Here is a 72,089-nt window from a genome sequence, read left to right on the forward strand (position 1 = left end):
GGATCCAAAATCGTTAAATGATTCAATTCTTGTTGTGTTTGTTCATCGTTGAAATCATTTTTCTAGTTTGTTCATGTTCATGTGCTTTGTTAAAATTAATTTTCAGATTTCAAATAGAAGTTTAATTAGTTGTTTTCATATTCATTTCATGTTTGTATTATTGTTTAAGTGAATGTTTGTTAGTTTGATGTTTGTTAGATTCAAATTGAAGTTTAATTAATTGTTTCTTCAATTTGTTTCATGTGTTTATGTATTTTTAGAAATTGTTAATATTGTTAAGTTCAAGTTTAAGTTCATAATTGTTTCTAACAACAAATCTTGTTATTTGTCTAAAAAAGAATTTAGTTGTGTTAAAGGAAATATATTGATTTAATCGTTTTAATCCGTCATGTTTGTTGTGTTAAAATAGATTCATTCATGTTCATACTTTGTTTGGATGATCTTGAATCCGAAATTTGTATAGTTTGATTTCTTGTTTATCATTTATGATTATTTCTTGAATTTGTCTCATAATCTTGTTGTTTAAAGTTTAATATAGGAATTGTTGGTTGTAATGTTGTTAGAGTTGATTTTAAGTTCAATATGATTGAATGTAGAAATCTTCATACTTTGTTTGTTGTTGTTGTTGAATCCGAAAATAGGATTGTTTGTTGCTAAAATATTGTTCAATCAAATTTTAGTTGTTCTTTGTTGTTCAATTTGTGTTCATGTGATTTGTTGTTGAAATTTTGTTGAAATCATGTTCATGTGCTTTGTTGTTGAAATGTTGAAGAAATCATGTTCATGAAATTTGTTGTTTGAACATTGCTAGAAATTAATCATATTGTCCATATTTTGGTTAAGTTTGATTAAATGATGTGTTATAGCTGATGGGTAGTTTCGTAATTTATAGTACTTTCGGGGGTAAAATAGTAATTTGCAATAGGGTCGGAGGGGTAGTTTAGGAATTGTACATTTTGTAATTGTTTATTTGAAGCATGGGGGACAAAATAAAATGGGATGGGTTGTGATATGGTTATTTAATATAAAGGGGGGACAAGACAAAATTTAGTGGGGGGAATCTTGCATTATTTTATGTTAGGCATGGGGGACAAAATATAATGGGGTGGTGTGATATGTTTATTTAATGTAATGGGGATGAGTGAAAAGATAATGGGTTGGGTAGAGAAAAAGTATGGATTTTAATTAATTGAAAGGTTTATGGGATGAGTTATAAGAAGAAGTCTTGAAATCAGAATATAAGAGAGATAGGAGACAATAGGGACAGACAAGAAAAATACACACGAATCTTAGAAGAAAAAGAGAGAAGAAAAAAAAAGGGCTGAACATTTAAGAGAAAGAAAAAATTCCGAAAAATATTTAAGCTTTCAAAAATAAAAATAAAAACTAAAAAATCTTTTGCTTTCTTTCTTTGTTTGAAATTAGTATTAATGGTTGTTGTTTCATTCAAAGCTTAAAGCTTTTGTTTTGGGGATTACTACTCCACCGGTCTGTTACTGGGTTGTTACTGTTGCTGGGCAGTTATTGTTGTTGTACTGTTATTACTGCTGCTGATTCTCATCTTCATTTTCTTTTGCTTCCAATATCAGGTACATATCTGTAAATTCATGTCACGAAAAGCTTCAACATGACAAATTAATGAAGTTCGGGAATTATAATTCTGTTTTCCATTCGTTCAAGTTCATTAGTTAAAAATTTGGTTTTTTGTTTCAGTTGATTAATATAGTAGTACGTTTGGCGTAATGAATATAAGATAATTGTTACCTCTTAAAGTTCGTTTAAGTGTTGTAATAATATCATCTATTTCGGAATTATCATTAAGTGAAGTCATGATTGAAATATCAAGGTAGGGAAAATGGCATAAAATGGGTCATTAATTGCATCCCGTAATATTGTTAGCTAAATGTAAAGTAGAATGGAAGTATCAAGAAATTACATTATTAGTATATCTTGTAAAAAAAATCTGATTTTGGTTTAGATTGATATAAGTTGTATGTTCATATATGGCATGATGATGAGTATATATATAATCATATGTGGAAGGTGAGTTGATACAGCTCGTTACGAGTTTAGAATATTAGGAACGGTTCAAACGTACAACTATATTGCATGTGATGTAATTTTATTGAATCAATTTGTATAATAGTTCTCTTTCTTATCAACTTGACTCTTATCTTCCATTGCAAACATTAACCAAACCATTGCAACTTTGGACTAAAACAAATACATGAGAAGGACATGGGATTTATAAACGAATCGTGGCATTTTATGTAAAAGATATATAGAAGAAGAGTTCGCCTTAAATGAAACAATGAAGATTCTGCGGAAACTATTAATTTGTTTATCATTTTAAGTTCTTTCCCAATTTTATACACGATTCGATTTATGGACATCCAAATGTTGTATCCACGAAAAAATGTTAGTTTTAGATACGTATTGTCTGTTTTCTTTTTCACTTCATTAATTCTTTAAAATTTGAGGTATATGATTCATATGTGTAAAACAAGGCTCGCGGTCAACACATAATAACAATTTGTAGAGAACCTTATCAAGAATATTTTTGTGATTAGGGATACGTTCGCGTAACTTGATTATATTTCTAAAAGCAATTCGGATTATGCGTTCGCGCAACTTCGATTGAATATTTAATAAAAGGGATTCCTCGGAGAATATCGTTATTAATTTCATAAAAACCCGAGATGTGAGGTTCACTACTTAATTATACAAAAAGGGCGAATGTTCTTGATTTTATTAAAGCATAATTTCGAAAATAATTATTTTAATAAAAATATTATCTATATTATTGTGTACACGTGCGCGTGACACAACTCTGCATGTTTTAAAAAATATAATTTATAACACGAATATACGTACGCGTGATTCGATTCAAAGAAGGGTCTTTAAATCTAAATAGAAGCGGTAACAATAAAATCATGCAATAAAAAATGTATTTAACAAATCAAAATAATCAAGCCGAATATAACAGTTGAGCGACCGTGCTAGAACCACGGAACTCGGGAATGCCTAACACCTTCTCCCGGGTTAACAGAATTCCTTATCCGGATTTCTGGTGCGCAGACTGTTAAATAGACAGAGTCATATTCTCCTCGATTCAGGGATTAAAACCGGTGACTTGGGACGCCTTAAAATTCCCAGGTGGCGACTCTGAAACAAACAAACAAATCCTGTTTCGACTGTCCTTTAATTGGAGAAAACTCCTTGCACCCTCGCGGGCGCGGAAAAAGGAGGTGCGACAGCTCTGGCGACTCTGCTGGGGATAAAACCCAGAACCACTGGTTCAGGGTTCAAGAATTCGAGCTTAAAATAATTGTTATAGTTGGCTTTATTTATTATCTGATTTTTTTTACATGATATATGCCCAATGTGCTAAATGACACTTTTACCGCTTTAATATTATTTGAATTATGAATATATACAACTGCTACGAAACCCCCTTCTTTCTGAGTCTTCTAAATTTATGGTGCACACGTGCGCGTGGCCCACCTTTCTGTTAAAGTCATACCAAATAAGACGAAGTTGGGACAAGTAACTAGGCCGGGTAGACTTTCGTGCTCCCGGTACGTTGCCCCCGCTTCGGCTCAAACTGTCCGTTTGGGTAAGCCAGGGCTAGATCAATATGCCTCAGGTTTTTTCACTTAGAATAACTCAGCTTCATGCCGGATCCCTAGTAGGAGCGTTTGTTTGCATCATGTGCATTTGACTTTGGAGACTCAACACAGGGGTTGGGTCTGTCTAGGACAGGTGTACCAAAAAATGAAAATGACCATCCTGATGCATCTTACTTGCTCCTACTTGCGCATTTATTTGATTCGTACTTGTGTGCTGACTGACTTTTGAATATCAGGAATAATATTTTAAAATTGAAAAAAAAAAAGAAATAGCGGTTAGGGAATTGATTGTTTATTTTTGAAAAAAAAAACCAATGCCCAAATAACTGTCAAAACTCTGCCGAAATTTTGAGAAAATGAAAAAAAAATGTTTTATTAGTTTGTTTTATTAAAAGCAAAGGAAAAATAGAAAAAAAAAGAGTCGTTGTTCTGTCTTGTTTTTTAAAAAAACAAATTAGAAAAAAAAATAGTTTGTCTTGCCATAAAAAATGAAAATGAAAAAGAGTCTTGTTTTTAAAATGGGTTTTTATTTATTTATTTGTTTAGATACCAAAATAAAAATAAAAATAATAAAATAAAAAGAGTCGCGTTGAAAGTGGTTTTATTATTTGTTGCAAATATATATATATATATATATATAAAAATCCAAAAAGTTTTTCTTTATTTCCAAAAAATGTATATATATCTTTATTTGTTGCAAAAATATTTGTCCTGCCAAAGTCTAGAAAAGTTTTTTTTAGACTCCCAATTTTCAAAACAAAAAATCAAAAAAATATTTTCCATTATTGACTTCTTTAAGAAAGTCTTTTTAATTATTAAAATATATATATATATATATATATATATATATAATAAAATAAAACAAATTCGAAAATATTTTCCTTCTTCTTTAAAAATTGAAAAGAAAATTCAAAATTCAAAAAAATATTTTTTTAGAAAGCATTTCTTTTATTAAAGGTAAAATTCCAAAAAAATATTTTCTTTCTTCTTAGAATAAGAAAAAAAAATATCTTCCTTTTACTTTTGAAATTCTCAAAGTTCAAATCAAAAGAAAAGGAATTCTTAGAAGTCTTTCTTTCAAAAAGAAAATCAATCAAAAATCAAAAAAAAATATATATATACTTCATTTCTTCTTTTAAAGCAGTTCTTTTACAAATTCAAAAAAAAAATTAAAATTAGTTTATTTACTTTATTCACGACCTGCCCGAACTACGCGGGTTTGATTCTCACCGGATGTGAGATACGTAGGCAACCCTCATCAGGTTCAACCCCCCTTTTTGCTAAAATAGCTAAAAACCAATAAATAAATAAATAAATAAAACGTGTCAAAATTTTAATCTTGTCATAAATAAGTCGGGTGGTGTCCAACCTCCCCTTTTGCTAAAAATAGCCAAAAATAATATGTCAAATTTTAATTTTGTCATAAAGAAGTCGGGTGACGCTGTTTTATCAAGACATAGCCGAATGTTCCCGAAAGGGACGCCGGAAGACTGACTTTGCATAAATAACCACCTTTGGGTCATTTTTTAAGATTTGGTCCAATTGACCCACACAGCCTTATAAAATCTTCGTCCCTGAGGCGCTGAAGGGCCGTGTTTGCAACACCCGGTTTTTTATTATAATTTGAAAAAAAAACAAAGAGTCAACGGTCAGGTGAATGCCATTCAAATTATCATAATAAGCCGAGCCAGCTCGGCCGCGTCTTAAACTGTTCTTGCCGAAATAGCCTTAGAGTATCTTTCAGTTGTCGAAAGATTATTTTCGTAAAAGAACGGACAAGTTTGTAAAGTGTCATAAAATAATCCTCCCCGGCCTCAAAATTCATGTGAGATTTGGAAGAGGCCACATTTGCAAAAATAGCCGTTTGGTTGCATTTGTCAAACGGGGAAAGGAAGCCGGCCTTTTTATTTCGAGGTTATAAATCTTTAATTAGAATATGTGGGTTGTTTGATTTTCGAGTTTGTAGGTCATCTTCAAACCTTTGAAACCAAGTTTGTTTTAAATTGAAAAAAATGTTTAGTATTGTTTATCTTTTATTGGTCCGAACTACGCAAGGTCTGATTCATGCGGGGTCATGATACGTAGGCAATCTCCATAAGATTCGACCACAACAAAAAAAATGAAAAAAAAATCGAAAAAAAAGAAAAGAAAAAATGAAGAAAAAAAATCGAAAAAAAGAGGAAAAAAAAAGAATAAAAAATCGAAAAAAAAAGAAAAATGAAAAAAAAAAGATGTTATTAATAATGGGGATCGATTGAGTCCATTCTAACCTGTTTTGTTTTGCATCGCAAAGAAAGAAGGTGGTTGGTTTGTGGTAAGCCGGAAATACAAGACCCAGAAGCACACTTTGCGGGGATCAGGCCTGATAGCAGAAGCACTCGAATCCTATTGGGACTTGTTGACTAAGGTTGATGATATCGAAGTTGGAAATGGTCTAGACAATACTGATGCAAAGCTTAGTGGCTAAAGATGCCAATTTTGATAAAGTGGGAGGACGCTCCGTTCCTTGGTTAGCAAAAGAGAAGCTGGTGGTGTCTTATTTTGTTGTCATTTCTGTTGTCCGGATTATTCTTAGGGTTGTAATCCGAATATTGTCTTGTGTCAAACCTTCTTATCTTTCCAGTTTGTCATATCAATTTGTTTAAGTTTTGTCAAGGCTGTGTTAGGATTTTATTCTGGTTGTTTTGTTTGTTTTATTATTCAAACCATTTCGCCGGTAGTCTAATACAAAAGCCGGTCTTTTATTGTTTCCAGTCATCTTTTTGTTTAGTACTTTTATCATTTTTATTCAACGCCGATTCTAGTGACATGACATGTGCACACAGTTTGGGCCTGGTCTTTAAAGTTAATCATAAAACCCTGGAGAGGTGATCAAAGCATTTAAGGGAAATAAGAACAGTTTGAGATTATTTGAAGCCCGAGTCATGTGGAACTGGGGCAAGTAAAACTTAAAGAAAACCGTTAAATGCAAGATTCGCCAAATTGGCATGAGGGTCGTTCATGAGAATGAGAGTGTCGCCCAACGGTGCTTTAGAAATGACAAATGAAAAAGCAAGTGTTTAACATAATTGTCAAGTCCAGCACCATCGGAAGAGACTATAAATCTATGATCAATTGTGTTGTTTGCATTTGGCATGTTTTGAAGACTGGAATGACGAAGGCATTTTGTTCTGCTATCTAAACACTTTATCCTTCGTTACCCCCCCTTTGAGCCTTATTTATTTTCTTTCATACCCCTCGTTCGGAATCAATAGCAACGACTAGGAAATACGAGCCTGGAAGGTAAAGGAAAAAAAATAAAAATAAAAACGAAAAAAGGAAAAGAAAAGAAAAATGATAACAATAAAAAAAAAGTCAAATGAAAACAGAGGAATTGGGAACTACGTTTGACCTGATTCCTCGAAGAGGATACGTAGGCGCTTCACGGCTCGGTCATAGGGTGCATAGTATGCATAGTGTGCATAGTGTGCATGGTGTAATAAAAAGTAGAAAAAAAATAAAAAATTTAATAATAAATAAATAATCCCCAAGCAAGAAACTGGGGCAAGGGTTGCGCTCGTTGTAAACAAATATGATTTCGAAGGTTGTAATTTTGAACCCCAAATTTATTTTGTTTTTTGAGCCTTTAATACCCTTTATTTCTAGCCTATCCAAAACCCACATTACGGTCCAAAGAAAGACCTTCTGACCAGTCTACAAAAGATGCCAAGTCAGACAAATGAGAGTCTTACCGGCGAACATAACATTCTGTTCCCCAGCAGAAAGGACTCTAATCTCCAGCAGAGAGAGTCATACCGGCAACACTCCAAATCCCCAGCTGGAAAATGATACAAATGAGAGAGTCTTATCGGTGAAAATCTTCACGGACACCATAAGGCGATGAAAGTTGAAAGAAAAACCCAAAATGAGAGAGGCTTGATAGTGAAAACCCTTCGGGCACTACAAGTCGAATAAGATTGAGAATCAGATGGAGAATTGCCAATTGAAGGTCTTGAAAGACGATTAACAGCAGAGGATAGGCCACATGTGCATTAGAGTCGGTATTTGTGTTTGATAGGTCTTTATTTATAGTTTCTTTTGTTAAAGAGTCATCTTTTTCCGCTGTCTTTTATTCTGTTCCCTTTTATCTTTTTCCTTTCATAGAAATTTCCCAAATAGAGTCTGTTTGGTCAGAACCAGTGGGAAATGACTTCAAAATAGGCCATCAGGTTTCCAAGATAAGATCTGACTAGTATATACAAATGGTATAGTCAGCAAGGAACAAGCGCGAGGCCAGTGTCAAAAAAGATATCCCCAGCAAAAGGGAATTGACAAAAAGATCAACGAGTGTAAGAGGGATATCCTTGCCAAAATCAGAGGTTATTAAAACCTCAAGGCCAAGGCCCATGGACAAACAAGGAGAGCAATAAGCATGATTTGGGAAATTCATGCGAGACTAAAAGGTCGGGAAAATGCAAGTCTCCGAGCCATGCCACGAAAGAAGAGGGATATCCCTAGCAGAAAAGGATTATCCCCAGCAAATAATATCATCCCCCAGCAAGTTGTGGAACGCAGAGCAAGGAAGCAGAAAGGGAAAAACCATCCCAGTGGAGTATCACAGCCAACTACCACGCTTTAAGCTAACAAATTTTTTATTTGAAACAGGTAAAGGAAATGACATTGATGACGGAAAGGCATGCCATAAAAAAAAGATTATCAAACTGGGGCAGAAAATTTTCTTTTCAATTAGAAAATTTTCTGGAAATCAGGTACCCATCTGGGGAAGAATAAAGATAACACCAAGGAAGTGGTCTTTGAACCAGTGTTGCCCCAACATAATAAGTTTCAATGGAGGAAGTTATCCCCAGCAGATAGAATAAAGGGATGACACTTGTGCTCAGAAAAGCAAAAAGCCATTATCATCCCCAGCAGCTTCCAGAAGAATGAAGCATCGATTTGAAGGGGTAAAATTCCCCAACAGCGTTATCCTCAACAACGTTATCCCAAGAAGATAACACTTTTATCCCCAGCAGTGTTGAGAGAAAAAAAAACAAATTCGAAGGAGGGGAAGAAAGGAGACTCCCACAGTGGTATTATCCCCAGCAAGCAAGAACAAAGCAGCGCAAAGGAAGGAGAAAAGAAAAGAAGAAATTACGAAGGTAAGTTTCTCAAATCATTGATCTTTACATTTTTCTCCTAGGATAAAAAGTCCTAGTCTGATGAATTTACCTCCCGATACAATCTTGGTCCGATGAAATTTTTCTCCCAAGATAAGATATCAAATCTTAGTCGGATGAATATTTCTCCTAAGATCACAACAAAATGGACCTAGTCTGACGATTTATCTCCTAGAGTCAAAATCTTGGTCTGATGAAATTTTTCTCCCAAGATAAAATCTTAGTCGGATGAATCTTTCTCCTAAGATCACAACAAAATGGACCTAGTCTGACGATTTATCTCCTAGAGTCAAAATCTTGGTCTGATGAAATTTTTCTCCCAAGATAAAATCTTAGTCGGATGAATCTTTCTCCTAAGATCTCAACAAAATGGACCTAGTCTGACGATTTATCTCCTAGAGTCAAAATCTTGGTCTGATGAAATTTTTCTCCCAAGATAAAATCTTAGTCGGATGAATCTTTCTCCTAAGATCACAACAAAATGGATCTAGTCTGACGATTTATCTCCTAGAGTCAAAATCTTGGTCTGATGAAATTGTTCTCCCAAGATAAAATCTTAGTCGGATGAATCTTTCTCCTAAGATCACAACAAATGGACCTAGTCTGACGATTTATCTCCTAGAGTCAAAATCTTGGTCTGATGAAATTTTTCTCCCAAGATAAAATCTTAGTCGGATGAATCTTTCTCCTAAGATCACAACAAAATGGACCTAGTCTGACGATTTATCTCCTAGAGTCAAAATCTTGGTCTGATGAAATTGTTCTCCCAAGATAAAATCTTAGTCGGATGAATCTTTCTCCTAAGATCACAACAAATGGACCTAGTCTGACGATTTATCTCCTAGAGTCAAAATCTTGGTCTGATGAAATTTTTCTCCCAAGATAAAATCTTAGTCGGATGAATCTTTCTCCTAAGATCTCAACAAAATGGACCTAGTCTGACGATTTATCTCCTAGAGTCACAATCTTGGTCCGATGAAATTTTTCTCCCAAGATAAGATATCAAATCTTAGTCCGATGAATCTTTCTCCTAAGATAAGATATCAAATCCTAGTCTGATGAATTTTCTCCTAGGATAATTAAAAAAAAAAAGTTTGAATTGAAAAAAAAAATGGTTGAAGTCAGGAGCCCCCCTGAAGAATAGAATGGCGATTTATTGGTTGAAATCAGGAGCCCCCCTGAAGAATAGAATGGCGATTTATTGGTTGAAATCAGGAGCCCGCCTGAAGAGAGGAATGACGATTATTTTCAAAGTTGTTGTTGAAGTCAGGAGCCCGCCTGAAGAGAGGAAAGGCGTTTTTAAAAGTTGTTGAAATATTGCCAACCTAAAGAAAGGAATGGCGATGTATTGGTTGAAGTCAGGAGCCCGCCTGAAGAGAGGAATGACGATTATTTTCAAAGTTGTTGTTGAAGTCAGGAGCCCGCCTGAAGAGAGGAAAGACGTTTTTAAAAGTTGTTGAAATATTGCCAACCTAAAGAAAGGAATGGCGATGTATTGGTTGAAGTCAGGAGCCCGCCTGAAGAGAGGAATGGCGATTATTTTCAAAGTTGTTGTTGAAGTCAGGAGCCCGCCTGAAGAGAGGAATGACGTTTATTTCTAAAGTTGTTGTTGAAGTTGGGAGCCCGCCCATAGAACAGAGGCATACATTCAGTCTTTACATTTCAAGCATTGAAGTTGGGAGCCCGCCCATATAACAGAGGCATACATTTCAGTCTTTAATTTTCAAATGTTGAAATTGGGAGCCCGCCCAGATAACAGAGGCATACATTTCAGTCTTTACATTTCAAGTATTGAAGTTGGGAGCTCGCCCAGATAACAGAGGCATACATTTCAAGATCAAGTCAGAGGACAATAAAACAGAGGGTTACAATAGGAATCCCCAGCAAGAAACAATAAAAATCCCCAGCACCGGGAAACAGAAGGTTACAACAAAAGGTCACAGTACAAACTCAAGTACATGTGTCAAAAGAAGAAAAGCACCGGAAGAAATGCAAGCAGACAAGGAAGCAAGGCAACAAAAACAAATTGTACTCTAGCCTAGCTTCTTGTTTTCTTTTAAGCATGGTGTAACAAGGAGATCGGTAAGCAGTGATAATAGCATGCAACAACAGTGACAATGCAGTCCCACGGTAGTCCCAGCTACCAAAATATTCCGAACTACATTGACCTGATTCCTGTTTAGCCCAGGATATGTAGGAAACCTTTGAAGCAAAGGTTCGGTCAAATCTTTTTCAAAAAATGCTTCAACGGAGTACTCGGATGGGCAAAAAATCGCTCGCTTTATCTTTGCACGAAAACCCTTCGTGTCTTCGGGCAAAGAGGGGCAGCTGTAAGCACGTGATTTTTTCCCAATATGAGAATTACTCCCAAAAAATTCAAAAATAAAATGATTTTTCTTTGGTGTGCAATTTTGTGATATTTTGTGATATTTTGAATAATTATTGGCATTTGTCTGTGCGTGTTTATTTGCTAAATTAATAAAAAAATACAAAACTATGTCGCATTTTGCATGTAGGATTTAATTCTACAATTGTTAGTAATTAAATTTGTTTTACAAAAATTAAAAAATTACAAAAATAGGCATCATTTGCATTTTTAGCATTTAATGTCCAAATATACAATTTTATGCTTAATTAATACTTAATTGTGCGTTAATTGTTATTGGGAGTTAATTTACGCTTTTATAACTTAATTTAGTTCTTAATAATAGTTTGAGTATTTTTATAATTTAGTTTTAGAGAAATAAAAGAAGAAAAGAGAGCGAAAATATAAAGAAAGTCGGAATTGGGTCTCTTCTTCAAATTTAAGCCACAAGCCCAAAAAATGGCCCAATCTTCCCTAAGACCCAGTCCATTTCGAACTGGATCGACCCAGTCCATAACCCAAAAGACCCAAACCCCCTTTGTCTTTCATTTTTTACAAAACAAAAACAAAACAAAAAAAAATTAAAAGAAGAAAACCCTAAAAATTAATCCCATCCGCCCCCTCCTCTCTCTCTCGTCTTCTCCCCAAACGACCCCCAACCTCAAGCAGCCATGGCTGTTCCCCCCCCCCCCCCCCACACAGCCGGCCAAGCTTCCAAGCAAACCCCACTCCACGTTCGTCACCTCCGAACAACCCCTCACCGCCGGACATAACCCCAAACGACCACAGTCCTTTAACACCAAAGCTCCACCACGAAACATGACGTCGTCCGATGCTTCATCTTCTTCAGTCGCTGCCCAGCAGCTTTGCTACATCCAAACAGACCCCATGGCTACTGTCTCGTCTTCTCCGGCGTCGAGCTTGAAGCTCGACACCCATGGTAGCTGCTGCCTTAGCTTCGACCTCTATCGCACATGGCTGCTGCTGTCCATTCCTTGGTATTGCTTCAGTCCCTTCTCTGAAACCATAGCGTCTTCCTCCTGCTTCGCTACGTCCAAACGACCAGACGCTCCTATTTCTGCTCGCCGCGCACATGGATGTTGTTGCTGCTGCTTCAACCTTTGCCACGACCAGCTGCTTCTGTTTCACGTGTTGCTTCTACTATTGCTTCATCTTCTTCGTCAAAGTTCAAGGGTCTTTGGTTGAGTCGAGGTCCGGTACGTCGAGTTTTGGTTGGGGGTCGTCAAAACAGTCCCTACATAGGTCGAGGCTCATCGAAATAGTCCGTACATATTTCGTTTCGATCCGGTTAGTAGTTTTTGAGTTTTATTTTGTCCATATTTTTGTTTGATATTTTCCGGATCCAAAATCGTTAAATGATTCAATTCTTGTTGTGTTTGTTCATCGTTGAAATCATTTTTCTAGTTTGTTCATGTTCATGTGCTTTGTTAAAATTAATTTTCAGATTTCAAATAGAAGTTTAATTAGTTGTTTTCATATTCATTTCATGTTTGTATTATTGTTTAAGTGAATGTTTGTTAGTTTGATGTTTGTTAGATTCAAATTGAAGTTTAATTAATTGTTTCTTCAATTTGTTTCATGTGTTTATGTATTTTTAGAAATTGTTAATATTGTTAAGTTCAAGTTTAAGTTCATAATTGTTTCTAACAACAAATCTTGTTATTTGTCTAAAAAAGAATTTAGTTGTGTTAAAGGAAATATATTGATTTAATCGTTTTAATCCGTCATGTTTGTTGTGTTAAAATAGATTCATTCATGTTCATACTTTGTTTGGATGATCTTGAATCCGAAATTTGTATAGTTTGATTTCTTGTTTATCATTTATGATTATTTCTTGAATTTGTCTCATAATCTTGTTGTTTAAAGTTTAATATAGGAATTGTTGGTTGTAATGTTGTTAGAGTTGATTTTAAGTTCAATATGATTGAATGTAGAAATCTTCATACTTTGTTTGTTGTTGTTGTTGAATCCGAAAATAGGATTGTTTGTTGCTAAAATATTGTTCAATCAAATTTTAGTTGTTCTTTGTTGTTCAATTTGTGTTCATGTGATTTGTTGTTGAAATTTTGTTGAAATCATGTTCATGTGCTTTGTTGTTGAAATGTTGAAGAAATCATGTTCATGAAATTTGTTGTTTGAACATTGCTAGAAATTAATCATATTGTCCATATTTTGGTTAAGTTTGATTAAATGATGTGTTATAGCTGATGGGTAGTTTCGTAATTTATAGTACTTTCGGGGGTAAAATAGTAATTTGCAATAGGGTCGGAGGGGTAGTTTAGGAATTGTACATTTTGTAATTGTTTATTTGAAGCATGGGGGACAAAATAAAATGGGATGGGTTGTGATATGGTTATTTAATATAAAGGGGGGACAAGACAAAATTTAGTGGGGGAATCTTGCATTATTTTATGTTAGGCATGGGGGACAAAATATAATGGGGTGGTGTGATATGTTTATTTAATGTAATGGGGATGAGTGAAAAGATAATGGGTTGGGTAGAGAAAAAGTATGGATTTTAATTAATTGAAAGGTTTATGGGATGAGTTATAAGAAGAAGTCTTGAAATCAGAATATAAGAGAGATAGGAGACAATAGGGACAGACAAGAAAAATACACACGAATCTTAGAAGAAAAAGAGAGAAGAAAAAAAAAGGGCTGAACATTTAAGAGAAAGAAAAAATTCCGAAAAATATTTAAGCTTTCAAAAATAAAAATAAAAACTAAAAAATCTTTTGCTTTCTTTCTTTGTTTGAAATTAGTATTAATGGTTGTTGTTTCATTCAAAGCTTAAAGCTTTTGTTTTGGGGATTACTACTCCACCGGTCTGTTACTGGGTTGTTATTGTTGCTGGGCAGTTATTGTTGTTGTACTGTTATTACTGCTGCTGATTCTCATCTTCATTTTCTTTTGCTTCCAATATCAGGTACATATCTGTAAATTCATGTCACGAAAAGCTTCAACATGACAAATTAATGAAGTTCGGGAATTATAATTCTGTTTTCCATTCGTTCAAGTTCATTAGTTAAAAATTTGGTTTTTTGTTTCAGTTGATTAATATAGTAGTACGTTTGGCGTAATGAATATAAGATAATTGTTACCTCTTAAAGTTCGTTTAAGTGTTGTAATAATATCATCTATTTCGGAATTATCATTAAGTGAAGTCATGATTGAAATATCAAGGTAGGGAAAATGGCATAAAATGGGTCATTAATTGCATCCCGTAATATTGTTAGCTAAATGTAAAGTAGAATGGAAGTATCAAGAAATTACATTATTAGTATATCTTGTAAAAAAAAATCTGATTTTGGTTTAGATTGATATAAGTTGTATGTTCATATATGGCATGATGATGAGTATATATATAATCATATGTGGAAGGTGAGTTGATACAGCTCGTTACGAGTTTAGAATATTAGGAACGGTTCAAACGTACAACTATATTGCATGTGATGTAATTTTATTGAATCAATTTGTATAATAGTTCTCTTTCTTATCAACTTGACTCTTATCTTCCATTGCAAACATTAACCAAACCATTGCAACTTTGGACTAAAACAAATACATGAGAAGGACATGGGATTTATAAACGAATCGTGGCATTTTATGTAAAAGATATATAGAAGAAGAGTTCGCCTTAAATGAAACAATGAAGATTCTGCGGAAACTATTAATTTGTTTATCATTTTAAATTCTTTCCCAATTTTATACACGATTCGATTTATGGACATCCAAATGTTGTATCCACGAAAAAATGTTAGTTTTAGATACGTATTGTCTGTTTTCTTTTTCACTTCATTAATTCTTTAAAATTTGAGGTATATGATTCATATGTGTAAAACAAGGCTCGCGGTCAACACATAATAACAATTTGTAGAGAACCTTATCAAGAATATTTTTGTGATTAGGGATACGTTCGCGTAACTTGATTATATTTCTAAAAGCAATTCGGATTATGCGTTCGCGCAACTTCGATCGAATATTTAATAAAAGGGATTCCTCGGAGAATATCATTATTAATTTCATAAAAACCCGAGATGTGAGGTTCACTACTTAATTATACAAAAAGGGCGAATGTTCTTGATTTTATTAAAGCATAATTTCGAAAATAATTATTTTAATAAAAATATTATCTATATTATTGTGTACACGTGCGCGTGACATAACTCTGCATGTTTTAAAAAATATAATTTATAACACGAATATACGTACGCGTGATTCGATTCAAAGAAGGGACTTTAAATCTAAATAGAAGCGGTAACAATAAAATCATGCAATAAAAAATGTATTTAACAAATCAAAATAATCAAGCCGAATATAACAGTTGAGCGACCGTGCTAGAACCACGGAACTCGGGAATGCCTAACACCTTCTCCCGGGTTAACAGAATTCCTTATCCGGATTTCTGGTGCGCAGACTGTTAAATAGACAGAGTCATATTCTCCTCGATTCAGGGATTAAAACCGGTGACTTGGGACGCCTTAAAATTCCCAGGTGGCAACTCTGAAACAAACAAACAAATCCCGTTTCGACTGTCCTTTAATTGGAGAAAACTCCCGGCACCCTCGCGGGCGCGGAAAAAGGAGGTGCGACAACGATATTTGTTATAGTTGATTTCCTTGCCGAGATGTTATTGTTTATATTGTTGATTCCCTTGATGGGACGTATTGTTTCTATTGTTTGGGTGAGGAAGAGTGTAAAGCACGAAAGGTGATGTCGTGCATGATATTGTGAGTGAGTGTTAATACACGAAGGGTGATGTCATGCCGATATTGTGAGTGTTAATGCACGAAGGGTGATGTTGTGCTATGATTTGAGAGTTAATGCACCAAGGGTGATGCCATGCCATGATTATGAGAGGTAATGCACGAAGGGTGATACCGTGCCATTTCTGTTACTTCATATGGTGAGAACGAGAGTAAAAGTACGAAGGGTATGTCCTGCACGTGTTACTGTTTTCCTTTTTCCTGCTGATTTAACTATGGTGTCCTTTATGCTCCTCTATAAGTTTATTGTTAGAACTTGATATTCCCCGCAGCATGTCTCATTCCCATCTTATTCTGTCTATTCTTGTTATTATGGTTCTGTTTGCATATGATTTAACTGCACAGGTTTATATGGTTGTCGTGTCCTAGCCTCGTCACTACTTAGCCGAGGTTAGGCTCAGCACTTACCAGTACATGGGGTTGGTTGTACTGATACTGCACGCTACACTCTTTTATGCAGATTTCGGTGCCGGACCCGGTGAGTAGCTGAGGTAGCTGCCTTCAATCCAGGGAGACCAAGGTAGATCTGCTGGCGTCCGCAGAGCCTAAAGTCCCCTTCCCTGTTTTAGCTTTATGCTGTCTCTTTTCATTTCGAAAACAGTTGTACTTTTCTTTCTAGACCAGTGTTTGTAGAAATTCGTAGATGTTCGTGAAATTATGACACCAGATTCATGAGTAGACATGTATTGGATTATTTGAATTTGTTATAACTTTTTCGCACTTTATATCTGCTTAGTTTTAGTTACCGAGTATATCTGTTTGGGTTAATAATCAATGTGTTAGTATGTATCGGTTGGCTTGCCTAGCTTTCACGAGTATGCTCTATTACGATTCTCGAAGATAGAAAATCCGGATCGTGACAAGACCACAACATAGTAATGCATCAACATGCATGAGTAGACTATGCCAGTAATTCTAGTTTTTTAGTTCATTCCGTATAAGAGATGAGAAAACAAAAGATATGCACCAAAAATTTAAGCAAGCCAACTACACCTGCTACGTATCAAAAAATTAGAAGGTGAAATAATATGTATTCTCTGTTGAAGCACTTTTCTAAATACAATCAAATATGCATGTCATATAATCATAATGAAAAACAGATTTATCATGAAAATTTCATGTCAACTAAAAATTAAAATCATTATAAAAAGCCAAAATTAATTTCGGATTAATTAGGCTCATAATTTGAAGAATATACATCACAATTCAAAAGACCGAAAAAATAATAGCAGGTAAAGAGTATGCACATTTTCATCTTGAATAATTAATTCAACTGAGAAAGGATTTTTTGGTTTCTCGCGGTTTGGAATATGCCATAGTCTAACAACACGAATCTTCAAATTCCAACTCATTTTGGTAGTTGATATTTTGTTGATATAGTTAAAGTTTGGAGCCATACATTGCAGTAGGTTAAATTGAATAAATCATAATTTGTTTGTGCGGAAGCTAAACCCTAAGTAATGTAGAGAAGCCAAACCTAAGAAAGTTGTTGAAATAAAGATTTCTAAGAAAATAGTATAAAAGGAGTCGAAACCTTAGATTTCTGAAAACCAAATTTTTTAAAGGCATGTGTAAGTGTCAAAACGTGTATTCTGATTGATTCCTTGTCAAAAAAGATACATACAGTTATCTATACGGTACACAACTAAGGTTAGATCCAGTAAAGCTTGTACTACTCTTTATTATTTATTTTTCAAATAAAAAATAGTTATTTCTACTTAAAAGGAATGTGTAAGATAAAAAACAAAAATTTAATTGATTCTTTGTCAAAAAAAAGATACCTACTATAACTGAATTACACACAAAAGCTTAACTAACGATACCTACAATAATGTATATCATACACTAATAAGGTTAGATACAAACAGTGGCGTACGCATGATTTTTCATAAGTGGTGTCGCAATTTCTAGTAAGAGGCCAGTAACAATCAAAAAATATTTTGTGAAGTCAAGGGAGTTCAAACCCCAAGACCTCTCACAATAACCTTGAAGCTGTCAACCACTAGACTACAAAGTTATTTTGTTACAAGTGGTGTCACTTTTAATGGTTTTTTCTTGTATTTCTGTTTTACTTATTGTTTATATATATATTAAAAAATTTCGACGAGACACCGCTTGAATCCATGTAAATCCGCCCCTACACCTAGGAGTTAACGGATGGGAATGTTTGTCACTGGGAGTGGTCGACTGTTTTTCATCTGAGTTGGAAATAATATAATATAATATAATATAATATAATATAATATAATATAATATAATATAATATAATATAATATAATATAATATAATATAATATAATATAATATAATATAATATAATATAATATAATATAATATAATATAATATAATATAATATAATATAATATAATATAATATAATATAATATAATATAATATAATATAATATAATATAATATAATATAATATAATATAATATAATATAATATAATATAATATAATATAATATAATATAATATAATATAATATAATATAATATAATATAATATAATATAATATAATATAATATAATATAATATAATATAAATTCTGATTAGTCAATAGACGTCAAATATATTGACTATCATAATTAAAAAAATAATTCTCATTTAACTGCTACTTTCATTAATTATATTTTCATTTATAATTCCTAATTATTAATGTTGTCCTAAAATTATCATGTGGCTTCATTTTAGCTTGCCACTTAGTTTAACCACAATGCATACTGCCCAACTTCTGATATAGTATAGATATATATTTTGGGCCTTCAAATTTTGGAGGCCTAAGAAACGACATTACTGGTCTAGTCTTAGAGCCACCCCTGGGTCTAGAGAAAGTGATGGTATGCAGACCTTTATCTTCATGGGGTAGAGCGATCATTTTCAATAGACCTTTGATTCAAGAAAAATATTTTTCAAAATAAGATTGAGTAATACAAGATATAAAAGTTATGATGAAAATACCGTAGAACAGAAAAGTAATGGCAACAAAAAACAACAAAGCTAACTAAAGTAAAAGAAACACAAGTAAGATAAAAATAGCATAAGAACAATAATACTAGTAAAGAAAAGAGGGAACAATTAAGGTGTTCTAAACTAGAACCATGTTCCCTTACATAAAGGAGAGGAATCATTTGACAACCTGTTAATCTTTTACCCTATTTATTCGATTACCTACTAACCTTCTACCCTAATCCGGCATCCATGCTCTCTTATCTAGGATCATGTCCTTGATGAACTAAAGATAAAAATGGCAATGGGGCGATGCGGGTGCGGGTTTAGACACATGTGGAGCGGTGCGGGTTTAAACATATGCGGGTGTAGAGCGAGGCGGGGCGGGGCGGGGCGGGATGGGTCGAAATTAAAAAAAATTAAATATGTGCGGGTGCAAATTTAAAAACTTCATCAAAGAAGGAAAATCAATTTTCTGCCTTTCTAAAAGATGAAATTGGTTTCACATAATATATTGAAGCAAAATAAATTTTCATATTGTTGCTTGCACGTCAGATTCTCATTCTTTAAGGAGAAGTTCTGAAAATATAATATCTAATACATAACTCTAAATTTATTTTATTGATCGAAGTGCTACCTCTCAAATACATATGAGTCATGACTACTGATTAATAAAAAGGAAAATATCTATTAATTGATTTTGGTAGAAGTTTTAAGTATTTCTAATGTAAGTTTGAATAGGGTAAAAAACATATATACCTTTATCAAATATAAAAAGTTAAAAAGCAAAGAGTTACTATAATATCAACGACTTTTGTTAAGTAACTTTTATTATATATGTGCAAGATTTAATTCTCGTAAGAATATTTTCTTCTTCTTTCCTTAGTTGAAGCCTCCCACAATCTTTAAAATTAATAAAAAGTATGAGTATATATCATAAAGTATAAAGCAATTCCAGCCAAAAAGATTTTAAAAAATAAAACTAACAAAATAAAGAAAAAATACATTTAAGAAGGACAGGGCGGGTTGAAATTTTGCGTGTTAAGAGAAAACTCGCCCCGCATCACTTGTCATCCTAGCTGAAGATATGTCATGTCTTGTCTAATCACTTCTCTCCCAACCTAATTCACTATATATAATTTGTGATTTACCGTTAACAATCATTTCAAAAAGGGTAATTAAGGCCACGTCATAATTCTCCAAATGAGTTTTCTTCTGATGCGGGGAGGGGAAGGTAGGGGTGGGCATTCGGTATTTCGGTTCGGTATTTAAGAATTTCGGTTCGGTATTTCGGTATTCGGTTTATCAATTGTGTATACCAAATACCATACCAAAATATTTCGGTACGGTTCGGTATTTATTATTTTGGTTCGATACGGTTTCGGTACAGTTTCGATTTAAAATTCGATGATAAAGAACAATATTGTCTAACTGTCACTCATTATTTTATGCCCACCCCTACACACACTACTAATCTAGAAATGAAAACGAGCTAATTCCACAAACATAACTGTAGTGACATCCTCACACCCAATTGATTCAACAACAACTGAAAACGATGGCACTAAAAATAACGTGTTGGTCTGGTGGGACAGGAAACAAAGACAACGAAATGCTGCTGTGCTAAGTGACAACGAAATTCAAAAATGCAGAATTAACAAAAACACATAACAGAACAATGCAACACTGTTATGGCAGGCTTAGAGCCGATCTTCGTTTTGTACTGGAATTTGTGAAACTATCGAAATGCTAATGCTAAAACCTAAATCGGAATGAATTTCTGAGGAGTGAGGAGTGAGTTCTTCTGTTCGACTGTTCATGAAAATCGTGCTGAGTCTGCTGACTGCCTAATGCAGTATAATGTTAATTCCCTAAATGAATTAGAATAGAGAGTGGGCTTGGGGTTGGGCAGTTAGGTTGGGGCGCTGGAGACCTGGAATGGGCTGAAATATATTAAAAGTTTGGCAGAGTCCATCTTTAAAAAAAAAGGCTTCAAAAATTTAGTAATTCGGTATTTCGGTATATCAAAATACCGAAATTTCAAGATACTAATACCGAGGACCCTACCGTAATACCGAAATACCGAAAATATAATACCGAATTAGACCGAAATACCGAAATACCGAAAACCAAAATACCGAATTAATTCGGTTCGGTTTGGAATTCGGTTTTTCGGATTTTATGCCCACCCCTAGGGGAAGGGCAAAATAGGGGTTTAAAATGCCCTTATTTTGTGTGAAAAACACGTGTGTGTCACGCAACAAAAATGATGCATATTATATACACTTGAAAAAACATCCAGTATGTAAAACATTTTCCATAAAACTGAATCGTGTAAAGGGATTTGGCTAGAAACTCGTGAATTGACACTGGGTAACTGTATACAAAAGTAATTGGCAAATTATTAGCCATAAATTATTTTGGCAAAGACAATCCCAAAAAAAATTGGTTTTGAATAGCCAAATTTTAAAAAACCTACTTCCTATTTATTCTATCTATAACTCCCTCTCTCTTTCTCTCTCTATAACCTAGTTATCTTTTTTCTTTTCCCTCTCACTTTCTCTCCTTATATATCTTCTTATATCTCTCCTCTTTCTCTCTTATGGATTAGCGGAAATTATTGCAAATTATGAAGAAGACAAACCAGTTGGATGAAATGGTAAGATTGATCTCACATCAGAGAAAATCTGAAGCAAAAACTAAGAGAAAAAATAGGGAAAAATAGAGTTTAACTTTGTTTTTCTTCTCTTTTCTTTTTATTTTTTGTTGGATTGAACGAGTGAATGTGATTGAAATTGGTTGAAAACACGTAGACAAGGCTATATACAAAATTTGAGCAAGACTAAAAGTGGTTTAGATTGGTTTCAGGTAAAAAATCAGACCTAAAAATCCAAATGCGATATGTGTATATCACATTGTATATCATGTACATCAGTGTATATCACACAAGTTTTTATGGACGTCTGTGTATATCTTTTTTATATATAGTGTATATAACATGCATTTTTTATGGACGCATATATATATCACATTGTATATTGTATATCACATTATATATTGTGTATATAACATAAATTTTTATGGATATACACATATATAGTATGTGTATATTACATTGTATATTGTATATTTAGCACAGATTTTTATGGATGTACACATGATATACATGAGATATCATTGATGAACATGGAGATATACAAGGGGTACAATGGGGAATATAAATGTGAAGTCGTCTTGAAACTTGAGTTTTCAATCTGAAATGTGTTATACAAAGAAGGAAAATAAAAATTTGATATATTTTTGATATACACATTATTATTATGTTATACACTGTAATATACAAATGATAAATTATTAATGTGTTATATATATTTGGATATACAGGAAAAAAAACTAGAAACTCGGGAGATAAATTATGTATTAAGCCTAAATATCTTATTTGCCGCTAAACGATATTGACAATTATGAAAAGCCCAAAGACAGTGGATTTGTTGGATCAGGTGAATCTAATGCTCAAGCTCAAAGTAAAAACTTCAAAACTAAATCCAAATGAAATTTATGAGATGTATTAAAATATTTACAGAAATTCACACACGCACATAATTATAAAACGTAAATAAAAAATTCCCCCTTTTTCCAGTTATTTTTGTTTAACAGTAAATCAAACTAAAATCATTTTCTTTGAACATCCCTATACATTAGTACTTGATTCATTGGATTAGTAGTTGTATATTTTGGGCCGAACTTATAGCCCATAGGAGATAACATTGATTTACCAGAAGAGAATCAGCAAAGGGGCAATTTAGTAATTAAGAATGCAACTTTAGGGTTGAAGCTTTGATCTGTCTTATATATATAAACCTTTTATGCCTCTCTCCTCCACTACCGCCCCCTTTGCCATTACTGCAACTCAAAGCAGATTGCGTCGTCTCTAAATTTTAAGGTCAGAAACCCTTGTTCAAATCTTACTGTTATTTTGGTTTTTTCTTTTGTCTCTGGGAAATGTTAAAGGATCCTTTTTACTTTATTGTGAAATCAATTTTATTTTATTTGGGGGTGGTTCGATTTTGGATGAGTTGACACGATATATTTAGTATGAGGGTTTATGGAGTCTGTTATTGATTCTATTTACCTGACTGAGTTTCGTGTTCAACTTATAACAGGTTGCTGTGTTTTTTTGGGTTTAACATTTACCAAGAAAGAAATATGTCAGGGTAAGCTTGGTGATTTGTAAGCTTTCTCATTAAATTCAGTTTTTTAATTCATTATAGTGTTCAAGTTGCTGTCTTTTTTATTTTTAGTAATCTAGACACGTGATAAATTTTGTATGGTTTTGCTGAATTGCTTGATCCACGTTAAGATTAGACTTTGCAAGTTCAATGTTCAAAATTTTCTGTACCTCTATTAGAAAGAGCTAGGCAGAAGTGTTTCCTGTCTGTAGAATCATGAAACAAATACATTCCCTGGAATTAAACTAATATGTCATTATTTCAAGGGAACCCAACCAGTAGAACCATCCAAAAATTGATTCTTTTTGTAGGTCATTTGAAGCAGAACCAAATACAATTAGCGTATGAGAGTTTCTTAATTCTATGTTTCAGCTGCCTATTACATATCTATAGCCTTTTTATATATATGTTGTTTGTTGTTAGAATTACAAAACCCTAAATTGTCATGGTACTGATGCAGAACTGTCATATAGCAAATGTTTTATCCAATTGGTTGACCACTTTATTTTCATGGAATAATGGACATGCTACTGTGTGTAGACAAAGTATCATGAAAAAATGGATTGGCTTAGCTTTGATATTCCGAGGTTTGATGAGAAAGAAAAATGTTATGATGTCAACGTTCTGAATTAGTCGAGTTTGATGTTCTTGTGGCATTGGCTTTAATACCATTATAATGTGACACTGCATGGTGATTTCTTGCTTCACCAATCTGGTCCTTGATGTGTGCCTATCTTTATCTTTAGTATAAGGTGTACTCTTACCTGACAGTTGTATATCTGTAGAGAGGATGCTGCTGTTCCTGTTGTTGCTGCCGAGACTCCTGCTCCAGCACTTGGGGAGCCCATGGACATCATGACCGCTCTGCAGCTGGTGCTCAGGAAGTCTAAAGCTCATGGAGGACTTGCTCGAGGACTCCATGAAGGTGCTAAGGTGATTGAGAAGCATGCTGCGCAGCTTTGTGTGCTAGCAGAGGACTGCGACCAGCCAGACTATGTCAAGCTGGTCAAAGCTCTTTGTGCTGATCACAATGTCAGTTTGATTACAGTTCCCAATGCAAAAACTCTTGGCGAATGGGCTGGTGTAAGTAATTGATCATTGCTTATCTATGGCCCCAATCACAGTATCTCAGTTGTTACTATACATACTTGAGTAGCTGGTTCTGATGTGAAAATGAAATTGGAATGTGCGTCTTTACTAGATACTCCATCTTTTAATAGGTGAAGGGTTTTAGGGACTTGTGATAAATAATACTCAGAATCCCATGACTGAAGCCTTAACTTTATGTTGGACCTATGTTATTGTGTTTTTTGCACTTGTATTGGAGTTGAGGGGTATATGAGTCTTCTGATTTAACTTGTTGACTCCTCTTTGAAGTGGTCTGTAGTTCTCATTTTTGTAGAAGTGTATCATGTAAATCGAAATATAATCACTCATCGACTATGATCTTTCTTCAATTACAGTTATGCAAAATTGATTCTGAAGGGAAAGCAAGGAAAGTTGTTGGTTGTGGCTGTGTTGTCGTGAAGGTACGTCCTACGTATCCTCTGGCTTTAAATGAATAGTACAGTTGATAAGTTTTCCAATCTGGAATTTATACTCCACTGTAATGAATTTTCTAATTGATTCTGCAGGATTATGGGGAAGAGACTGAGGGTCTCCATATCGTCCAGGAGTACGTGAAGTCTCATTAAATATAAGGTTGAGATGGAGCTTTAGGGGACTATGAGGCTAGATAAGTCTGAGACGGAGCTTTAGGGGGGAACTATGAAGCTAGAGATTCCATGAGACTATCTTTTTGGCATTTATTTAGAGTTGAATTTTTGAGATTTCAAACTATGTTCCCTTATTATTGTGTTACTTCAAGTTTTGTTTTACCTTCTGGGAAGATCTAATAGTTTGAAACTGCCGTCTAGTTTATAATCTTGTTGCCCTCGTCAGCTTAAAAAATATGCATTTCTTAAAAAAAAGGCTTGGCCTATACTGATTTAGGCCATGTTAAATATTTGCATGCAGTCTCAACAACGGCTGTATATTTCGGTAGTAGTGCCTTAGCAGTGGTTTGTGGTTTCTTTGAACAATTTTTTTCCTCCATGAAGGAGGAGAATTACTTTAAGCTCTCCATTTCTTGATATCATGCTTTTTGTTTAACTCTGCAGGTCGATTAAGTTGTTTTCTGAGCTTCTAGCTTTTTTTCCGGCTATTTCGTTTTTGGCCTGTTTCAAAAAAAGGATCATCTTTTAAATTTAGAAATAATTTTGTTTAAACTTTTAATTCTATTCTTGATGAGAGTTTTTTATAACTATACAAATACCTGGATTTTTTTCTGACTTATTTAGAACCATAAATTCAGAAAGTTTTTTTTTTTTTTAAACTCCAAGCAGATTGACTTCAGCAGTAATAACTTTTGTAGAAAAGTAGAGAAAATTAGAATCATCAATGAATCAATCGAACCTTTTAATTGGTGATAATTTTATTCAAAGTTGGGCTGCACTTCAATGGAATGAAGCACCAATATTACAATAGAAAGCTCTCACCATGAATAGCTCCCCTTATGTAATAATGGAATATAGTTGTTTATTACCCCAAAAAAGAAAAGCTCTCACCATTCCAGATGTAGCCGTTGCACTTTCCTTTGTCCTTATCCCCATTTTTTGCCCTATCACTAATTAATTCGATGCAACCCTATCCCCAATATTTGTCCAATCACTCACCCATTTTCCATTCATAGAAAGATTAAATTGTTAAAATCAACAAAAAGGCCATCATGGATCATAACCGTCATAAATGCGTCTTGTTAATTTTTAATTGTTGATTATTTACTTGTTACAAACAGCAAGAATACATCTTCAAGAAAAACAAATAAAGTACCTATCTCTCCCTAATTTCACCATAACCTTTAAAAAATCCAGCATAATGTTTTTTTTTTATGACTATAGCACAGAGAAAATCTAATTCAATTCAACCTCACTTCCTTTCATATCCTTAAACCAAACACGAATACCTCCTTTTCCCTACTCCCACGTTCATTATAAACATGGTTTGCGATATAGAAGTTGAGGGGTGGAGATCCCCTCCATTGATAATTTATCCATTATTGCTCAATACACTTACTGATTTATGCCATGTGTCTACCCAATCAATTTAAGGCCGAGATTAAATAGGTCACTAAACTTACTTGCACTTTTCACTCACTCAACACAACATGCAGGCCCCACCATGATGTCATAACTAGTAAAATGATCTCCATAAAATAAGTGTAAGAAAAGTAAAAAAAAATTAAAGTGGCGGGAATTCATCTTACCAATTATTTAACCGCCAAAAATCAGTCCATCATCTCATTACTTTTATAAAAGATTATGAATAAGAAATCAAAGATCTACATTTATCTTTCTAACTAATTATATATTGTAGATTTATAAGAATATTGCCTTCTATTTTTTTCCTAAGAAATCAAAAGCGCCATTGTTATTAAGATCAACTTCGTAACAGTTGAAGAATTTTTGAAAGACAAGGTTCTACTCTTTTTTTTACTAGACTTATTTAGTCTTATTAAATTTGATTAATTAAGGTACTGTACTTATTTTATATTCTTTGGAAGATGCATTACATCTGTTCTAGTATAATATTTTTTTCCATTACATATTAGAATTCAAATGCAACAAGTTTAAATAATCTTTTTTAATAAATTTATAACAAGTTTATATATTTCTAGTTAAACTATTCAAAACTTAACGATGTTTCTATGTTTTATATTCTTTTTCTTTTGAAGTATAATAGACAATTTTGGAGAAAGCAAGTGTGAAGCTACTGCCGAAGAAGTTTTACAAAATAATTTTCAAGGGTCAATAGATCGTGAGTCTGCGCTTGGTCTTGAGTTTGACGACGATGAGAGTGCATTTAATTTTTACAATGAGTATGCAAGAAAAGGATAGGTTTTAGTGTTCGCAAAGAGTATGCGAACATAAATAAGAAATTAGGTTATGTAACATCACAAAAGCTTACATGTTTCAAGGAGGGTTTCCGCGGAGATGATAAACGAAAATATCAAGCTAAAAATCCACGAAAACAGACTAGAACAGGATGCCAAGCTCATATTGTTGTTACTCGCCAATTTGTTGGAAAGTACCATATTACTAAGGTTGAGTTAGAACACAACCATCCTCTCGTTTCACCGACAATGACTCACATGTTGCCATCTCACAGAAATTTGAACGACGTACAAACTCATGAAATCGATTTGGCGGAGGATGCTGGATTATTTTCTAAAGGAACTTTTGATTTTATGAGTCTTCAAGCTGGTGGCAGAGCAAATTTGGGTTGTACTAAGTTAGATCATAAGAACTACCTTCGAACCAAAAGGCAACAAGCTATGGGACAAGGAGAAGCAGGTAAATTACTTGTTCAAATTGCCTAATAATTTTTTATTTAGTCTTTGGAATGTGATTTTCTCATATTAAAAATAGCATATACATACTTATTTTTGGTATTTTCTTCCAGGAGTACTATTAGAATATTTTGAGAAAAAAAGAGTTGAAGATCCATCTTTATTTTTTGCGGTACAGTTGGATGTTAATGATATGATCACGAACATATTTTGGGCAGATTCTAAGATTATAATAGATTAAGAGATTTTTGGAGATGTGCTTTCATTTGATACTACGTACCAGATAAATAAAGAGCATAGACCTTTGGCTAGTTTCGTTGGATTTAATAGCCATAGAAAAATGATTGTTTTTGGAGGTGCACTGATGTATGATGAGACTTCAGAATCTTTTTAGTGATTGTTCGAAACATTTCTTAGAGAAATGTCTAGAAAAACACCAAAAATTATTTTTACAGATCAAGATGCTGCTATGAGTAAGGCCATCTCATTCGTCATGCTTGAAGTTCATCATAGGTTGTGTGTTTGACACATGGAACAAAATGTTGTAAAACACCTCAATCAAGTTTATAAAAGGTACGCTTTTTTCCGTGGTGATTTTAGAAAATGCATTTACGAGTATGAGGATGAACGAGAATTTATAAATGTTTGGACTACTATGCTTGATGAATATAATTTTCATGAAAATGAATGGTTGGAAGGAATATATGCTTTGAGAGAAAAATTATTTGCAGCATATAGAAAGCAAACCTTTTCGGGTGGCATGAATAACACACAATTAAGTGAGAGTTTGAATAGTGAATAAAGGATTATTTGCAGTCTGATTATAATTTGGTACAGTTTTTTAAGCATTATGATAGAGCAATTGAGGACAAAAGATATAATGAGCTGCAAGATACATGTGATGCATCACAATGGTTGCCAGTATTAAAAGCAAAGGTGCCAATTTTGTTTCATGCTAGATATACACCAAATATTTTTTCGAAGTTTCAAGATGAATATATGAAGTCTTTAATAATCAAAGTGAATGGATGTGAGGGAAATAATTTTCCCATCATGTATAAGGTTAGCAAGTATGAGCACACTCGAGAGCATATTGTTAAGGTGACAGAGGCAGATCATATATCTTGTACTTGCATGAAGTTTGAGTCTATGGGTATACTTTGTTGTCATACAATAAGAATTCTTGATGTGATAAGAGGAGTGGATAAAATTCCAGATGAGTATATTTTGAAAAGATGGACAAAAACTGCAAAAGTCGTAAATATTAAAGAAATTGATGGGCAAGATATAGAGATCAAGGATTCAAAGCTAATCATTGTGAATCGCTATAGAATCCTTTGTCCTATATTTGTTAGAATGGCAGCTAAAGCTTCTGAAACCGATGAAGGCTATAAGCTAGCGGCAACATGTGTAAATGAGTTAAGCGCAAAATTGAAACAAATTATGGAGGTGACATGTCACGACCCGGATTTCCCACCATCGGGTGTCGTGATGGCGCCTACTATCGGAGCTAGGCAAGCCAAATATTTAAAACACCTTTCCTGCTTTCTTTCAAACAATATAATAAATGAGACAAAATCTAAGCGGAAGACTTTAAATCTAAAGCAACTGAAAACCAAAAGTGCGGAAGTTTGAACCAAAATGCTACCCAGAGTCTGGTGTCACTAGCTCACGGACTACTACAGAATACTACAATCAATGTCTGAAGGGAAAATACATCATGTTTGTCTGATACAAGATAAACAAACAAAAAAACATGGAAAGGGACTTCGGCCTGCGAACGCCAGCTAGGCTACCTCAAGAGTCCCTGGACTGAAGATAGCTCCCAGAAGTCCTACTGCTGCGGTCCGTAAGCTGCTCCCTGATCTGTGCACCAAAAATGCATAGAGTGTAGCATCAGCACAACCGACCCCATGTGTTGGTAAGTGCCTGGCCTAACCCCGTCGAAGTAATGACGAGGCTAGACAGTACCTACCACAATTAATATCATATATAAGTGGACGGCGTGCCACACGATCCCATAATATCATATATAAGTGGACGGCGTGCCACACGATCCCATAATATCATATATAAGTGGACGGCGTGCCACACGATCCCATAATATCATATATAAGTGGACGGCGTGCCACACGATCCCATAATATCATATATAAGTGGACGGCGTGCCACACGATCCCATAATATCATATATAAGTGGACGGCGTGCCACACGATCCCATAATATCATATATAAGTGGACGGCGTGCCACACGATCCCATAATATCATATATAAGTGGACGGCGTGCCACACGATCCCATAATATAGATTGTAATATCTGACTTCATATAGTAGACCCCTTCAGGGGAGAATAACAACTCAATACCTTTAACCCGGCAAGGGTACAGCTAATAGCCCAAAATATCCCGACAAGGGAGAATATATATATCAGTCTACACATCCCGACAATGGAGTATTCACAACACATTCTCCTTTTAAATCATTCTTCCTCAACCGTTCATATTATATGAAACTTATCAAATAAACAAGGAGCTTGTGTCACATTATTCGAGTTAAAAGCAATCAAGACTCACGGTCATGCTAGACTCCGGTGCATAGATAACCGTCACCATGCCTATACACCGTACTCCATATTAGCAAGTAGCAAATATCATCCTAATCCTATTCCCTCAAGCCAAAGTTAGAACAAACACTTACCTCGAATGCTCCAAACTCAACTCACGCTTCTAGTATAGCTTTACCTCTTGATTCCACCACCAATCCGCTCGAATATAGTCATAAGTTACTTAATCACATTAATAATTACTAATTGAATCATCCCCAATGCATAAAAATAGATTTTTTTCAAGGTTTTTCCCAAAAAGGTCAAAAATACCCCCGGACCCACGTGGTCGAAACTCGAGGTTCGGACCAAAACCCGGTTACCCATTCCCCCATGAATCTAAATATATGATTTGTCTTTAAATCGGACCCCAAATTGAGGTCCAACTTCTCCATTTGTAGAAAACCTAGGTTTTACCCAAAACACCCAATTTTTCCCATGAAAATCTTTGATTTGAAGTTGAAATTATGTTAAAAGATGTTAAGGAATAAAGAAATTAAGTTAGAAATCACTTACCAATCGTTTTGGAGAAGAAAAGTTGTTTGGAAAATCGCCTCTTAGGTTTTGGATTTTTGAAAAGTGAAAAATGACTGAGATTTTCCGAACTTGTATGCCTTTCTGAGGACCTGGCGCGGACCGCACAAAAATGTGTTGCGGCTGCGCCGAGTGGGAGAAAAGTGGGGCTTCTCTGAACCTTTCCAGCGCGGACCGCACTGTTTTGGTGCGCGGCCGCGCTGGTTGACCTGAAACCCTAGCCCTCAGACTCAGCCACGCGGACCGCACAAAAATGCATCGCGGCCGCGCGGCTCCAGCGCGGACCGCGCGGAAATGACCGCGGCCGCGCTGGTGTCTGCAACACCCTAACCTGCATTTTCTTAAGTCCAAGACCTCCCGGGCCCCATTCAAAACTCACCCGAGCCCTCGGGGCTCCAAACCAAACATGCACATAACCTTAAAAACATCTTATGGACTTACTCGTGCGATCAAATCGCCAAAATAACATCATATACATAGGATCAAGCCTCAAACACATGATTTTCTTTCTTCAACTTTCATAACTCAAATTCTCCATTTTTAGTCCGAAACACGTCATATGACGTCCGTTTTTAGCCAAACTTTACAGATAGTGCTTAACACATATTTAAGACTTGTACCGAGCGTCGGAACCAAAATACGAGCCCGATACCTATATTTTCTAACCCCTTTTTCATTTCAAATTTTCATATCAAATTTCAGAAAAACAATTTCTTTCAAAAATTCATTTCTCGGGCTTGGGACCTCAGAATTTGATTCCGGGCACACGCCCAAGTCCCATATTTTTCTACGGACCTTCCAGGACCGTCGAATCACAGGTCCGGGTCCGTTTACCCAAAATATTGACCAAAGTCAACATTATGCATATTAATACCAAAATTCATCAAATGTTTCACATAATTCACATATTCTAACATAAAAACTTTCCGGCTACGCGCCTGAACTGCGCACGCCAATCGAGGCAACTAAAAGCGAGGTTTTCAAGGCCTCGAAAGTACGGAACAAGGAAGAACTACGGTGATGACCCTTCGGGTCGTCACATGACAGCTCCATCTCTCCATACTACTGGTTCAACGAGAGATTTACCAGAAGAAAATAATGAGAGAGATCTCCTCTCACGAGCCAAAAGTTTTAAAAAGAAAGATAACACAAAACGTCTGAAAAAGAGGATTAAAACTTCTCTTGAAGCGAACTCAAAGAGTAAGAAAGCTCGAGGAAAGAAGTCAGATTCTATTAATCAAGATGGATCTACAGTTAATGATAGAACTAAAATTGATAAGCGAAATTGTATCAACCAGGTATATCATATTTTATTTCAGTTCATAATTCGAATATTTCATATTGACCAACTATTATAATGTTACTACAATTATAATATTTCTTATATTTATTCGTAGGATTCAACAAAAGATGAGAATTTTTTTTACAATTCTAATTTAAGTGCCTCTCAAAGTATGGCTTGTGCCAACTTATCCCAGCATTCCGAGTTTTGACTTTCGAAGGCATCTTATAGCTTTACTCAAATGCTAACGGTAATATTAACACACTCTTTTTGGTAATTGTTTTATCAAATATATTATATAATTGACTTGGTTTATATTATTTGTGTAGGAACCTTCTTATTTTGATGCTCTTGCACATACACAAAATTCTTGTTCTCTTCCTCATGATCAAGTTTATATTAAAAGAAGCTTTTATATTTATTTTTAACACATATTATTTTATTGACGTATATAATTTATCATTATTTGGCAGGCGAGCTTTTTCGAGAGTCAAGGGGCACAAGAGTTTCGAGATAATTATTTACTGTGATCTATGTTAATTTTATTTCTAGTTGATTTTTATTATTTTATTTAAGATACTGGACATGTTATTTAAGTACTTCCATAGCTTCTTTGGACTTCAGAAGTAATTGGATGATTATTAGAGGTTGTTTATTGCATTTTAACAACTTCAGTTAAATCTATTATTCAAATGCTTTTGTGTCAACATGAATGAAAGAGATAATTTTTTATTGTGTTATTTGTCAAGTCTCATTTAAGAAAAAAATAAATAAATAGAAAAGGCCAATTCCAAAAGTTAAGAAATCACTTGTAGAAGTTAAAATGGATTCGGGAACATCATTCTACTAGTTATGACATCATGGTGGGGCCTGCATGTTGTATTGAGTGAGAGAAAAGTTGAAGTAAGGTGAAACTACAGTAAACTTTTTATTATTTTATTTATATAAAATTGTATTACTATTTTTAGTTGTTTAGTAATCTATTTAATCTTAACCTTAAATTGATTGGGTAGACACATGGCACAAATCAGTAAGTGTATTGAGCAATAATGGACAAATTATCAATGGAGGGGATCTCCACCCAGAAGTTGAGGCCTAGAATAAGGTGACATTTGACAATTTTCTTTAATAAAAGATTGTAAGTTATAGTAGTTTATTTTATTAAAGTGAGATAAGGATGGCGTATTTGTTTTAATGTAGAAAAACTTTTAATATTTTATTCGTCTAGTTGATATTCCTTTATCTCCTTTCCGCTTACAGATCATTTTGTTTATAATTAGGAAGATCACACGAATCTTTCGAATGGATAATTTAATAAATGCTAAAGAATAAAGTGGTTTTATTTTTAGAGAGACTTTTGTGAAATGGAATATAAGAATTTGGACATTCTCTCTCAAGTCCTAACTAACAATTTACAAACAGTTTTCAAGAAAATAATTAGAGTGGAGGTGGAGTACAATGGTCTTGTTGTATAAGAACAAAGGTGATGTCCAGAGCTGTAACAACTATAGGAACATCAAATTACTAAGTCATACCATAAAAGTTTGGGAGAGAGTGGTAGAAATGAGAGTGCGAAGGACGGTGTCTATTTCAGACAACCAGTTCGGGTTCATGCCGGGGCGATCTACCACAGAAGCTATCCACCTTATTAGGAGGATGGTGGAACAGTACAGGGATAGGAAGAAGGATCTCCACATGGTGTTTATTGATCTGGAGAAAGCGTACGATAGGGTTCCTAGGGAGGTCTTATGGAGCTGCTTAGAGGATAAAGGGGTCCCGGTTGACTATATTAGGGTGATTAAAGACATGTATGCTGGAGCTAAGACTCGGGTTAGGACAGTAGGAGGCAACTCTGAACACTTTTCAGTTATTACGGGGTTGCACCAAGGGTCTGCGCTCAGCCCATTCCTATTTGCCCTGGTGATGGATGAACTGACTCATCATATTCAAGGGGAGGTACCATGGTGCATGCTATTTGCTGATGACATTCTAATTGACGAGACACGAGGCGACGTCAACGAGAGGCTAGAGATTTGGAGACATGCTCTTGAGTCTAAAGGTTTCAAGTTGAGCAGGACGAAGACGGAATAACTCGAGTGCAAATTTGGAGTTGAGCCGACGGAAGCGGGAGTTGAAGTGAGGCTTGACTCTCAAGTCATTCCCAAAAGGGGTAGTTTCAAGTACCTTGGATTGGTTATCCAGGGGACCGGGGAAATTGACGAGGATGTCACACACCGTATAGGGGTGGGGTGGATGAAGTGGAGGTTAGCGTCAGGAGTCTTGTGTGACAAGAAAGTGCCACCGTTACTAAAAGGTATGTTTTATAGAGCGGTGGTTAGGCCTGCCATGTTATATGGAACTGAATGTTGGCCGGTAAAGAACTCACACATCCAGAAGATGAAAGTAGCAGAGATGAAGATGTTGAGGTGGATGTGCGGGCATACACAGATGTATAAGATTAAGAATGAATATATTCGAGAGAAGGTGGGTGTGGCCCCCATGGAGGACAAGATGTGGGAAGTAAGACTCAGATGGTTCGGGCACATTCAGAGGAGGAGCACTGATGCACCGGTGAGGAGGTGTGAGCGACTGGCTGTGGTGGGCACGCGGAGAGGTAGAGGGCGACCTAAGAAGTATTGGGGAGAGGTGATCAGACAGAACATGGCGCGACTTAGAATTACTGAGGACATGGCCCTTGACATGGAATTATGGAGGTCGAGCATTAAGGTTGTATGTTAGGGGAAAGTTGTGAATATTTCTACAGTACAATAGAGTGAAACTAGCCAGTTAGGAGTTAGACTAAGAATGTCATTGGTCGTCTATTGATGCAGGGCTTTACCTGCTAGTTTTACTATACCAGCCATCTATTTCGTATTTCGTATTCTGTATTTCATATCTCTTATATTGCTGTTATTTTATTATGCATTTTTATGGTACTAATATATCGGCTCATGTTGCTTTTTTGAGCCGAGGGTCTCCTGGAAATAGTCTCTCTACCCTTCGGGGTAGGGTAAGGTCTGCGTACATATTACCCTCTCCAGACCCCACTTGTGAGATTATACTGGGTCGTTGTTGTTGTTGTTTTCAAGAAAATAATTAAAAGAGAAAACTCAAAAATGTTCTTTATGAATTTATGTTTCATTACTACAAATTCTTGAAGGATATAAATTTCCCTCCTTTTTATCGTTAAGTCCCAAATTGAATTCCTTCCTCTTCTTGCATGAATGGAGACTCCACAATACGATAAAACTCGACATTGACACGACTCACGAGCACAATTAATGTTCAAGAAAAATAAGACATTACATGATCGTGATGTATCATATTTAACTACGACGAAAATTTGTCTAATCAAAAATTTTTAGTACATTATAATCAAAAACTAAAACCTTTTGATTAGAAGTGCACACCATGATGTTATTCCTCTTGTTCACTTTAAGTGACTTTTTTAATTTTTTTTTGTGGTCCATGGGATTTGATTCTTTTAAATATTAAGAAGGAATTAACTTCTTTTTTCCAAAGTTGCCCTTGGAGTAAAGAGTGTAAGAGTAGTTTATTATATTTTTAATGAGCAAATTAAGGTTAATATTGTCAATTGCATTGTTAATTACTCCCTCCGGTCCAAAATAAGTGGTTTTTTACATGTTTTCACACAGATTAAGAAATTCACTTTTTAATATTAATTAGCAATGAAATTAACCATATTAACCTTTATTATCTCTTCACATAAATTCTCCTAACACACACTCCAACACTATTTACTCCAAGGGCAATGTAGGAAAAAAATAATTAATTCATTTTTGAAATCTGGAAAATCACTTATTTTGGACTACAAAAAAAGGCCAAAAAAATCACTTATTTTGGACAAACAAATCTTAATAGAATATTAATGACAATGAATTCTTAATATGTATGAAAAGAGCCAAAAAATATTTAAAGTGAACCGGAGGGATTAATTGTTACGTGAGAGCATCTTGAGACAAACAAATCACGTCGAATATTAATGACTCATTTCTAAAATCACGAAAAGCTAGGACGTCAAGTTAATTAATCTCTTAATAGAAGTAGGGAGTAGGTAAAACTAAGGAAGTACAGCAAACACAAATTTTCTTTTTTATTTTAATCATTTAGTATTCGGAATTGGTCAGACTAATTTAGATTTATCTTCATAAAATTTATTTAATGAGGAAGCGCTCCTACTAAGAATTGTGAAATATATACTCCTTCCGGTTCAATTTAATTTATCTTTTGGATATTTTCACAAATTAAAGAATTCACCTTTTAATATTATTATATCCAGTCCACTTTAACTAATTTTTTGGCCTTTTTCGTGGTTCATAATTAAAGAGCCTAGGAGTATTTGTTATATTTCTAATGAATAAATTAAGGTTAATATGGTCAATTTCATTGTTAATTAGTGCTAAAAGATAGATTCCTTAATATGTAAGAAAACAACCAAAAAGTCAATTAAAGTGGACCAGATGGAGTAATTAACAATGAAATTGACCGTATTAGCCTTTATTATCTCTGTAATTTGTTCACGAAAAGAATGATATTACGAGACTCTTTATTCCAAGAGCAACTTTGATATAAGAAAGTTAATTTCTTCTTGATATTTTAAAAAAATTGCTCCATCTGTTCTAATTTATGTGAACCTGTTTGACTGGGCACGAGTTTTAAGAAAAAAATGAAGACTTTTGGAATTTGTGGTCCTAAATAAATTAAAAAGGGACCAAAGTATTTGGGTGATTATAAAAGCTTCTTATTAAGGGTAGAATTGTAAATTTAAGCTAAATTATTACCAAATTTAAAAAGGGATCATTCTTTTTGAAACGGACCAAAAAGAAATAAGTTCACACATACCGAAAGAGAGGGAGTAAATATCATGGACCATCAAAAATAACCGAAAAAAATTAATAAAAGTGGAGCGGACGGAGTATGTTTGATAACGCGAGTTGCATAGTCAGACAACAAACATTCCGGTCAAACATTATCTCCAACGCAAATGTTGGAGAAGTCTTACGTACTTGACACAAGAATTTCCCAATAAAAAGCCATAGATACAAGTGTAACATCACAAAGGAATGACACGGCATTTTTAGAAAAACACACAAAATAATACTACTGTAGTAGATTACAATATCCCACGAATTCTACCTACTTTTGGGAATCTTGTGTTTGGAAATAATGCATGCGCTGATCCAACTTCTACATTTCCTTTTCTATAGTACTACGTGATTGGTTTGTCTCATCATTGACCCACTCCGAGTTTCTCCACTCAACAGAGTCATCCCTTTTCATTGACTCAGTACGGGTTTGGATGATTTCCCGAAAATTAGGATCGGAGTTTTAGACTTGTTCTGCTTCGATAAAATCAATATGATCGTAACAAAAATAACAAACATCCAATTATTCTCATCACTTGCATTATTTGCTAATAAGTTGAAATGAAACAACTAATTTTAACACGAAACAAAGTAAAATTAGTAAATTTATAATAAATATTCTGGATCCACCCATGCGTCTACTGCATGACTTTATCTGCCAATATCTCCCTAATCAACAACGTCCGTCTTGACATATCCTTTTGTACCTTCCCTTCATGTTGTGCACAAGTCTTGGTAACTGTGGTAGTAATAATACTGCAATCTTTTCTGCATCTTTTTCGTTTCCTTTTCAAAAGTGTAAGGCTACGTAATATATTCCACAAAGGATATTTAGTTGGCTCTACTATCACATTCTCCATTTCCATCACAATTTCTTGGATTGAAGGTCGAGTTATTTTCTTTGTAGAAACACAACGTGTAGCAATGCGTAACATGTTCTTTATCGTGCCTTCCATATACCATGGCACATGCATTCTTTTGTCACAAATTTCCAAATCACGTCCCTCTTTAATCAATGTTGTTGCCCAATCAACTATAGAAACTGGTGATTTTGAGACATCGATCACTTTTCTTGAAGACATAATCTCCAGGAGTAATACACCAAAACTAAATATATCATTTTTTGTGCTTAATTTGCTTGGTTTGGTGTAACTGGGATCTAAGTATCCGATCGTGCCAGCAGGTCGAGTTACCGAGTTGGAACGATGACTCGGCGAGCAGGGATCATCATCTTCACAATCATTTTTCATCCTTAGGGCAAGTCCAAGATCAGCTAACTTAGCATTCCAATTTGAATCAAACAAAACATTAGTAGATTTAATATCTCTATGAACAATTGAAGGCTTAGTTTGGTGAAGAAATTCGATTGCTTTAGCTACTTGAATTGCCACTTGGGCACGTTTAGGCCAAGGAGGAGGGACGATTTTTGCATGTAGCATTTCATGTAGAGTGCCATTTGGCAAGTATTCCATGATAAGAAAAGTTTCATTCTTGGCCGAGTTATTATTACTCGTTCCAAGAAAATTAACGATGAAAGAGTTTTCGGACAGAGATGATAAAATACTTACTTCATTTTCTAGTTTGGAGTAGTCTTGAATTTTTTGAAGTCCTAATGATTGCTTCTTTATGGCTATGATTTTACCATCTTCTAGAATTCCTTTGTATACACATCCATGGCTTCCTTTACCAATGAGTCTTGATTTTGAGAAGTTTTCTGTGGCTTTTTCAAGCTTTTCATACTCAAATACCTTCATTTTTTTCCTCTCCCAAATACCCTTTTTTCTCATCTAGACCTTCTGCTGCTTCCTCTTGTTTGACAAGAAGATATAATGAAAATCAGAAACTTTGGTTGTTGGAAACCATATTTTGGTTATTATGAAATGAGCATATTCTTTCTGTTGTGACTTTGGAGGTTTAATATATATAGAAAACAAGGGAATATTTATAGCTTACACCTTAGGCAGCAAATAATTTTTCTTTGTTTATTCGAGTTTGCATTATTTATTGTCATTCTAAATTCAGTAATACAAAACACGTAAATATATCTGCAATTACTATTGACTTGTGTAATCATAATGTTTGTTTCTTAAAACGACCGAATTTCATGAATTTAAGTTTTATACATTGACAATATTATAAAAATTGTTAAGTACATTGTAATTTAACTGGTCCCAATAGATCGCGATTATCCACCACCTGTCTAGGTTAACTACACATTTTAAGTGTAATCACTTACTTTACCCGAATTTTTAGAAACTAATTGTAGAAATACTTTATGATTAGTGGAGAAAACTTATTAGTGTCAATCTTTATAACAGTCATACTCTATAACAATACTTCATTATAATGATCAAGTTTTCTTTGGAACCAACTTGTCATAATATATATTTTGTATAACAACAGTTCACTATAGCAGTCAGGACAAACAAAGTTGGTACAGGGAGAGTTGATTGTTAGCTTGAGAGATGTAAGGGAATAAACCTAATAGGTGATGAAACATAAGGTATATTACATTGTCTTCTCATTCATGTTAAGTTTACAAAATTGCTTATTAGCAAACCTAAATATTGAAAGTCGTGGTAAATAAATAAGAAGAAAGATACTACTAGTACAATTCCAACTAGAGAAAATAAGATTATTGGGGTTTTTTTCAGTGGTGGGGTTAATAAAAAAAATAAACTAAGGAACAGAAAAGAAAAAGTGAAGGAATTGGGCAGAGCAAAAGGCAAAGGTACTCACTGTCACTACAAGAGAGTGGTAAAATTAGCTGGTTCTTGGCCCCTATTCTCCTTTAGTGCCTTTTTCATACTTTTTTGTGTACCAGATTGGCCATTGAAAATTTTCTGGGGATCTAAAAAAGATTCTCATTTTATGGAATTATTAGGTCTTAATATGCTTAAATCACTTTTGTAAAAGCTGAAGCAACCTTTTTCAAATTTTAATTTCATTGTCTTGGGCTGTCACTTCCTTTTTTTGCTTTTTGAACTTTAGAAAATCCATTCTCATTTTACTCCTGGCAGAGTTGTGGTCACAGATACAATCACCCATTAAACAACTATTCTTACGAAATGTTCTGATTCTCGTATATCAAAACTTCATGCTTTTTTTTTTTTCCAAATGAAAGGAATTGGTGTTTTTCTTATTCTCTAGTTTTAAAAATTGTACTCCAACATTAAAGTGTCATTAATTTTTACTATCAACCAATAGTTTAAGAAATTATTTTCCGTTATCTCTAGTTTTATTTGTTTTGAATACATTTAGAAATAGGTGAACCGAGATTCCATTGGAAACAATATTATTTAAGCAAAACTTCTCCTATCCCAAAGTGTGTCAAGCAATTTCTACATTCGGTGAATAGAAATTAAATTATTCTTTAAAATACAAAAGAAAATTGGCAAAAACTTTTAAACTCATCTTACAAACAGTTAAGTATAATATTTAGTTAAAACTTCACTTACAATATTTTTTTTTCCAAGCATCCAGAATATCAAAGACTATTTAGGTAAAGATCCCAATCTGACGCGACGAATAACTTGAGTAAAAATTGTGTAGGATAGTCACTTTTTAAACTGGTATTTACTTTTTATCCAGCATTTTTAATGCTTAGCAATAGTAGCCACTAGTCTTCTAAAATTAATATGAAAAGATTGTGTTGCCCTTTCTTCTATCTCTTTCAAGTTAGGGAGAAGAAGTGTACCAAAAAGATTTTCTTCTTTAGTGTTTCTTGGGGCACCATTTAACGAGATGATTGCTCTTCGAAGGCTAATTCCTCTTTACTTAACTATAAATCAGAGGCTACCATTTCTCGATAACACATTAGATTTGATTCATACAACGAGGTTTCTTGATGGCTGGATTGATTTTGTGTTGCTGGATTTTGTGTTGTATGATTTTGATAGAGTTTTGAGGCCTGGTGGGCTTTTATGGATTGATAGCTTTTTCTATTTGAAGGAAGAATTGAATGATTATTTTGAAGCATTCATGATTCTGAAGTATAAGCAACAAAAGTGGCTTGTTGTTCCTAAACTAGATAAACATGACCGTGAAGTGTTCTTTTCTGCGATCCTAGAACAACAAACTTTAGAAAACAAACTTTCTGAATTTTATTTATTTTTCTTTTTCTTTTGGTTGGTTAGGTTCTGTAGTCTTTTATTTGTTTAGTTGTTTCTTTTTGTTATTAGCTTTCTGTTGTGTAATTTGACATCAATCTTATATGTAAATTGCAATTATTATTATTATTATTATTATTATTATTATTATTATTATTATTATTATTATTTTTGTGAAAACAAATAACGTTTGGTTTTCTGCTATGTCATGGATCCTGAACTTACAGTTACAAGTTAAAAAGTTAAGGACACTTGGTCATGAACTTTGAGTTCCAAGTTCAAAAGTTAAGGACACTTGGTTCTGAATTTAGAATTATAAGTTCAAAAATTAAGGACGCTTGGTCCTGAACTTAGACTAACATGCTCAAAAGTTAAGGACAATAGGTCCTGAATTTACAGTTACAAGTTCAAAAGTTAAGGACAATAGGTCCTGAAGTCCTGAACTTAGACTAACAATCTCAAAAGTTAAGGATAATAGGTCCTGAACTTAGACTAACAATCTCAAAAGTTAAGGACAATAGGTCATGAACTTAGACTAAGAAACCCAAAAGTTAAGGTCAATAGGTCCTGAACTTATAGTTACAAGTTCAAAAGTTAAGGATAATCGGTCCTAAAGTCCTGAACTTAGACTAACAAGCTAACAAGTTAAGGACAATAGGTAGGAACTTAGGCTAAGAAGCCCAAAAGTTAAGGACAATAGGTCCTGAACGTAGAATAATAAGCTCAAAAGTTAAGGACACTTGGTCCTGAACTTACAATTACAAGTTCAAAAGTTAAGGACATGTAGTCCTGAAGTTAAGTTCAGAAGTTAAGGACGAAGTCCTGAAGTTAAGTTCAAAAGTTAAGGACATGTTATCCTGAAGTCCTCAACTTAGAGTTCCAAGTTCAAAAGTTAAGGACATGTAGTCCTGAAATTCTGAAGTTAAGTTCAAAAGTTAAGGACATGAACAGAAGGGTATTTTTGTCCGGGCAGTTAAAATTTATTAAAACAGTGGTTAAAGACTAAAGACACATGAAACAGTGACTTAAAAGTAAATACATGTGTTATTAGTGGCTAACCGTGCACTTTCCCCCATAATTTGATTCGCACAACAAAGGCACATATAGAGTGTAAAATGCTCCCTGCCGAAGGATAACTCTATTTTCGTGGTCGGCCCAAATTAAGATTGTGGATGTATTGGATTTTGGCCCAAAATTTCTACCGGCAATAGGAAGCAGTGAGCCCATAACTTTTGTTGAAATATTAACCCAAATAGCCATTTACTCAACCACTTAAATTAAAAATAGCCGGTGGATGTATAATTTATGTATTATATGTGTATAATTATGGATAATCAATGTATAATCTATATATATGACTAGAAAAAGTAAATAATGAATATGACCGGCTATTTGTGTAAAGAACTCTTTTGTCTTTATCTCCTGGGGGATTTGCATCTATACCTGCTTTTTTGGGTCACGTTTTCACTTATACCCGCTTTACAAAAAAAAAAATGCAAGTGTACCCACTTTTGGTGTAAACTTGAGGCATACGGGCCTGAATTAGCAAAGACAATCACGCAAACTTCAACATTCTAGTAGATGACTGAACTTGTTTGTAATTGTTGAACTTAAGCATTCTACTAGCTGAAGTTTTGTTCTTTATTTACAGAACTTAGCATGTTTTAGCTGAAGTTTTGTCCTGGATTCAATAGTTTTGTCGTAAAGCTTTTTCAAAAATTTCAGCAGAAGATGCTGAAGTTATTTAGTTCATTTATAAAAACTTCAACACTAAATAAGCTGAAGTTTTGTCTTGGATTCATTAGTTTTGTCATAAAGATTTTTCAAAAACTTCAGCAGAAGATGCTGAAGTTATTTAGTTCATTTGTAAAAACTTCAAACTCTAAATAAGCTGAAGTTTTTGTCCTACAGTCGTACTAGCTGAAGTTTTGTCCACTATTTGCTGAACTTCAGCATAATAGTTCAACTTTCAAAGCCTAGTGTAAGAATTGTATCAATAAAGACTCAATCAACTTGGTGTTTGATATTTCATTCTTGGATCTATCTGAATTCATTGCAAATAAAATAAATACAGACAATGAATTATAAATAGATGAAGAAAAGTTCTAAAAGGTCGTTTCAGCAAAAATGGCAGTCACTATGAGCAAATCAGCAGTAAAATATACTACATATTACAAAAAATAAAGAGTAGAATAAAGAGTAGAAAAGAAAGGAGGAAGAAAGGAGCGCACAGGTAGCAGGAAGAAGGAGGCGCCTGAAGTTGTAAAAATTAGGGTATAGGTTAAATAATTTTAAAAATATGGGTATAGGTTAAATGGGGACGACCAAATAGGGCGACCCCGTGCAATTTTTACTTATCTCCTTGTTACAAGTACCGAGCAATGGCACTAATAAAAGCCCAGTACTCAATAAACCAAAAAGCCACACAATCAGCCCATAGTTCAATTTCAAGGGGGGAAGTGCACGGTTAACCACTAATAACACATGTATTTACTTTTAAGCCACTGTTTAAAATGTCTTTAATCTTTAGCCACTGCTTTAATAAACTTTACATGCCTGGACGAAAACACCCTTCTGCTCATAAAGTTCAGGACCAAGTGTCCTTAACTTTTGAACTTGCAACTCTAGGTTCAGGACTTCAGGACTACATGTCCTTAACTTTTGAACTTGGAACTCGAAGTTCAGGACCACCTGTCCTTAATTTCTGTGCTTGTAACTCTAAGGTAAGGACTACTTGTCCTTAACTTTTGAACTTGTACGTCAAAGTTCCGGACCTATTGTCCTTAACTTTTGAGCTTGTTTGTCTAAGTTTAGGACCAAGTATCCATAACTTTTGAACTTGTAACTGTAAGTTCAAGACCAAGTGTCCTTAACTTTTGAACTTGTTAGTCTAAGTTTAGGACCTATTGTTCTTAACTTTTGAGTTTTTTAGTCTAAGTTCAAGACCTATTGTCCTTAACTTTTGAGCTTGTTAGTTGAAGTTAAGGACTTCAGGACCTATTGTCCTTAACTTTTGAACTTGTAACTGTAAGTTCAGGACCTATTGTCCTTAATTTTGAGATTGTTAATTTAAGTTCAGGACCAAGTGTCCTTAGCTTTTGAACTTGTAATTCTAAGTTCAAGACCTGTGCCGCCGTCTGTGAGACTAGTTTATGATGAATTTAAGTTGGTCATAGCAGAAGTCAATGAGCTCAGACTAGAGAATTCAAGATTAAGAACGTTACTTGAACAAATACAGAAGGATTACAATTCCCTTCAAACTCGCTTTTTTAATATTTCTCAACCAGAGTTCAATAAAAGTTCTAGCCCAACTTGTACAACTGAAAATATTATTATAGAAGAATCTGAACTAGTCTCTCTTCGACTTGGGAGAAGTCGACTTGGGAGAAGTCCTAGGCGAAATGACTAGTACAAGAAAGGGTAATACAATCTTTTCATATTAATTTTAATAGATTAGTGGCTATTATTGCTAAACATTGAAAATACTGGATAAAAAGTAAATATCACTTTAAAAAGTGGCTACCCCACACAATTTTTACCAATTTCAACTTCTAGGAGGCCCAAGAAAGTATAAAGGTAGGAAAAAAAAGAGGGGAAATGACACTATATAACCACTCTCAAAACAATAACCAAAAAAGTATATATATTTTTTGGTATATGTATATAGTGATCTAAAAGATATAGAAATTTTAAACACAAACTAAAAGTGATCTTTGCCCAAAAGAGAAGCCTCCTTTAAAGCCCAAAACATCTAATATTTGAGGGACCCCAATATTTGAGTATGAGATACTTGTTATCTTTTTTTTTTTTAACTTTAGGATGGACTTCACCGGTTTTATTTTAAAGAGAAAGAGGAAGCCCCGGACGTCAACTTCTTTGATGACGCCAGCCGGTCGCTAGTCCGCCTCACTCTTGATTGGTTTGAAGGCTTTTTTAACGGCGCAAGCAGAAGACCGTTGAAAGTCAAGGGTAAGAAAATATTTAAAATATTTTATTTACAAAGAAAGACATTTGCAATGTTTACATAACACCAGCTTGTGTATATGGTGACACGCTCTAGCAAATATTAGCAGGAAGAATCTACACACAGGAGTATAATTCAACCACGGTGCTCATACCATAGTGAAATTTTAAGTTAATATTTTTCCAAGGGCGGGGGTTTAAAATAAAACCAGTGGTTCTGGGGAGAAATTCAAAAATAGCCAAATTTACAACTAGTCGTTCAAAAATAGCCAGTTTCAAAAGTAATCGAAATTTAGCCACTTTTCATGTAAAGATAAATTGGAGCGAAAACACTATTCAGAACCCGGAAAATATGCCAGTATATTATACTGGAGTTCCATGATAAGTATGTTGGAATCCAACATAATATGATGGAGTTCCAGCATAAGTACACTAGAACTCCAGCATAATATACTGGAGCTCCAGCAAGTATAAGTGTCCAGTATAATATACTAGAGTTTGGAGCACCGGTGCTCCAGTCTCCACTATATTATACTGGAGTCAGCAAAGTATACCGGTCCAGCATAATATGCTGGAGTTCATACACAGGTGCACCGAACTCCAGTATATTATGCTGGACCGGTCTTTATTGCAGCAAAATAGTGACTATTTTTATTGACTTCGTAAACGCTGGTTATTTTTGAATGACCAGTCCGAAAACTGGCTATACCGTGCTATTTGGCAAATAAGTTGTCTGGGCTGAACCAATAAATGACTCAATATCCAACCCAACCCAGTTGGGTTAAGATGAGTTGGGTCAAGATGGGCTAAATAAGGGGTTATAGCCCAATCCATCCAACTTCACCCAAAATTTTACAAGTCATCAACTTTGCTGGGGCTTTTGCATCTATACCCGCTTTTGGGGTCAGTTGAATCTATACCTACTTTGCAAAAAAAATTTCAAGTTTACCCATTTAAGGTTAACTTCAGACTTATCGGGACTGAAGTTAAAAAAATTAGTCTGAAGTGAAAAAAATTGCACTTCAAATGCACTTAAGGCCAAAAGGTTTGAAATGCAACAAACATTTTCCTACACTTAAGGACAATAATTCTGAAGTGAAAAATTGCATTTCAGATGCACTTAAGGCCAAATAGGTTTGAAGTGTAACTAATGGTTTCACGCACTTAAGGCCAAATAGGTCTGAAGTGAAAAATTGCACTTCAGATAAACTTAAAACCAAAAGATCTGAAGTGCAACCAACGTTTTCATGCACTTAAGGCCAAATAAGCTTGAACTGCAAATTGCTCAGAAATAGAAATTTGTTCTTTGAATCTTAACAATACAATATACAATTTAATATCTAAATCTACTCCAAATGAGCTCAAATTTGAAACATAACCTCCAAATATTATCAAGAACAAACTCCAATCATCAATTTGTCAAAATAACAATAAACCTAACGAACCCATTTTGCAATTAAGAAAAAGAAGAAGAAGAAGAAACCCTAAGCAATAGTAAAAATAAAGCACCACAACAGCTCACCACAATAAAATATCATAAACTACCTTAAAATAGTTTACAAATACCATATAAAATCATTGTCACCCAAAGAAGAAGAAGAAGAAAGAAGAAAAAAAGGCCTGAAGTTGTTTAAAAAATGGGTACAAATTAAAAATAATTTAAAAAAGTGGGTACAAGTTAAATGAGGGCGATCAAATAAGAAGCCAGTGCAATTTTTACAACTTTGCCTTTATCCAATGTAAATCAACAATACAAATTCAATCTTCTTATTACAAGTTTTCAAACTATAATTTAACTAGTTTGTTATTAACTTATTCTCATGAAATTGCAGTAGCAAAAAAATACATTGCAGATTTTCAACATAATAGTGGAATTTGACATCACATAACTTGTTATGTTGAGTTGTTGACGTTTTAGATTTTGTTAGTTATAAGTTTTACTAGTACTCACATATTTCTCTAATAAAATTAACTAATGTAAAACTGATATTGAGTATCTAAATTATTTAATTTTACCATATCCAAAAAATCAAATCAGAATCTATGTTGCGCAAACTCTCCAAAATGCTATCACACCCATGCGGATCCTCCAAAAATACACTACTTTTAGAAGATCCGACGTGCACCCAGAGACATTTTCGGAGAGTTCGAGCAACATAGATCAGAACCAATCAATTTTTTTTTTTTGTATATTTTGCTTTGATTGTCTAAAATCCAATACTTTTCCAAAGAATGAAATAAATAGCTAATACTTCTAGGTCTATCTGTTTACATATTTTTTATTAGATGAGAAAAATATGAAAATAATATTTTTTAATTCTTTTTAGAGTACAATTCAGTAATTAATTTTGAGTCAGTCAAATAGAAAAAGAATTATTATTAAAAGAAATAAAGAAAGACTATCGAAATGGGAAAAGGAACAAAGAGAACTTTGTATGTGAGTTCTTCTTCTTCTTTGTCAATCAAAGCTTGAGCACGGATTAGCTTTGGGTTCCTTCACGGGTTGCACTTGGGCCAATTAATGTTACGGGTTAATATGGGCTATGCCCAAAGTCAGCCCATCAGAGAATTATATTTGGCGGGTTGGTTTGCCAGCCCTACTCAAGATCTTACTTGTTTCAAATATTAAAATACTTTACCTTTTATTTCAGGGTGAAGTTCAAAAATAGTCAAATTTATAAGTGGTAATTGAAAAATAGTCATTTCAAAAGTAATCAAAATTTAGCCACTTTTCATGTCAAGATAAATCTGAACGAAAACATTGTTCAAAATCCGAAAAATATTCCAACATAATATACTGGAGTTCCAGCATAATATGCTGGAAGTTCATACACATGTGCTCTAATCTCCAGTATATTATGCTGGAACTTTTCGTATGTTGGAGTTCTAGCATAATATGCTGGAAATTCATACACAGGTGCACCAATCTCCAGTATATTATGCTGGAACTTTCCATGTTGCAGCAAAATAGTGGCTATTTTTCAATAATTTTACAAACGCTGGCTTTTCAATGACCAATTCGAAAACTGGCTAGCTCGTACTATTTTTACTTTATTTCACCTCCCATATGCTTCATTATCAAAATATTCATGAGCTTCTTCAACTCAGTCAGTGTAAAACATTGTGACAATATTGTGTTATTATGTGCCAATAGAAGTTTCTTTTCCCTTTAAATATCAATCCAATGAAAAGGTCCGAAAAAGAGGGCTAATTAAGTCAAACCTCTCTATAACAGTCGCGTGTGTTCAAATATTTTTTGGATGTATAGTGAAGTATTGTTATAGAGGACATATGCTATAACATAACATGTATGATCGGTTCTGAAAAAAAAAATAACTTTTATAATGAATAGATGTTATATATGAATATTGTTATAGAAATGTACGACTATGAGAAGAAATGTACTTCATGTGCTTTGTTTTTTGAAAACCAAATTAAAATTGTACAAACATGATTGAAATCAACCAAAGCTAAATCTAGCAATATTTTTCTTTTTGATTGTATAGATATGCAAAATAAGTTGGGGGCTCACATAAAATTATATAGTGTAAGTTACATGAAATTTGCAAATGGACGATTCTACATAGTAATAAATGCTGTACAAGGAAGGAAGTTCAAAAATTAGTACGATCTTCGTACTTCGTAGCCTATAGAGGCATTAATGTTTCATAAAAGAAGGAATTGGACTCTTAACCAAGATGGAAAAACCTTGAGGCAAAATAGGCCCCTTTCTTTTAAGGAATTGTCACAATTCTAAACTTATAGGCTTTGTGGTTTGTAGTATGATTTTATTAGGTCCATTCCTAATTTGGAATTTTAGAAGAATCCTCTTTATTTGGAATTATAGGAGTGGTAATGCTTATATTGGCATCTTGAACTAGAATTCTACCAATTATGCTATTACCTTCTTTGCTGCGAATTTCAATAAATTAGTTTTAGGATACGAGTGTACCCATCTCAAAGAATAATAGTTTATTGAAATTATGTTTGAGTTATAAAATAAAAATTGCGAAATTTTTTTAAGTTCCTATGAGTATTTATTGTATACTTTGTAAATTTTACGCTTTATAACTAAAGATTCAGATATAAGCTTTCAAAGGATTAGCACGATATACAATGTAGCACGCATAAGACAACTTTAAATCCAAATTTCAAAAAAACTACTAAATTTATTTTTGAAATATTATATCTTAACATTTTTGAAAAATAAGTTAATAAAGTTCAACAAAAAAATGATCCAAACGATTAGTATCACAGATTATCAAAGTTAGTTTATATGGCTAATATCCAAAAGCAAGCAGGTCCAAAATTAAGTGCATCTTTTTAATTTAAATTGGTATATATCTATTTATTGGAGGGGATTTTAATGGTCATATTGGGTCGGATGCAGGTAGCTATGGCGAGGCGCATGGTGGCTTTGGCCTTGGGGATAGGAACGGAGGAGGTACTTCGCTGTTAGATTTCGCTAAGGCCTTCGAGCCAGTGATTGCGAACTCGGCTTTTTCGAAGAGGGAGGAGCATCTGGTAAATTTCCAAAGTTCGGCGGTGAAGACTCAGATTGATTACCTTTTCCTCAGAAGGTGTGATAGAGGGTTGTGCAAGGATTGCAAGGTTATCCCGGGAGAGACCCTCGCGACTCAGCATAGTCTCTTAGTGAAGGACGTCGGTATTATGATAAAGAGGAAGAAGAGGTATGCTCGTGGCCATCTGAGGATTAGATGGGGAGCTTTAACTAAGGATAAAGCCCAGGAGTTGGAGGGAAGGTTATCAGCTATGGGAGCTTGGAGGAGTAGTGGAGACGCGAGCACTATGTGGTCGACGACGGCGAACTATGTGAGGGAGGCAGCGAGAGAGGTGCTAGGTGTATCGAAGGGTTTTTCTGGCAGGCACCAAGGAGACTGGTGGTGGAATGACATAGTCCAAGGTAAAGTGGAGGCGAAGAAGGTAGCGTACGCGAAGTTAGCAGGGAGCACAAGCGAGAAGGAGAGGAGTGCGAATAGAGAGAGGTACAAAGTGGCTAGGAAGGAGGCAAAGCTGGCGGTCACGGAGGCTAAGAATGCAGCGTTTAGCTGCCTATACGAAGAATTAGGGGAGAAAGACGGGGAAAGGAAGTTGTTTCGGCTAGGAGTTAAGAAGAGCTAAAAATAATCCAGCACCAATGAAGAAAGTCGTAACTAAAGAAGAAGCAGAAGAATTCTTGAGGAAGATGAAGCTGCATGACTACTCTATCGTGGAACAATTAAGAAATACGCCCGCTCAAATTTTCCTATTGTCATTATTGATCCATTCGAACGAGCACCGTCAAGCTTTAATGAAGATCTTGAATGAGGCACACGTTCATTCCCAAAATTATCATTTTTGGTGATTCATTTATTGAATTTTCATATTTATGCTAAAATAGAGGTAATATAATTTTTGCGTATTTTTACAAAGTCATTTAGTATTTTTAAAGTTGAATTGTATATAATTACAACATTAGCCTCTTTTAAGATTAATTACGTTTATATTCATAAAAATTAGGTCTAGTATTTTTAAATAGTTAATTATGTGCTATAAATTATTTTGGTACCTTTAATTTATTTCTATAAATTAATTTATTATTTTTTTAAATTAAATAGGAAAAATTGGCTAATTAAATGTTAGCCCAATTTCATTTCGATTATAGCCCAATTCTGACCCCAATTGAACTCAATTGAAACCATTTGAACCACCAACCCAATTCCAATTTAATCCGACCCAAACTCATCTTCATAACTCGCCCACTTGCCCATTTTGATCTAGGCCATTGATCATTCAGATCAACGGCCAACAACCATCCTTGCCTTTTTTTAATTCAAACGACCCCTAACCCTAGCCTCATTTCCAAATTTCGCCGCCTCTGAATCCCCTTCCCTCTCAACCCTCTCTGCAATCCTCTCGAACCCTAGCCGCCGCCATCAACTACAACCCTAATACCTCCCCAAATCTATGGTTCCCAAAGTCATCGGAGACCTATATTCACCTCACATAGCTTCTACGTGTTCGATTCTTATGGTCTCAAGGCTAGATCTCGAAAAGCTTGGTCCAGGCCTTGTTCGATTGCAGTTCATGACTGTTCTTCGGTCGTCTCTAACTTTTTCTCCGGCCAGCCATGGCTATTCGAGTCAGACTCTTGACTCTTCTGCTTAGATCGTTGGTTTTCAAAGCCTTTCTCACCACTTGGGGTTATTCTGAAACCCTAGCCTTTAAGGTTTTTTCGATTTCTTTTTAGATCTGTTTCAGATCTATGTTTGCTTTGAACTTCTAAGCATTTCTCACAAATTTTCTTTTAAAACTCTGCCTTCAAAACCCCTTATCTTTTCGATTAGGGTTTCTGTTAAGTTATTTCAAAATGTTTCTCTGATTCTTTGACATGTTTGGCTATGTTTACATATATCGTTCTTCTACCTGAGTTTGCATGTTAAAACCCCTAATTTATTTTAACTATTTATTAAACTAATGTTTGTTTGCCTGAGTTTTGTCCGATTTGTTTGCTTATTCTCTTTTTAAAACTCTTATATTGTTGAAAATCCCAGAGTTTTGGGTCTGACTCGATTTGAAGTTCTTTATTTCGAAATCTTTCGTTCCATTTGTGTGATTCTACAGATTATTGGGTTTCTATCTTCTCTAAAACTTAAATATGCTCGATACCCTAATTTTTCTAAAGGGGTTTTCCTCACCTGCTACTATGAGACCTTCGCATGCTTTTGATATTCTATGTTTTCTTTACTACTTGACCTACTGGACTGTCATGATTCGAATGTTGCTATCTACTGAATCTTTGTACTACTGTTGTATGTTATTTCCTCTTGCCAGCAGGCCTAGCCTCGCATGTATAGTGTTTATGCACCTTATTTATATGTTGACTCTCCTTCTCTGACTAATTTTCAAATTCATGACTAAGTTTAAATTTTTCCTTTGTGAGATTCTGATTTCACTCGCCTATTAAGGTTAATTGATTTCTTTTCTATTTTTCCTTATTGAATCTTTCCAAAATTAGAGTATCTCTGTACCTACACTCGAATTGCTTACTTTCCTTATTTCGAACCTGTCACTGCCGTTAAGCAAGTGACCCCTTAATTAAGGGCAATCACTTGTATAATTGATTCTGAATCATGATTGTTTCCATGTTTGTAGCTTATTACCTCTTTCTTACCCGTTTTCAAAAACTATAAATACCCGGTACTTCTTCTCTTTAAAAGCCAAGGCTATTAAGGCTATATTTCGAAGTCCTGCTACTTTTCTTTACTGCACTTTACTTCTTTGACTGGTATGTTCTAATTAAGTTTTCAGCATCAGCAACAACATGCTTACTTAATGTTCTTGCATTATTGTCTGCCTACTGCTTGTATTTAATTCAATACCATTATTTAGCATGCTGTAATTTCCTTTCTCCTGTTCTGAATCAATGTATTATGAATCCCAAATCCCTACCCCAATGTGATTAATACTTGTGGTTAGTTTGGGGCATGACAACATTGAACATTGCTGAGCATGACCCAAACCTAATCCTCCTAGGATCATAACCCCTATGTTTCCCTTATATGTTGTGTACACTAGTTGATTTACAAGCATGACAGCACTCCCTATTACTGTACATGCCCAAAGTTAACCTATGCCTAAGTATATAGGCTTCTTGCAATGGATTCCTAATCCCCTTCCCCTTTGTGTGAAGTTATCAACTCTTTGAAGTGTTAATGACTGTCTCCCATCACCCTTTCCTTCTCTTTTATTCCCTCATCTCTTAAAACTCAGTTTTCGCACTTTTCACTCTCTTCTTAGACTTAAGTTTTGCCCTCCTCATGTGAGCCTTGCCTTGGGACCCATGAGCTCCCTCTAAACTTGGACATATGAGGGCTGACATTTTCACACTGCACTTGTCCCTATTCTGGTTATGAAACTTGGGTGTGAGAACTGCCCGGGGTCCTATTGAGGCCCTTAGGGAACTCTGACGCACTCAAGCCTGAGAAAGGCTTTGGATCGATGGTATTTTGAATTGGTTTATCTCATAACTCAAAGAGGAAGTCAAGAATTAGGCTTCCTCTGGTTGTAACTTTTCTTTGTATTTTTTCTGATGTAATTTATTATTCCTGTTTAGTAATAATTTGTAATGAACTTTTGGGACTGGCTAGTGAAAAAAGGGTTGGGAAATTATGCATGCTCAAGGGTAGAAAACATGCCTATAGGACTGCATTCTCCACTTGTTCAATTCGCATTTAGAAAACATGCCTATAGGACTGCTCTAATTATGCATATTCACACTACATTTAGAAACCATGTCTATAGGACTCGCTCGTTCAATTCACATCAAGATAACATGCCTATATGGATTATCTGAAATTCTGCACATTTGTCACCATTTAGATATCATGTATTTTTAGGACCCAATTGGTTATAACCCAGTAGCATGCTAAAATCAGTAACATATAAAAATCATGCCTATAGGGGTTTTTAAATAAAATTCTAGTTCGTTTCTATTCATATTCAATTTTAGATATCATGCCTATATGGATTAAAATCAATAATAGTAGATACTATCACATGCAGAATCTGGAACTGTTCTAATTTAAATTTGTCTATTCTGAACCTCTGTTTAATAATTCACTTATTTTCAACAAGGTTTCGCCAGTATGCCTATAGGATTTCAAGCAGTACGTTTTGAGTTATCACTATCTCACCACCTTCTGAATAAGTAGATGTCATGCCTATAGGGCCCCGTCTAAACACTTAGGCAAGCCAAGTAATAACTGCAACCAGGATCCATTTTGTTAATTGCTACAACCAGGAGGCAGGCCTGATTTGGACTTCTTATCTGAGTTATGTAATATACTAATCTGTCTCAATAATTAACTTCCTTCGTCTTTATATGCTTTAATCAAACCTAAAAAGTATGTGCAAGTCATGCTAGTTATGTGCTTTTGTTTGAGGAGGTATACTTGAGCATTATGTGTTTATGTGTTTCCCTTGTAATGTGCAGTCTTTTATATGTTTTGTATGCCACCTTAGATTTTTATTTTTGAAACTTCACGTCAGCCTAATACCCCTCCCCTTTAGGATTAGTAGTCCTAAGTGCCTCGGGGACTGATAGGAACGGGACGAGTAATAGCATATAATAGTGTTCGAGACCAATCCGCGCTTTAGTACCTTAAATGAGGTGGTAAAGGGTAGATATGGATATGATGACCGGTGCGCTGATGCCACGTGTAACCCCTCTTTTGAGAAGTGATTACCGGGTATTGCATTGATGTGATCCATATTTTTTATAAACCTAGGACCCCCTTTCTTTACTTCCCCTTTCTCTTTTTAGCATTGTAACTTCTTATTTAAAATCAGCTCTTTTTAATTGCTCTTTCAAACTTTGTTTACTTTCAAACTATTGTGTATTGAAATCCCCTCTTATTTGAGCCTTATCTGCTTATATGTCAATTGCACCCCAAATTCATAACAACTGTCTAGCTGGGAACCATACTAGTGGATCCTGATAGGTGCCTAACACCTTCCCCTTAGGATAATTTCAAGCCCTTACCCAATCTATGGTTACCCAAGCAAACTTATAATTGAATCTCTATTGGTGTCCTAATGCACCTTAACTCATTAGGTGGCGACTCTTCAAATGCAAAAACCCAGTTCCTAAAAGGAACGAGTTGTCCCTCCAAATGTCATAAACCCGATTTCGCGAGAAAAAGGGGGCGCGACAACATGGCGACTCTACTGGAGATTTTTAGGCTTTTACCATTTCAAACTATTATTGTGAATTTATGTGCAATTACTTATTTAATTCCTTTAAGCATTCAATTCCCCTTTTCAACTGCAAAGCTGACTTTTCTTTTGTTTCTCTCCTTTACTACTGCTTTAAATAAAACTATTGTATTTACTACTTTCTTAAACGTGCAAATATGTGACGACATGTTTTTAATTATTGCATAATCATGCTCAACATCATATTCTACTCGTGCCAAACAAATCCCATAGCAACGCTTATAATGAGTGGTTGCGCTCTTCCGATATTATCACCCCTAAATCCGAAAAAAGGCATATTTGCGGTAAAACCAGTCGATCAACGGTGTAGTCGACGGTTCTGTGCCTTTCCCCTTTGAGTTGTCTGCTCAAGGGTACCAGTCTAAAACGCCATAGAAACCTTACTCTGTTCAAGTTGTCATGCATCATGGTCAAACCTAGCCGGGTCAGTTATGTTGTCCACATAATGATCTTTTAAGATAGCCTTGTCCAAAGTCCACTGGGTTTTCCTAAAACCTAAATGGACCCCATCACGTTCTATGCATTTATTTGGAGAACTAAATGTTTTATGCTAATTGTTGATGTTAAATAATCGAGTCTGGCGGGGGTAAGGGCCTAACCTTTTTTGTCTTACAGAAAATGAAGAACGAGGTCCCAAATTTTGGTATGGTTAGCATGCCCCCACTCTTGCTAGACTGGTGGAGGAGTATTCCATCAGATGACCAAATTATTGAGTGGAAAGAGTGGGCTGCCAGAGCTAGCAAAAAGTTGGAATATCTGGAATACAGTCTGCTGGAATTAGAAGGAAAAGTGAGGAAGAGAGTCACCAACTGCCAGAACACTGAGGAAAACGAAGGAGAACACCTGGCCAAGGCATTTTTACTGGTGAACCTACGCGAACTACAGAATTCGATCAGCGAGAGCATTCAACCTAAGGAAGGTCCTTCTGGGACCAAGTAGATAGGAGTTTTTCTTTTCGCTTTATAAAATGTAATAAGGCCAGTGGCCAGTATTGACATTTTTTTCTAGTTTATTTAGTGTCGATTTGGGATTCGTCTTATTTTCTATCAATAAAATGAGGCATATAGCATTTTAAGTTCTCCAAATTAATTTGTCGCTAGGCCTACCTCGGGCACAACGAGGCTCCCAAATTAGGACACGCTTCACATTCCTGCACTACCTGTTTAAATATTGCAATACTTTTTATGATCCTCACTAACGGGTTACCTTTTTGTTTTACTTTTTGTTTATTATTCCCCTCCCCAAAGGTTAGTTCGTGCACTCTGGCAACATCATCTTATTCCACGAGATCCAGGAGCCCTCCACCCACTCCTCCTCTTAGTCCAGTCAAAAACAAGAACAAAGGGAAAATGGAAGATTTGAACAACGCTAGAAAGGAGAACTCAACTGAACGGGTAGAGGTCACTCATGGTCATGGTACTCCTAACTTGAACAAAAACTTCTGAAATTCCAAGAAGAACTTGATCAGGTCCGGAATCTAGCAAATTTGTCATTTTTCCTCACCACTCCAGATATCAATTTCCCAAATGATCAGAACCCTACACCTCCACAGAACATCCCAAAGCAACAAAACCATCCCGCTCCTTACCACCACTGCAACAACTGCCATGCCTTAAACAACACCCCACTGCTCATCCCAGAACCCCAAAACTCCATAAATGACCACTTTCACACCCCCCATAACACCCCTATCTATTTGGAGACTATGACACATTCCACCCAACCCATCTCAAACATACCCGAGTCTGATGATAAAGACTCTCTCATCAGGAACCTGGCTGAGAAACTTAAGAAATTGACTAGCCGAATTCAAGGCGTTGAAGGAAGCAAGGGAATTGAGGGGCTAAAATATGAAGATCTTTGCATACAGCCCGATGTCGAATTGCCCGAGGGGTACAAACCTCCATGTTCGAAATGTTTGATGGTACAGAGGATCCAAAGTCCATTTGAAAACGTACCGTGACAAGCTGATTGGAGTAGGGAAAGACTAGAGAATCCGCATGAAGCTGTTCATGAGAAACTTGAAGGGAGATGCTTTGTCTTGGTACATTAGCCAAGATTCGAAGAAATGGTCGAACTGGGTAGGTATGGCGTCCGACTTTATGGACAGGTTCAAGTTCAACACAGAGAATACACCGGATGTGTTTTACATTCAGAATCTAAAAAATAAGCCCACAGAAACATTTCGCGAATATGCTACTCGCTAGAGGTCCGAAGCTGCTAAGGTCAGACCTGCCTTAGAGGAGGAACAAATGAACAAATTCTTTGTTCGGGCTCAAGACCCGCAGTATTACGAACGACTAATATTGATCGAGAGCCATAAATTTTCTGACATTATCAAACTGGGTGAAAGGGTCGAAGAAGGCATCAAGAATGGTATGGCTACAAACTTCGAGGCCTTGCAAGCTACAAATAAGGCCTTACAGTACGGTGGTGTGTCAAAAAAAAAACGTAGGGGCCATAATGGTTGCACAAAGAACCAAATCTCCCATCAAATACCAAACCTACCCAATTCCTCCACTCACATATCAGCCTACCCCAAACTACCAAGCACCCTCACCCTCTTACCAAACTCCACCACCCACTTATCAATCACATCCACCACCCACTTATCAATCACCTCCACCTCCCACATATCAGCCTACTTCCCCCAGATATTCCCAACCCGCACATGTTTACCAAGCCTACAATGCTTGGTAAACAAGCCTAAATTTTGACTTCGACTAGACCTCGACTAAATTTTGACCGCAGACCTCCAAAATAATATACCTCCATTGCTGAACCTATTGACCAATTATACGAGAGACTCAAAGCTGCTGGTTATGTCACCCTTATCCCTGCTGCAACTATTGAGAAGTCTTCTCAGTGGGTTAACTCAAACAAATCCTATGCACACCACTCCGGCATAAAAGGACACACCATTGACGAATGTCGTTCTATAAACGACAAGATCCAGACTTAAATTGATAATAAGATTATTATAGAAAAGGAACCTGCTCCAAATGTCCGCAATAATCCTCTGCCAGACCACAAGGGTGGAGGTATTCACATGATTGAAATAGAGGATGATTGGGATCCCGAGGGATCAATCGGGTTGATCGTAGAGGGTGATGACCCAAAGAAGCCAATAGTTACTCTTAGTCCGATCGTAGTCCAGATGCAGCCCTCTGGGGACGCTGAGGTAAATATGTCTGTGCCACTTGAGTTCGAAGCAACGTCATTTGCAAAGGCACAAGCGGCAATTGAGGTCAAATTCGTGTCTCTAGCAATTGCACCTACACCATTCGAAGTTGCAGTTTTACCACCCAAAGTACATGCTCCGTTCGGAGTAAAGATACCCACGCCGATATCAGTGGTAATGTTGATCATGACACCATTCTATAAAAAGGCTATACCATGGGACTATACAGCCGAGGCAAGGAGGAAACGCAAGGTTATGTTCGAGTAAACTGTTGCCACATAGGGTATGACGAGAACTGGTCCCGACAATCTTTGGAGAAAGATATAGGCCAAGGAATACTCGGTCATCAACCAGTTGAACAAAACACCGGTGCAAATCTCCATCCTTGCATTGCAACAAAATTCTAAGGCACATAAGAATGCTCTGATGAGGATGCTGAGTGAAGCATACGTGCCCAGCAATATCACTGGTGGGGAAATGGCCAACATGGTAAGGCAGGTATTGGAAAGTCATAAAATTACTTTTCACAAGGATAAGCTGCCACCTGAAGGGTTGGGTCACAACAAAGCACTGTACATCACTATGCAATGCGAGGACTACTTTATCACCAAGATCTTGATCGACGGGGTTTCTAGTCTCAACATTTGTCCACTGGTAACACTGAAGAAGTTGGGTAAAGGACTGCATGAAATAAAGGATAGGGCTATCAATGTGAAAGCTTTCGACGGTTCCCAGAGGTCCACTATTGGGGAAATTAGTCTGTATTTACAAATGGGGACAACTTGGTTTGATGTCGATTTCCAAGTGATTGACGTACCAGCATCTTATAATTTACTGTTGGGATGGCCCTGGATTCATGTTGTTGGGGCCGTAGCGTTAACACTGCATCAGGAGGTAAAATTTGAATAGAATCACCAGGAGGTGATCATTCACGGCGACGGTTGCAACCCTATATACAGTCGCCAGACTATTCCGTCAATCGAAGGAAGAAGGAAGCTGGGTGAAGAGACTTACCATCACATTGAACTGGTAAATGTTGTTGACAAAGACAAGTGATGGGATAACAAGATCGAGAGTATACTAAATTGTAGTGGGTACAAACCTGTCAAGGGGCTTGGCAAGAACCTTCAAGGAATCACTAAGCCTATAAAACTCAAGAAACATTGCACCACTTTCGGTCGGGGATATGTGTACACCTGGGAAGAATTCAACAACTGGTCACCACCATGGCGTGATCCTTACTACCCACTAGAGTAACCGATACCACATCTAGAGCAAACCTTCCAACCGGCCGATATTATTTATGGGTCAGATGAAGAAGAAGCACTGGCAGTGATGAAGAACTTGTTCCTAAAAAATAATGACGTGGACTGTTGTGTTTCTCTCGAGGAGGAGATGGAGGAAGGTCTTTCCAGACAAGCTGTAAGCAGAGGGGCACGCCTCAATAACTGGACCATCAGGACGACCAGAGCCCGACGAGCCTCGGGGTAGCAAGACTAAGACAAGCACTGTCTTATTTACTAAAAGATTTTTATTTCTCGCATGTTTCAATTCCTGTAATAAGATCTCTAATGTTCAAAACAATTATGCAATTTATCAAAGTATTTTGACTTTTCTTATGAATCAACACTCATCATTGTTTTTCTCTTATTACTTTACTTACACAGCATTATTATTACTTATCTTGATGAACCAATGCTTGTGACTTGCAACGAGGCAACACAACAAACAGACATAGATTCAGAGAAAGATGACATACCATAAGAGATTATTAAAGAAGTTGAGAATTTTGAAAACAGACCTAAGTCCAAGCTAGACAAGACTGAGATTGTTAACTTGGGAGATGCAGAAAACATCAAAGAAACACGAATCAGCGTCCACTTATCGCCATCAGAAAAGAAGCAATACATAGAATTTCTAAGGGAATATGAGGATATATTCGCATGGTCATATAATGACATGACTGGTTTGAGTACGTTTATTGTGGCTCACAAATTGCCAACCGATCCAACATGTCCGCCGGTAAAGCAAAAGCTCAGAAAATTCACGCCTAATATGAGTTTGAAAATCAAGGAAGAAGTCACCAAGCAGGTCAAAGCTAAGATTCTCAGGATAGTAGAATACCCGACATAGTTAGCCAATATCGTGCCAGTACCAAAGAAGGAACGAAAGGTCCAAGTCTGTGTCAACTACCGGGATCTCAACCGGGCCAGTCCGAAAGACGACTTTCTTTGCCGAATATACACATCATGATCGATAATTGCGCCAAGCGTGAGTTGCAGTCATTTGTAGATTGTTTCGCTGGTTATCATCAGATCTGGATGGATGAAGAAGATGCTGAGAAAATAGCTTTCATTACACCGTGGGGAATGTATTGTTACAAGATGATGCCGTTTGGGTTAAAGAACACAGAGGCCACCTACATGAGGTTCATGACCACCATTTTTCACGATATGATACACAAGGAGATAGAGGTGTATGTAGATGATATTATCATCAAGTCCAAGAAGGCCACTGATCACATGGAAGATTTGAGGAAGTTCTTCAATAGACTTCAAAGGTACAACCTAAAACTGAATCCCGCGTAGTGTGCATTTGGGGTTCCTACTGGAAAACTACTTAGGTTTATTGTGAGTCGCCGAGGGATAGAATTGGATGGAGCCAAATGGAATGATGACTGCCAAAAAGCCTTCGACAGAATCAAGGAATACCTATCAACACCACCAGTCTTAGTCACACCCGAGCCAGGTAGACCCTTATTACTCTACCTTGCAGTATTGGATGAAGCTTTCGGTTGCGTTCTGGGCAGCATGATGAAACAGGGAGGAAGGAGCAGGCCATCTATTATCTCAGTAAGAAGTTCACCCCGTATGAGGCCCGGTATTCTCTATTAGAGCGCACCTGTTGTGTTTTGACTTGGGTAGCTCAAAAGCTGAGGCATTACTTCTGTGCCTATACTACATATCTCATATCAAGGATGGATCCTTTGAAGTACATCTTCCAGAAGCCCATGCTCACTGGCAAGCTGGCCAAGTGGCAAATCTTGTTGAGTGAATTTGACATTGTCTACGTGACTCAGAAGGCAATCAAGGGACATGCACTAGCAGATCACCTTGCTGAAACCCCGTGGACGGAGAATATGAATCCCTGAAAATGTATTTTCCTGACGAAGAGGTATCATTCATAGGAGAAGATATTGCAGAATCCTATGACGATTAGAGAATGTTTTTCGACGGAGCAGCAAACTTCAAAAGAGTTGGCATAGGAGAAGTCTTCGTATCGGAAACCGGCCAACATTATCCGGTGTCCGCCAAACTCAGTTTCCCATGCACCAACAACATGGCCGAGTATGAAGCCTGCATCCTAGGGCTTAAAATGGCCATCGACATGAATATTCAAGAGTTTCTAGTGATCGGAAATCCAGACCTACTTATACATCAGGTCCGAGAAGAATGGGCAACCAAGAACTCTAAGATACTCCCGTATCTACGTCTTGTACAGGAGTTGAGAAAGAGGTTCACAAGGACGGAGTTCCAACATGTTCCCAGAGTCCAGAATGAGTTCACCGATATATTGGCCACCCTATCATCCATGATACAACATCCAGACAAAAACTTCATTGATCCCATTCTAGTAAAGATCCATGATCAACCAGTTTATTGTGCCCATGTTGAAGAAGAAGCAGACGGAAAACCTTGGTTTTATGATATCAAAGAATATTTGGCAAAAGGCGAATACCCAGAACTTGCAAATCCTACTAAAAATGCACACTTCGGAGGTTGTCCAACAACTTCTTTCACAGCGGAGGAATCCTATATAGGAGGACTCCTAATTTGGGATTGTTAAGGTGTGTTGACGCAAAAGAAGTATCCAAGCTGCTAGAGGAAATCCACGTTGGGACCTGCAGGCCACATATAAACGGCTTTGTCTTAGCAAAGAAGATACTCCGAGCTGGTTACTTTTGGATGACTATGGAAACGGACAGCATCCAGTATGTTCGGAAATGTCACCGCTGTCAGATACATGTAGACATGATAAAGGTACCTCCAAATGAGCTTAATGCAATAAGCTCACCGTGGCCGTTCGCCGCTTGGGGAATGGATGTCATTAGACCAATTGAGCCTGCCGCTTTCAATGGGCACAGGTTTATCCTAGTAGCAATCGACTATTTCACCAAATGGGTCGAAGCGGCATCTTACAGAGAAGTAACCAAGAAAGTCGTGGCAGACTTTGTCCGCGACCACATTGTTTGAAGATTCGGTATTCCAGAGTCAATCATTACTGATAATGGTTCCAATCTCAATAGCAACTTGATGAAAGCCATGTGTGAAACCTTTAAGATCAGACACAAGAATTCTACAGCCTACAGGCCTCAGATGAATGGAGCTGTAGAAGTCGCCAACAAGAATATCAAGAAGATATTGAGGAAAATGATAGAGAAGCATAAGTAGTGGCACGAGAATTTATCATTTGCTCTATTGGGATATCGCACCACAGTCCGCACATCAACTAGGGCAACCCCCCTATATGCTGGTTTACAGTACAGAAGCCATCATTCCCACCGAAGTAGAAATTCCTTCCTTAAAGATCATACAGGAAGCTGAACTCGACGATGCAGAATGGGTGAAGAGTCGTTACGAGCAGTTAGCTTTTATATATGGAAAGAGAATGAATGCCATCTTCCATGGTCAACTTTATTAAAACAGAATGTCCAGAGCCTTCAACAAAGAGTCAAGCCGAGACAATTCACACCGGGGCAGCTGGTGTTAAAGAAAATTTTCCCACATCAAGATGAAGCCAAAGAAAATTCTCTCCCAACTGGAAGGGTCCACACATGGTTCACCGGGTTCTGACAGGAGGAACCCTCATACTCACAGAAATGGACGGAGAAGTCTGACCGAAGCCAATCAACTCAGATGCAATCAAGCGTTACTATGTATAATCTATATGTTTCCCTATATGATGTAATTGAACTACGCCTGACCTGATTCCCGTTTAAGAGGGGATACGTAGGCAGCCCTATGGGTTCGATCACAATTCAATAAAATTTTCATTTCCCCCTACAATTGGAAACTGGGGCAGAATTTTGAGGAGTACCCTCAAAATTCAGAAGTAATTTCAACCAATTATCGCAAGCAACAATCAGAAACATCAACCCATTAAACTGGGGCAGAATTTTAAGGAGGACCCTCAAAATTCCATAGCAAGAAAGGTTGCAATGTCTTGAACCACGTCACAGTCCTCGGTTCGTCTAAAAACTATCTTAATTATATACCTATGTCGTATCTTTTACAAATTCATGATATTACTGAAATTGCTTTGTTTAGCAACGCTACCCCAATAATACATACAGTATCACCAGATCAAAGCCGAGCAAGTCAAGCAGAGCCAGCAGGAATATGAACTAACATTTCCCCCTTTACACAAAATTCACGATTTTCTTTGGATGCAGGCACTTGGATACGAAAGCATCAAACATGCTATACACTCACAAGACAAACACTTCAGGAATACAATTCTCAGAACTATTGCACCTACCAACATTTGCTATCCACGCACGCCGATGATATTCTGTGTGGCACAATGTCACCAGCAGTCACAATATCGCAATCTGTTATCAGCTAAGAAAGCTCTATTACCATTTGTCATTTTATTTCTTGCATAAGGCTACCGTTCTGCCTTCCGAGACTAAATACTGTCTCCATCTGCATTTTCTGTATTGCATAAGGCTACCATTCTGCCTTCTGAGACTAAACATTGTCTCCATCTGCATTACATAAGGCTACCATTCTGCCTTTCGAGGTTAAGCTCTGCCTCATCTACATTTGCATGGCTGAAAGATCGCCACCTCTATATTTGCATGGCTGAAAGATCGCCACCTCAATATTTGTATGGCTGAAAGATCGCCACCTCTATATTTGCATGGCTGAAAGATCGCCACCTTTATATTTGCATGGCTGAAAGATCGCCACCTCTACATTTTGCATGGTTGAAAGATCGCCACTTCTACATTTGCATGGCTGAAAGATCGCCACCTTCATGTTTGCATGACTGAAAGATCGCCACCTTCACATTTGCATGGCTGAAAGATCGCCACTTTCACATTTGCAAGGCTAAAAGATCGCCACCTCTACATTTACATGGATGAAAGATCGTCACCTTCATATTTGCATGGATTGAAGATCGCCACCTCTACATTTGTATGGCTGAAAGATCGCCACATCTACATTTGCATGGCTGAAAGATCGCCACCTCTACATTCTCATGGGCTGAAAGATTGCCACCTCTACATTCTCATGGGCTGAAAGATCGCCACCTACTGCATCTCATGGGCTGAAAGATCGCCAAATATTGCATTGTATGGGCTGAAAGATCGCCAAATTATCCAAAGGCATCATTGTTCGGAGGCACCATTTTCATAGCCCGAGAACGCCATGTCATGGCCTGAGGACCCCTTTTAATCTTTTGCATATCATTATTCAAAGGCATCATGGTTCGGAGTCATCATCCTCATAGCCCGAGAGCATCATTTCATGGACCGTGAATCCTTTATTACACGCTTCATGGTCCAGGACATCATGGTCTAAGGACGTCATTCTAACCGTCCAAAGACAATCCTCATGGTCCGACGGAAATCTGCATCATGTTTAAATTTTTGCGCAATATATGCTTGTATTGCTTATTCGCAGGTAAACCGACAAGTAACGGCCATTTCGGCATGAGCGATCTCTCTCCAGTTCCTGCATCCATATCAAACTTAAACATTTCCACAAACCTACCACACACCCGACCCTAGATATTGCGTCCGTTCTTGAAAAGTCTCCATCGGCATACTCCGCCGATGGATTCGGAACTACATACGGCCTGATTCCTGTAAAATCAGGAAGATGTAGGCAGCTCAGAAACTAGGGCGCAACCTAAACTTCTTCGAACCGTCTCGCTCGGTCAAAATTGGCTATCATATCTTTACCCGGCAACTCTTTCATCCTTCCCGGGTAAAGAAGGGCAGCTGTTGATACCCAATTTTTCTTTGTACATTTTTAATATGCAAAATACTTTCAAAACAGCATATGTATGCACATATAAGTATGTCCAAATATTCTATTATTTTTCCTTAATTTTTAAAGATTTTTAAATCAATTTATTGCCCTATTTTATCTAGAAAATCCCAATAATTATTCCCAAAATTATCATTTTTGGTGATTCATTTATTGGATTTTTATATTTATGCTAAATTAGAGGTAATATAATTTTTTTCATATTTTTACAAAGTCATTTAGTATTTTTAAAGTTAAATTGTATATAATTACAACATTAGCCTCTTTTAAGATTAATTATGTTTATATTCATAAAAATTAGGTCTAGTATTTTTAAATAGTTAATTATGTGCTATAAATTATTTTGGTACCTTTAATTTATTTCCATAAATTAATTTATTTTTTGAAAAAAATTAAATAGGGAAAATTGGTTATTTAAATGTTAGCCCAATTTCATTTCGATTATAGCCCAATTCTGACCCCAATTGAACTCAATTGAAACCATTTGAACCCCCGACCCAATTCCAATTTAATCTGACCCAAACCCATCTTCATAAACCGCCCACTCGCCCGTTTTGATCCAGGTCCGTTGATCATTCAGATCAACGGCCAACAACCATCCTTGCCTTTTTTAATTCAAACGACCCATAACCCTAGGCTCATTTCCAAATTCCGCCGCCTCTGAATCCCCTTCCCTCTCAACTCTCTCTGCAATCCTCTCAAGCCCTAGCCGCCGCCATCAACTACAACCCTAATACCTCCCCAAATCTATGGTTCCCAAAGTCATCGGAGACCTACATCCACCTCCCATGGCTTCTAAGTGTTCGATTCTTATGGCCTCAAGGCTAGATCTAGAAAAGCTTGGTCCACGCCTTGTTTGTTTGTAGTTCATGACTGTTCTCCGGTCGTCTCTGACTTTTTCTCCGGCCAGCCATGGCTATTTGAGTTAGACTCTTGACTCTCCTGCTTAGATCGTTGGTTTTCAAAGCCTTTCTCACCACTTGGGGTTCTTCTGAAACTCTAGCCTTTAAGGTTCTTTCGATTTTTTTTTAGATCTGCTTCAGATCTATGTTTGCTTTGAACTTCTAAGCATTTCTCTCAAATTTTCTTTTAAAACTCTGCCTTCAAAACCCCTTATCTTTTTTATTAGGGTTTCTGTTAAGTTATTTTAAAATGTTTCTCTGATTCTTTGACATGTTTGGCTATGTTTGCTTATATCGTTCTTCTACCTGAGTTTGCATGTTAAAACCCCTAATTTCTTTTAACTATTTATTAAACGAATATTTGTTTGCCTTGTTTGCTTATTCTCTTTTTAAAACTCTTCTATTGTTGAAAATCCCAGGGTTTTGGGTCTGACTCGATTTAAAGTTCTTTATTTCGAAATCTTTTGTTCCCTTTATGTGATTCTTCTGATAATTGGGTTTCTGTCTTCTCTAAAACTCAAATATGCTCGAAACCCTAATTTTTCTTAAGGGGTTTTCCTCACCTGCTACTGTGAGACCTTCGCATGCTTTTGATATTCTATGTTTTCTTTACTACTTGACCTACTGGACTGTCATGGTTCGAATGTTGCTATCTACTGAATCTTTGTGCTACTATTGTGTGCTATTTCCTCTTGCCAACAGTCCTATCCTCGCATGTATAGTGTTTATGCACCCTATTTATATGATGAGTCTCCTTCTCTGACTAATTTTCAAACTCGTGACGAAATTTAAACTTTTCCTTTGTGAGATTCTGATTTCACTCGCCTATTAAGGTTAATTGATTTCTTTCCTGTTTTGCCTTACTGAATCCTTTCCAAAATTAGAGTATCTCTGTATCTACACTCGAATTGCTTACTTGTTATTTTACTACCTCTTTTATGGCAACTGTCAGCCTGCTTTTTAATTGATTGCTTTTCTTATTTTGAACCTGTCACTGCCGTTAAGCAAGTGACCCCTTAATTAAGGGCAATCACTTGTATAATTGATTCTAAATCATGATTGTTTCTATGTTTGTAGCTTATTACCTCTTTCTTACTCGTTTTCAAAAACTATAAATACCCGGTACTTCTTCTCTTTAAAAACACAAACTCTTTTAGTTCTGAACTCACACTTACACTCAAACACTCTCTCTTGCTTTACTACTACTTGTGCTACTGTCTGTTTAGCCGGTTGAAAGTCAAGGCTATATTTCAAAGTCCTGCTACTTTTCTTTACTGCACTTTGCTTCTTTGACTGGTATATTCTAATTAAGTTTTCAGTATGAACAACAACATGCTTACTTAATGTTCTTGCATTATTGTCTGCCTACTGCTTGTATTTAATTCAATACCATTACTTAGCATGCTGTAATTTCCTTTCTCCTGTTCTGAATCAATGTATTATGAATCCCAAATCCCTACCCCAATGTGATTAATACTTGTGGTTAGTTTGGGGCATGACAGCATTGAACATTGTTGAGCATAACCCAAACTTGATCCTCCTAGGATCATAACCCCCCATGTTTCCCATATATGTTGTGTGCTCTGGTTGATTTACAAGCATGACAACACTCCCTATTGTTGTACATGCCCAAAGTTAACCCATGCCTAAGTATATAGGCTCTTTGCAATGGATTCCCAATCCCCTGCCCCTTTGTGTGAAGTTATCAACTCTTTGAAGTGTTAATGACTATCTCCTATCACCCTTTCCTTCTCCTTTATTCCCTCATCTCTTAAAACTCAGTTTCCGCACTTTTCACTCTCTTCTTAGACTTAAGTTCTGCCCCCTCATGTTAGCCTTGCCTTGGGACCCATGAGCTCCCTCTGAACTTGGACACATGAGGGCTGGTAGATTCACACTATACTTGTCCCTATTCTGGTCATTAAACTTGGGTGTGAGCACTGCCCGAGGTCCTATTAAGGCCCTTAGGGAACTCTGACACACTCAAGTCTGAGAAAGGCTTTGGATCGATGGTATTTTGAGTTGGTTTATCTCATAACTCAGAGAGAAAGTCAAGAATCAGGCTTCCTCTAGTTGTAACATTTCTTTGTACTTTTTCTGATGTAATTTATTATTCCTGGTTTGTAATAATTTGTAATGAACTTTTGGGGCTGGCTAGTGAAAAAAGGGTTGGGAAATTATACATGCTCAAGGGTAGAAAACATGCCTATAGGACTACATTCTGTACTTGTTCAATTTGTATTAGAAAACATGCATATAGGACTGCTCTAATTCTACATATTCGTACTACATTTAGAAACCATGTCTATAGGACTCGCTTGTTCAATTCACATCAAGATAACATGCCTATAGGGATTATCTGAAATTCTGCACATTTGTCACCATTTAGATATCATGTTTTTTTAGGGCCCAATTGATTATAACCCAATAGCATGCTAAAATCAGTAACATATAGAAATCATGCCTAAAGGGGTTTTTAAGTAAAATTCTAGTTCGTTTCTATTCACATTCAATGTTAGATATCATGCCTATAGGGATTAAAATCAATAATAGTAGATAACATCACCTGCAGAATCTGGAACTAGTCTAATTTAAATTCGTCTATTCTGAACCTCCGTTTAATAATTCCCTTATTTTCAACAAGGTTTAGCAAGCATGGCTATAGGATTTCAAGCAGTACGTTTTGAGTTATCACTGTCTCACCACCTTCTGAATTAAGTAGATATCATGCCTATAGGACCCCGTCTAAACACTTAGGCAAGCCTTAGAGTAATAATTGTAAACTGGATCCATTTTGTTAATTGCTACAACCAGCAGGCAGGCCTGATTTGGACTTCTTATCTGAGTTATGTAATAAACTAATCTGCCTCAATAATTAACTTCCTTCGTCTTTATATGCTTTAATCAGACCTAAAAAGTATGTGCAAGTCATGCTAGTTATGTACTTTTGTTTGAGGAGGTATACTTGAGCCTTATGTGTTTATGTGTTTCCCCTGTAATGTGCAGTCTTTTATATGTTTTGTATGCCGCCTTAGATTTTTACCTTTGAAACTTCACGTCAACCTAATACCCCTCCCCTTTAGGATTAGTAGTCCTAAGTGCCTCCGGGACTGATAGGAACAGGACGGGTAATAGCATGTAATGGTGTTCGAAACCAATCCGCGCTTTAGTACCTTAAATGGGGTGGGAAAGGGTAGATATGGATATGATGACCGGTGCACTAATACCACGTGTAACCTCTCTTTTGAGTAGTGATTACCGGGTATTGCATTGATGTGATACATATTTTTTATAAACCTAGGACCCCCTTTTTTTACTTCCCCTTTCTCTTTTTTAGCATTGTAACTTCTTATTTAAAATCAGCTCTTTTTAATTGCTCTTTCAAACTTTGTTTACTTTCAAACTATTGTGTATTGAAATCCCCTCTTATTTGATCCTTATCTGCTGATATGTCAATTGCATCCCAAATTCACAACAACTGTCTGGCCAGGAACCACACTAGTAGATCCTGAGGGGTGCCTAACACCTTCCCCTTAGGATAATTTCAAGCACTTACCCAATCTCTGGTTACCCAAACAAACTTAGAATTGAATCTCTATTGGTGTCCTAATGCACCTTAACTTATTAGGTGGCGACTCTTCAAATACAAAAACCCAGTTCCCAAAAGGAACGAGTTGTCCCTCCAAATGTCATAAACCCAATTTCGCGAGAAAAAGGAGGCGAGACAGAAGGTAGCGTATGTGAAGTTGGCAGGGAGCACAAGCAAGGAGGAGAGTAGAGCGAATAGAGAGAGGTACAAGGTGGCGAGGAAGGAGGCAAAGCTGGCGGTCACGGAGGCTAAGAATGCAGCATTTGGTCATCTGTACAAGGAATTGAGGGAAAAAGGCAAGGACAGGAAGTTGTTTTGGCTCGCTAAAGCAAGGGAGAGGAAGGAACGGGATCTGTACCAAGTAAGTTGCATCAAAGACGAGGATGGTAGAGTATTGATGGGAGAGTCCCAGATTAAGGAGAGATTGCAGACGTACTTCCATGGTCTTCTAAACAAATAGGGGGATCGGGATATAGTGCTAGGGGATTTGGGGCATTCAGAGAGTATTCGGGATTTTAGGTATTGCAGATGCATTAAGGTGAAGGAGGTCATGAGGGTTTTGCATAAGATGAGTAGGGCAGAGCGAGCGGGCCAAACAAAATTCCGGTTGAGTTTTGGAAGTGTGTGGGTATAGAAGGATTGGAGTGGCTGACTGGGTTGTTCAATGTGATTTTTAGGAGAAGAGGATGCCAGATGAGTAAAGGTGGAGTACAGTGGTACCGTTGTACAAGAACAAAGGTGATATCCAGTGTTGTAACAATTATAGGGGTATCAAGTTACTAAGTCAAACCATGAAAGTTTGGGAAGGGGTGGTTGAGGTAAGGTGAGGAAGAAGACGTCTATATCCGACAATCAGTTTGAGTTCATGCTGGGTCGCTCCACTACGGAAGCTATCCACCTTATTAGGAGGTTGGTGGAACAGTACAGGGATAAAAAGAAGGATCTGCACATGGTGTTTATTGACTTGGAGAAACCGTATGACAAGGTCCCTAGGGAGGTGCTCTGAAGATGTCTTGAGGCAAAGAGCGTGCCGGTAGCTTACATCAGAGAGATCAAGGACATGTATGATGGAGCTAAGACTAAGGTTAGGACTGTGGGAGACGACTCAGAGCATTTTCCACTTGTTATGGGATTACACCAAGGCTCTGCGCTTAGCCCTTTCTTATTTGCCTTAGTGATGGATGCATTGACACACCATATTCAAAGGAATGTGCCATGATGTATGTTATTTACTGATGACATAGTTCTAACTGAAGAGATGAGGGACGGGGTTAACGAGGTTGGAGGTTTGGAGACATACCCTTGAGTATAAGTGTTTCAAATTAAGTAGGTCTAAGACAGAGTACCTGGAGTGCACGATTAGCGCTGAGTCTAGGGAAGTAGGCAGAGACGTATGGCTCGGATCACAGGTCATCCCCAAGAGAGGTAGCTTTAAGTACCTTGGGCCGGTGATTCAGGGGGACGGAGAGATTGACGAGGACGTCATTCACCATATAGGGGTGGGCTGTATGAAAAGAAGACTTGCATCTGGAGTCTTGTGTGACAAGAAAGTGCCACCGATACTCAAAGGTAAGTTTTATAGAGTTGTGGTTAGACCGGCCATGTTGTATGGGGAAAAGTGTTGGCCGGTTAAGAACTCCCATATCTAGAGGATGAAGGTAGCAGAGATGAGGATGTTGAGGTGGATGTGCGGGCACACTAGGATAGACAAGATTAGGAATGAATATATTCGGGAGAACGTGGGTGTGGCCCCTGTGGATGACAATATTCGAAAAGCGAGGCTCAGATGGTTTGGGCACGTGCGGAGGAGAAGTCTTGATGCTCCGGTGAGGAGGTGTGAGTGGTTGGCTTGGTGGGTACAAGAAGAGGTAGAGGGCAGTCTAAGAAGTATTGAGAAGAGGTGATCAGGCAGGATATGACACGACTGCAGATTTCCGAGGATATAACCCTTGATAGAAAGGTCTGGAGGTCAAGCATTAGGGTTGTAGGCTAGAGAGTAGTAGAGTTTTCCCTACTTCATACCCAAAGTGAGGCGGGGTTGCATAGGGTTGATCTTAGATGGCTTGCGGTTTATGTTGAGTCCATACTATCCTTGTTGTTTATCTTAGCCCCGGGCCTTAGATACTGGTTACTATTGTTGCATGTCATTTATCTTTTGGTTTTTATGCTTCAGTTACTATTTCTACGGTTTCTGCTGAAGTTACTTATAAATTGTCTTTTCATATGTTTATTTCTGTCTTCCTGAGCTGAGGGTCTATCGGAAACAATCTCTTTGCCCTATCGGGATAGAGGTAAGGTTTGCGTATACATTACCTTTCCTAGACCCCACTTTTGTGGAATTTTACTGGGTAGTTGTTGTTGTTGATATATATCTATTTATTTTGAGTTTATTTAATTAAAAGAACTTGTTTTTCTAAAATGGAATTTTAATTACATTCCATTATATATTGACGATAAAGTCTTAGCTTATTTTAAATTCTAAATATTTGGGAAAAATTATTATAGATAAAATAAAAATCTTATTCGATTTTAAATTCTAAATTTGATGTTCTTATCTAGTTCAAATAAGAAAGAGTTTAATGGTCAATATATTAATAAATTTCCAAGTTTAAAATTTTAGAAAAGATGATTGCAATATATTAATATTACATTAAAGCTTTGTTATTTTTAAGTTTAATACATATAATATATACATATAAATTTA

At 36.1% G+C, this 72,089-nt stretch overlaps 4 protein-coding genes across 5 annotated transcripts; 3 read left to right on the plus strand and 1 right to left on the minus strand.

The window, feature by feature from the left end:
- The first annotated feature begins 22,712 nt into the window (after positions 1 to 22,712).
- On the plus strand, positions 22,713 to 25,038 carry LOC107807381 (small ribosomal subunit protein eS12-like). 2 transcript variants are annotated; one of them, XM_016631736.2, is made up of 5 exons: positions 22,716 to 22,827; positions 23,048 to 23,098; positions 23,899 to 24,196; positions 24,577 to 24,642; positions 24,748 to 25,038. In XM_016631736.2, the coding sequence occupies exons 2-5, from the start codon at positions 23,091 to 23,093 to the stop codon at positions 24,805 to 24,807; spliced, it is 432 nt and encodes a 143-aa protein (XP_016487222.1). In that variant the 5' UTR covers positions 22,716 to 22,827; positions 23,048 to 23,090; the 3' UTR covers positions 24,808 to 25,038. The 2 variants fall into 2 exon arrangements, with proteins under 2 accessions (XP_016487223.1, XP_016487222.1); XM_016631737.2 differs by lacking the exon at positions 23,048 to 23,098 and having other exon boundaries at positions 22,713 to 22,827.
- A 2,255-nt stretch (positions 25,039 to 27,293) lies between these two features.
- LOC142162237 (protein FAR1-RELATED SEQUENCE 9-like) lies at positions 27,294 to 32,450 on the plus strand. The gene is made up of 5 exons (XM_075218564.1): positions 27,294 to 27,504; positions 27,614 to 27,672; positions 28,338 to 28,949; positions 32,250 to 32,312; positions 32,394 to 32,450. The coding sequence occupies exons 1-5, from the start codon at positions 27,294 to 27,296 to the stop codon at positions 32,448 to 32,450; spliced, it is 1,002 nt and encodes a 333-aa protein (XP_075074665.1).
- Positions 32,451 to 37,015: 4,565 nt separating this feature from the next.
- Positions 37,016 to 38,762, minus strand: LOC107817243 (serine/threonine-protein kinase-like protein At5g23170). Its single transcript, XM_016643039.2, has one exon. The coding sequence runs from the start codon at positions 38,591 to 38,593 to the stop codon at positions 37,445 to 37,447; it is 1,149 nt and encodes a 382-aa protein (XP_016498525.1). The 5' UTR covers positions 38,594 to 38,762; the 3' UTR covers positions 37,016 to 37,444.
- A 10,392-nt stretch (positions 38,763 to 49,154) lies between these two features.
- LOC142162238 (uncharacterized) lies at positions 49,155 to 50,020 on the plus strand. Its single transcript, XM_075218565.1, has 3 exons — positions 49,155 to 49,179; positions 49,269 to 49,641; positions 49,765 to 50,020. Exons 1-3 carry the CDS (start codon positions 49,155 to 49,157, stop codon positions 50,018 to 50,020), a joined length of 654 nt encoding a protein of 217 aa, XP_075074666.1.
- Positions 50,021 to 72,089: the final 22,069 nt, after the last annotated feature.

The sequence above is a fragment of the Nicotiana tabacum genome, chromosome 7 (assembly GCF_000715075.1).
Source record: "Nicotiana tabacum cultivar K326 chromosome 7, ASM71507v2, whole genome shotgun sequence".
In the NCBI taxonomy this organism is placed as follows: Eukaryota; Viridiplantae; Streptophyta; class Magnoliopsida; order Solanales; family Solanaceae; genus Nicotiana; species Nicotiana tabacum.

What these genes read in the sequence shown, in the direction of transcription:
- LOC142162238 (XM_075218565.1), top strand. Translation starts at nt 49,155, where the DNA reads ATGGCTAATATCCAAAAGCAAGCAG. An exon ending in TAATATCCAAAAGCAAGCAG is followed by an intron (nt 49,180 to 49,268) that starts GTCCAAAATTAA and finishes GGTCGGATGCAG; the next exon opens with GTAGCTATGGCGAGGCGCAT. An exon ending in GCCCAGGAGTTGGAGGGAAG is followed by an intron (nt 49,642 to 49,764) that starts GTTATCAGCTAT and finishes TTTTTCTGGCAG; the next exon opens with GCACCAAGGAGACTGGTGGT.
- LOC107807381 (XM_016631736.2), top strand. An exon ending in CTCTTGGCGAATGGGCTGGT is followed by an intron (nt 24,197 to 24,576) that starts GTAAGTAATTGA and finishes CTTCAATTACAG; the next exon opens with TTATGCAAAATTGATTCTGA. An exon ending in GTGGCTGTGTTGTCGTGAAG is followed by an intron (nt 24,643 to 24,747) that starts GTACGTCCTACG and finishes TTGATTCTGCAG; the next exon opens with GATTATGGGGAAGAGACTGA.
- LOC142162237 (XM_075218564.1), top strand. Translation starts at nt 27,294, where the DNA reads ATGACTCACATGTTGCCATCTCACAGAAATTTGAACGACGTACAAACT. An exon ending in AATTGAAACAAATTATGGAG is followed by an intron (nt 28,950 to 32,249) that starts GTGACATGTCAC and finishes TTATTTGTGTAG; the next exon opens with GAACCTTCTTATTTTGATGC. An exon ending in GTTCTCTTCCTCATGATCAA is followed by an intron (nt 32,313 to 32,393) that starts GTTTATATTAAA and finishes ATTATTTGGCAG; the next exon opens with GCGAGCTTTTTCGAGAGTCA.
- LOC107817243 (XM_016643039.2), bottom strand. Translation starts at nt 38,593, where the DNA reads ATGAGAAAAAAGGGTATTTGGGAGAGGAAAAAAATGAAGGTATTTGAG.